The sequence below is a fragment of the Manis javanica genome, chromosome 10, assembly GCF_040802235.1.
Source record: "Manis javanica isolate MJ-LG chromosome 10, MJ_LKY, whole genome shotgun sequence".
Lineage (NCBI taxonomy): Eukaryota > Metazoa > Chordata > Mammalia > Pholidota > Manidae > Manis > Manis javanica.
This window is the reverse complement of record NC_133165.1, coordinates 83,938,293-83,998,573: the sequence shown is the minus strand read 5'-3', so window position 1 is coordinate 83,998,573 and position 60,281 is coordinate 83,938,293. Positions and strand designations below refer to the sequence as shown.

Genomic DNA, 60,281 nt, shown 5'->3' with positions numbered 1-60,281 from the left:
ATAGCTGAGCTCTTGAGAAATAAAGCTCTGCATAGGACTTATTTTGACTCTCCCGACCTCAGAGGGTCAGGAGCAACCTCTTGCCCATAGGGAGGAGAGCAGGTAACAGGGAGAAAGAAGGGCCAGCTGATCTCCTGGTCTTGTGAAGGGAGGAAGCCCACCTCAGTAGCGAGGAAGGGAGAGACTGGCTTATCCAGTCAATCTTTAAACAGGTAGGGGTATCTGCCATGTTCCAGGCCCAGGGGCAGAAAGGAGATGCCAATTCTCCACGTCTGGGTCTGAGGCACCAGTCGGTCATTCACTGAGCGGACCTTAATTGAACCACCAGTGTGTGCACAAATAAGAACCAGATCTTGCACTAAAGGAGCTCAAGTACTTGTAAGGGGAAAACAAACCTGTAAATAGATGATGCCCCAGGATACATGCCATTAAAAAGTTGTGTATAAAGTCCATGAGAGAACAGAAGTATCTTGCCTTGGGGGAGAGGGAGGTCAGAGAAAAAATGTCTCAGAGAAGGGACATTTGAACTGGGCCCTAAGGAATGAGTAGGAATTTGCTGAGTGAAGATGGAAAAGTATGTGCACAGACGTGGAAAAACAGTTTGGAGATTTGTTAGGGAGGCAAGGAGGCAACCTGATGAAACAGGAGGCCAGACCCTAAAGGATGGAAGTGGCCTGAGCAGGAATCTGGACCTTTTCTTGTAGAGATCCTGCAGGAAACCTGGGGCTCTGATCCATCCATACTTCCGAGGTGTGGAGAGGAGCTGGACCCTGCTGCACAGACAAGAGGGATAGGAGGAGTTAGAGACAGGACTGCCGGAGGGTCGGACGTCTGGGTTCCCTCCTGCTTCACCAGGCAGGTGTGGCCGGAGAACAGAGATGGGCAGTTTTCTGCCCGTGTGGTGGCCAGAGGGAGGTGGGCACGCGGCGGTGCCCACTGTGGCCAGCAGAGGGCGCGCAGGAGGCCGGCCAGACCCGGAGAGGGTGGTGGAGAGGTGGCCGCGCGGGCCTGGGCGCCCTCTGCTGGGGGTCGGGCTGAGAACCCCCGACTCGCGGCTCCTAAAGTTGGGTTTCCCATCCTGGATTTCCCCGCAGGAACTCTGGAGAATCGGATCCTAGTTATGAGACAGTCAGTTGTGGAGACCACCCGTCGCATTATTGGGTTCCCCCTCCTAACATCTCTGACAGTTGGCTCTCAAGCTTTTGCTTGAGCGTTCCAGGGACCAGGATCTCCAACAGCCTCAATGTGCGCGTCTGAATGTGGCTATACCTGTGCCTTTGCAAGTAGGTATCCGTGGGGCTTGAACTCCCCATGGCTCTCAATTTGCATAAGAACAAAATGCTTTCATTTCCATTACCTCACGTAGTCCTCCTTTCGACCGCCTGGGAAATAACAAGACAGGAGCACACTGCCATTTCACAGATGGGGAAATGGAGGCTTCAAACCCAGGTCACACGGATTTTAAATGCAAGACTTTAAAAACCAAGCCTCCATACTCAGGCTGTTATTTGGTGTCCCTACTGTGTGCTAATTAAGGTGTAGTCCTTGTTCACAGATTAAAGGTCACACAGGAAACAAATTAGAGGAGCGACAGGATCCAGCCCGGCCGAGGCAAGCAGGGCAAGCTTCCCGAAGGAGCCCTTTCCTGGGGGTACAGAGAAGACATTTCAGGAAGTGCCCCGAGAGCACTGAAGTGGGGGGCGAGCGGGCCAGCTGTGTCCAACCCTTAACTACATTCTCTTCTGCCGCCAGCAGCCCTGACGAGTTTCCCAGGTAAGAGGGTTTCAGGTAATTCACCTCCAGGCCCTAGGAACGACGTCATCATCCCCTTACACCTCGGGAGCCCACGTGCGGGTCTTCTAGGCCTGTAACGCCAGTCAGGCCCAGGCTCGGGCGTATCCAGACACAGTTCGCCCGATCTGGATGGGCTTGTTTCTTCCCCCCTTACAGGGTGGGTCTCATGGCCCAGGTGTCTGTCCAGGTAGGCGGTCAGAGAGACAGCACCTGGTCCTTACACCTCCCACTCCTGGGGCTCCGCAGCCGCTTCCGTGGGGGAAGGGCGGCTGCCTCTATCTAGGCTTCTACCAACTGTGTCTACCCCTTAACTATATTCTCTCTCCTCCCCCCACTATCCCCGACAAGTTTCCCAGGTAAGGGGGTTTCAGGTAGTTCACCTCCAGCCCGTAGGAACGACGTCGCCATCCCTGTACACCATCCCCACCAGGTCTGACTCCAACAGGGAAGTCCTTCCTAGTATCTGACCACCACTTCTCCTGCTGCAGCTGCAGCTAAACCAACAAGTTCTGTCCTCACGGGAGAAAGTGGGTGCTTTAACTTTACTTCTCTTAGCTAAACAATCCAAACCTTCAGCCCCTATGCCATTTGCTATTTCCCCATCCTGACGGCCCTTTAGGGGTCGCGATCGTTTTCCTTTCTCCTGTCTTTCTTCATCAAAGCAGTCCAGTGTTGTTTTCTTCTTGGCTACCCAATCCCTTCCAATTCCCCTTATTACAGGACCTCCCCAGCTGTACCAATATCCAAGTCCCACAGACCTGGGCCCAAAGATGGCTTGTTTCCCTGGGAGGGAGCTGTACAGCCTCTGTGGCGCCCTCCTGTTTTGTGAGGGTCTTGCTCCACCACATCTAGGGCATCTCTTCCCTCCCCCAGCTTCTACACATGACACTCATTCATCTCATAAACGTTTATCGGGCGCCTACTATGTGTCTGACCTGAGTTCCTCCCTCGACTCCTAGGCCCTCTGGCTCCTCCCTAGGCTTAGAGGAAGGAACGGGAGACCCAGAAGTGCGGATCTCCAGTCCGCAGCGCGGGGTAAGAGAACTGAAGGTCATCCGCGTCTTGGTGAAGCCACTGGGGTAGGGCGGTGGCGGTGGATGCCTGCGGGTCTGGGGGCTTGGCGACCGCAGTGAGGACACTGCGCCACGCGTCTCTGCCTCCCAGCTCTAGAGCCTGGCTTGAGATTTCCCATTCTTAGCGCAAGGAAGACCCCTTGTGGCTATTGTGAGAAACGCCGGCAAGGCACGGGGGCCAGAGCTGGAAATGAGTCACCAGCCCAGACTCCCTTCTAGGTCTTGCCTGGGGTAAAGACTTGTTCCCTGGGGACCCTTGGTGGCTAGCTGTGTCCAGCAATCCACTACCCCATTCCCACACCCTCAGAACCCAACAACTGGGACTTCGGGAATAGGACCTTTTTGCCAAACCACAAGGACAAGTAAAACAGCAGCAAGTATGACTGTGGTTAGACGTCTGGAGGAACTCTAGAAGTGGAGGGGCAGCAGGACAGAAAGCAAAAGGATAAAAGAAGACTGAGCTGCCGACCCACCCCTTCCCCGGTGGTGAGTGGGGACACTTCTCTGGGCCACGGGCGGGTGGATTGTCAGCCCCTGCTCTGAGGCTCCTTCCCGCTCCTTAAGAGGAAGGCAGCTCTCACCCACCCCGGTCTCAGGAAGGTCTGTGCCAGGGGAGGTCCCTCAGCCCACACCTTAGGCGGGTTGGGAGGTGCACAGGTCATTGGAGACAGGAAGAGGACCCACGTTCGCAAGATAGACTGTCTCGGTCCTGAGGCGGGACTGTCCTGGCAAGGTAAAAGCACCCCTTCCCCCTGTGTAAACTCCTCTGGAGAGCGGAAGAGCACTAACAATGCTGTGCTGCTTCTCCTACCCGTCGGCGCTGCTAGCAACCGGGCCGGGGCAGCGAAATTTGAGTACATTTGCATACCCAGCTGCGCACAGCTGCATCCTGCTTCGGGCCATAAATTCGTGGCTAGCGGCTGCGGGCGGCTGCGGGCGAGGAGACTCCGCGGCGGGCGGGCTCCCTCTCCGCGAGCCTCTCCCGCCCCAGGTGCCGGCGTGTACTCCCGCCTGCCTGAGCAGCCGCCCGCGCAGCCGGGCCCGGGCCCGACCCGACCGCCTGCCCTCGCTCGCGCCATCTTCTGGGCATCTGTCTGCTTCGCACAGACTGAAACCACAGTTGGCCGTCCTCCGTCTCTCGAACTCAACAGGGGCAGTGTCTCCAGAATGTATTCACCTTTCCTTGACTCCTCGGGCCTGGGGCTTCTGTTCGAATTTTCCTGCCAGGACTGGTGCGTAGCCTTCTATTGGTAGCCCTGCCTCAGGGAATGCCTTGCTAAAATACAACACGGTCAACAGCCTAAAACCCGTTGCTCTCCCTAGGCTTTCAGAATGTAGCTCATGTTGTTCACTCTTACCGAAGAAAATTCCCCCCATTCTGCCTATATCCCTCTATCTGCAGCCCTATCTCCTGCTGTATAGCCAGACCCGGGCACACAATAGCCTGTGCTTCAGTTAAACAAAACTGCAGGAGATTCGTTCAATTCTCGGTGAACTGTCTCCTTCTGCCTGGCCTTTACCTGTGCCTTGTTTCCACCTAGTCTGCCCCTCCCTCACAAACACATCTTTATCGGTGTCCTCTGGGGAGATCTCCCTGATTTTTCTCACCTCTGGCAATATGTAATGACATCCACTGTATAAAAATTTGATGGCACCCACCAGATTGTGCAGCTCCTTCAGTTAACACAGGACTATGTGTGTTTATTGCTATTCCCCAGTTTCCGAGCACAGAGCCTGACGTCCAGGAAATGCTCGATATTCTGAATGAGAAAATGAATGATTCATTCCGAGGTACCCATCCTTCCTCATTTCATTCGTCTCCCCGTTTAGCACAGGGACACACATAAAGAGACATTCAGTACTCTGCTGGTCCCAAGCATCTTTTACATGACATCTTCGAGCCTGCAGAAGAGTCCCCCACCCAGTTTCTTTGTGGTACAAGCACCCCCGAGATAGTGAGGGGTGAGAAACCGGAGGACTGAGAGTGGAGAGCTGGTGCAGCGAACAACAGACTCAGAGTCGAAGAGACCCGGGGTCAAACTCCAGTGCTGATAACCTTGGAAAAGTAACTTCCTCTCTCTGGGATTGTTCCCCAACTGGGGATAATGCGAACAGTACTGACCACTTAATAGGGATTTCATATGATTACGCAAAATGGTCCATAAAATGCTTACCGCATGTCAAAAAGTGTTAAGATTCCTTGAGATTCAAGGCAGAGGACGAGACTCCACCTTGCCCCGTTCACCTAGGAAGGAAAGAGTGTCCACTAACAATCTAAGTCAAGTCAAGAAGCCTAAGGGAGTGAGGTTTCCGAGGCCTCAAATTTCACCAGTATCAATTCTGCAAGAACGTGAGGGACAGCAAGACATTCATTCCATAGGGTGGAGGGCATGCCTACTCGCTGCCTGATGGTCCTCACGGCTGTTCCGTCAGTGGCTACCAGGGGGCAGCACAAACCCCCAAATCACCTCAGGCTGCCTAATAGCCTGCTGGCTGCAAGTGTGACCCTGTGGGTCATTGTGAAAACTGAGTCCTGGTCGCTACCTGCCTCCCCTGTCCTTACCAGCCCGTCGCAGGCAGCTCTCCTGCCCCCCCACCCCATGCCTCCAGCCTTTTCCTGTGACTTTGTGCTCCCTCGACACAGAGATACAGATTTGGGGATTGTGAGCCTTACCTTAGTAGTGGTTGAAATTACAAGAACAGATGGGCTCTCTCAGGAGAAGGAAGTGTGGGATGAGAACGTGAGCTAAGCATGGAACCCTGGAACCACCACTATTTCAAAGGGAGGATGCTGAGGTGAGGCAGCAGCCAGAATGGGGGGAGGGGGCCTTCCACACCCCAGATCCTGATAGAATCCAAACATAGTACATTCATAATGAGTATAAACAATAACTGTTAAGAATATATAGTGCTGTGGAACTATATTTTATTATGTTAATTGAAAAACTACCAAAAGGTACATGATGTAAAAACAGGAATTTGTCTTATTTGGATAAAATTTGGTCCAGCACACAAACGTATGTATTAACATGAGAGGATTATGCTTTTCCAACGTTTCTTTGTATCAGTGTTCATTATGATAATAATAAAAGAAAATATTTTGTGAAAAATGAAATCACTATTCAACATTTGAGTTGTACTCCCTCAGGAAACTGATACTAGAGGGAGAGATTAACTTACCTAATATCACACAGCCTGTGAATGACAAAGACTGACTTGAATTCTCACCCAATAACTTTTTCCTAGTACCCAGGTTGTTCTGAGAAAGTGGTTTGGTTAATTCTGGAGGTCAGTTGTGAGTTTATATGGCTTCCTGACCTCTTGCAATCCACATTTTATCCTGCCACTCTCTATGCCCTTGGCCTTCCCAAATGCTTGCTAGCCTTCCAGTAATATGCTGCCCCAGAGGCCCTCTCTGCCTCCCTGTCTTTCTACCTGTCAAAAAGGCAGCTTTTGTTTGCCGCCATTAATGACTTCTTCCTCTTGGCCCAGAGAAGTCCACAAGGCATCTTCCAGAGACTGGCCCGAGCTCAGTCCAAAGCACCTTTCAATCATATTTATAAATGATTTGGGGATTATCTGCTGTCTTGAATTATCTAGACCATTGCTTCCCCTCTATTAAAGAGACTCAGCTTGGACTCAGTGGAATGTAATATATTCAAATGAGCACAAACATATATTCAGGGAGTTACATTCAAATTAACACATCCTTCCAACTCTCATACACACACAGACCTGCCATTTTGTTGGGAGGAAGGGGGAGCCTTGTGGCCCATTCTTCTTTGGAAACAGTACAGCTATTCAGTTCTGAGAGATCTCTAAATGTGCATTAGGGTATCCCATCTGCAGCCAGTGATACACCAGTACTGTGAACCCCCAAACCCACCCTCCCACACACACTCCACTCATACACTTCCTGGGACCACCAGGGAAGAAAACATCAGGATTCCAGGCCCTCCCCACACCAGGATGGAAACTGAAGTCATTCAGGATGCAGAAGGGCCTCCTGAAGTAATCAAAAATATTTTTTAGATTTTCAGGGCAGTCATCCAGTACAGAGCAAAGACTGCTCTAACTCAGAACACATGAGGGTAGACGCTAAATTGATTCATGGCCCAAAGCTCTTCAGAAGTGAAGTTCCAGCCATGTGTGTCTGGGTGAAGAAGACATTCTGCCTGGAGGCAGATGCAGCCTTGGAGGCCTTGCAGCCCCTCTGTGAGCTTCCCCACTCTGGCCTCGTGTCTGGCGTGCACACAGGTCCCCTGCACACCATCCATTTTTTCAAGCTTCTCATCTCCCATCCTTCCTCATTTCATTCCAGTCTCCCTGTTCAGCACAGGGACAACCTTGTGCCCCTTCTCCCTCTCCCACCTCCTCCAACCAAGCTTGCAAATTCGTCCCAGCCATTTCTGACCCAGCTCCTTAATTTAAACTAGAAGCCCTTTTCTCTGTTTTGAGTGAAAGAATCATCGGGACAATTAAAGGGTGGGGAGGAGAGATCCAGTCACTGTTCCTCACTGGCTACAGGCAGGCTGGTCCTGCCTATAAGCGATGGGGCAGGAGTCAGGGAAGGTTCCTCCCGGCGCTATGATCCCTGAAACTGACAATGGGGCAACAGGAGACCCCAAAGAAGAAAAGTTTTATCCCTATGTTGAAAGGTACTACAAATTTCAGACAGAAATAAGGAACTACATAGGGGTGAAGGGTAGAACACCCCCAATATGTGCCACCTTAGCAAAGTCTGTTAAATTCCTATGCCCCATTGTTTCTCTGTGGCCCAGCAAACATTTATTTACCAAAGTTATTCTTTCCTATTCCCGTGAATTGCTGCTTCCCTTTTCCTTAGAAGTCCTGAACCTTACCCACCTCTCCTTAGTTGAGGATGACATATATACCTCATTTTTCCCGACTGTCTGTAGAATCTCATTTTGATGGATTCTCCATATGTACATAATTAAACTTCATTTTTTCTCTCCTGTTAATATGTCTTGTGTCAATTTGCTTCTTAAACCAGCTAGAAGGACCTCGTAGGGTAAAGGGAATTTCTTCCTCCCTAACAGATCCAGTTGGTCCACTGGACAGTCTTATACCCAGACTCCAATCATCTCAAGGGTTATAAGGGTTATGAAATTCTCATAAGTGATTATCTTAAAAATGTCAATAGAAAAATACCACAGAGAACTGACTTTGTTTTTGTGGGGATGGCAAGGGTCTCTCTCACATGTAAGATCACAAAGAACCCAATAAAAATAGAAACTGTTTTTCAAAGGTTAACAATCCCTGCTTTGGACATCATTGCTGAGAGAATCAGAAGGGCTGAGGAGATGGACAGATGTTCCTATCCCCAAGACGAGAGAGATGAACAGTATCCCCCTTCCACACAACCTCCAAAGAGGAAGAGAAAAATCTGCATTTTTATTTCCCTCTCAACCTCTTTCCTCAAACCCTCTTCTTTGCTTTCTACTCCTAGAAACATAGAAATAAAAAACAGGGAGAAAAAAAGGGAAAGAGGAACTGAGCAGCATATGATTAAGAGAAAACCAGAAACTGGGAAAGAACAAGGAACATGAGTCAGGGAGAGGCAAGGCAGAGAAAACCTGGAAAGAGGGAGCATCCTCTGTGTCCTGGTGTCAAAAGCAGGAGAGAAGTGCCCACACCCTCTCAGCACCTTCAAGGAGCAGGCAGCTCCATCTCCCTTGCCCCCCAGGTCGGGAATGGTGGGGCAAGAAGTAGAGAAAAGGGTTGTGTGAAAGACAGCAAAGGAGTGCAGTCAGGCCTAGGTATCTGGGAGCTGGATTCTCCTGGTTCCTGCCAGGAAGAGCCAAAACATACAGTAGTGGAGGGTTGTAGTGGGGGTGGCGGATTGAGGGGACAGGCCACTTGAAGAGGTGCTCCTCGGTATTGGGTATTCCAAGTAGCAGGAGGGAATGGCCCACTCGTGCCCACACAGCACAGGCAGGGCTTCAGTTCACCTGCCTCCTCCCGCTTGCTGCAGAGCTCACCTGCCCCCACCTCCACCCTTGCTACAGATGGAGTAGAATTTCATCAGCGGCAACAGCTGTGCCCAATTCCTTAGCTCCCCACCAGCTTCCTCCCCCAAAAGACAGCAGCAGCAGGGAGGGAAAAAAAAGAAGGGGTACAATAACCCCAAACCTTTTCATCTCGGCAGCCCCTATTTATCAGCCAGCTCAATTCTCAGCCTCGCTCTGGCTCATAACCAAATGATCATACAAGGCTTTGCTGAGAAGAGGTATGAGGCCTTCGAGCCGGCACTGCCTCTCCCCATCTGGGAGGGGCTTCCCATTATACACAGAAAGAGATGCACCTGTTTCCAGAGGTATGGGGTAGAAAGAGCTCATTAAGAGTCCCAGATTGTTGCAAGAAGATAATAATTTGATGGGGTTGAAATTAAATGTCCAAATTGAGGCTGCTTATGGAATTTACAGGAGGTAGAGAAAATGTTGAGTGGAGAGACCAGAAATGAAAAGAAAAAAGACAAAGAGAAAAACACACGATATAGTAGACAAAGGGGAGAAACCATAAAAAACACAGACGCACAAATAAAGACAGAAGCTGAGAGAGGAGGGAGCCGGCACCTGGAAAGCAAGATGTTACAGCTGCAGAGCCGGTGGGGGAAGCAGGAGAGCAGAGCAGGGAAGAGACAAAGGCCAAGGAGCTCAGGGGTTAGAAGCAGACCCTTCCCCTCATGTGCCTTCTGCTTGTCTACAACTTCAGCAGGTGAGTACACAAGAGTTCTTACCCTGATCTTCCCAATCTCTGCTGCAGTAACAGAGCCCCATTACTGGTATGGTGTGCTCACACCCACCAGCTGGCCTCAGCTTTTGCCTGGTTTGGCCTCTCATTCCCCACCCCCACCCCACAGGTCACATTCAAGGCTTGCGTACCAGCTTGGCATGTCACAGGCTGTAATGGGTTTTCCTCTGCACATGCTCATGTGAGCGGCCTCAACACGAGGCTCTCACCCTCAGCTCACACCTCCTTCCAAAGGTGGAGGCTGCCTGGGGGCTGCTTACTCTAATGGCAACTTAAGAGCTGTGCACTCAGTGAGGAACTAAGCAGACTCCCACACAGTGATCCTCCATTTCCTCCAGACTGTAGTTGCCGCACTGATTTCACTAGCTCTGCAGCCCTCCAGTGGGGACAAAAGGAGACAGAACTGCCTGGCTCTGAACTTCACCAGCACACTGAGGCAAGATTCCTGGAGGAGTTATGAGCGATGGTGAACCCATCTGAATGAGTGCCATGCAGGCATATCCCAACACACAGGATGGCAAAAAAAGCAAAGACAGTTGTTCAGGACTGGGAGTGCTGGTGTCAAAACCCTGGAGTCATGCTTTGCAATGGGCCCTTGGCAGAGACGAGCACAGTACTACTGAGAACTAGAAAGAGATCGAAAGGAAAGGGGCGGCAGTCCCAGGCTTCAGAGGTGGGAAATAAATAATGTCCAGAAGGGCCTGGCTCTGAAGTGGACCAAATGGCTCTCCTGTCCCATGTTTATGGGGTCATGGACCATTAAACCAGCCAACCTACAGATGTCTTCATAAGACTTTACGAGATTTAGACTGGGGAGACCCTATAACTCAGCTGCAAGAAGGAAAACAAGAGTGAAGAATTGCAGATAAGAGATGGCGGAAACAAGAAGGCTCAGCCTTTGGAGGAGTCACATCTCAGTGGGAGGATGTCTGGGTTCTGGGCTTCCTCCATTTTCACTTCTCTGTGAGCTTCGGCCAGTCTCCATTAGACTCAGAACAGCTTTATATTGCCCAATAAATTCTTGATTATCTATATACTTTCTTCCTTCTTACCAACATAGAATTTCCCCGTCCAATCCCCCTCACCATGTTTCTGACCCACAATTATTAGCTCCTCAGAGAAGACAGTTTCTTTGGTATTTGTGAAGCGCATCAGAACAATAGTTTTATTTACAAACACACATATTTGGATTTTCCAACCTGATTTAGAGTCAGAGTGGTTTTCCACAAATTCTAATAACCAGGAGTTGACTCTTCTAGGGATCCCTGGGTTCCTGAAGACTAATGTTTATTCTCTGGGCTATCAGAGGCAGAGACAGTGCAGAGACCAGGATGGCATACACTCTGAACAGGCTGAGAATAGAGTAGGGAACAGGGTACATGTTTATTCCCTCGGGCTTGCGCCACCCTGTGGCTATTTGCAGAAAGCCAGAGACCAATGATCCTTCAAAAAAAGCCGGTTCTCAGATCCTCTTCCAGAAATGCATGACTGACTGCTGGCTGACATTCCAGGGCCCACATTAAGGAAGGAGTGTTAAGACCCAGATCTTCAAACCATCACTCAGGATCCATATTTGAAAAGCAACCATTTATTAGAACCAATACAAGAGTATGAAAAGAGGGAAAACAGGAGGGTGGAAGAGGAGAGAATGAGGTCTGCAACAGATGTCAGTTGTAGAAACACACAAATTGCCTACTTTTAAACATTTACATTTAAAAGGTGAACATATATATATACCACTTACCCTAAAACAATAAAAAAAAAGCAGACATGTTTGGCTTAACTAAAACCAAGAAACACAACCAAAACTCCCCCACAAACCAAGGTCCATAGAGAGTTCAATTTCCTACTTTTTCCAATCAGAAATCTGGCAACAAAGTGTAATTTGCTTGCTACTCAGGATGGTAGAGAGCTGAAAGAAACCCAGCCTCTTGAGTCTCTTAGATCCCATCCTGGGGAAGGGAGGTCAGGCCAGTGGGCCATGGGTGAATGAACTCCTGGCTATTTGGCAGCTTGTCAGCATACGTGCACTCTCCATCCTCCCCAACTCCAGACCCACCTGGCACTGCCAGCGCTGGGTGAACAGAGCAGAGTCCACAGAAGAGAGAACCAGAATGTGACTGCGGTAAGGGGCCAGGGACTTGTGCTTTCTCATGGGTTACACATTTAGGGCCAAGGAGAGGGAAAGGAGAAAGAGCCTTATTGGGAAGAGGAGCTGGCTGAGTCCCTAAACTGAGATGAAGAGTAAGGCTCTTGAGCCCACACCTGGGCAAATACGTGTCCGAAGTTCTCCCAAACTGGAGGGAAAAAAGGTCAAAGTCAGGTTCAGGCTGTGGACACTAAGAAAGAAATGACAGACACTGAATGCAGTGAATTAGATGAAGCTTTAAGGAGCATCAATGCCCAATTTTGAGTGTTAAACATATTCCTAGAAATTTTTTTTCTAATGTGGCTCTTCTCTGGTGATGGGCAGAGGAAGCAGATACATTTATTGAACCAGCTGGTTCCCATGGGGAGGCAAGGGCTGCAGAGACTCGGCTGTCCTGGATTAGTTAGCAGAATGATAAGCAACAATATAAAGTAAACCCACTGTGTTTGCTTTGCTCCTGTGATGGCCCAAGTCACATGGGAAATGGGACCTCAACTACCAACCTGCAAGAGAGAAACAAATAGTAGCATTCTGGCTTCGTAGTTCCCTAATCCAATGCTCTTGGGTTTAAAACCACCTCTGTTTGTGGATGCAACACAGAAAACACCAAGTGCCTTCCTCCAGAACATCCAAAGTTAAGTCTGGACTAATAAGACTCCAACATTCACAAAAACACTGTCAACATCTGAACTAGCAGCTTTGATGAGGGGTGGGGGGCAGAACTTGCCGAGATCACTAAGTAGTGCCAACCTCAGGACAGCTCAGTGAGGACTAAGGCCTATGTCAGGCCTCACCTTCGGCTCAAGGTGTCCTCCACTGAGGACTCTAAAGTATTCTACAAGTTTGATTTACAATGCCTCACAACACCCCGTGAGGTAGGTCAGTATTATTACCCCCATTTGACAGATGGGGAACTGAGGCATTGAAAGGAGTGACTTGCCCAAGGTCAGCCATTATGGAATCAGTTGAGGAGGTTGGCATATAGAGTCAGCATCCACTCAATTCTTCTTCCACTCCCTCGAGCATTTAAACTTAAGAGTGCACTTGGGAACAAAATGAAGTCAGTACGTACAACTCACTCTGTAAACCAGACAAATTCAATCAACCCACAAGCATTACCTGAGGGCCTATTATTTATCTACCATAACATGAGGAACATTAGAGAAACACTCTTTCTGAAAGTCTTGTGTCAATGCATGTTTTGAACAGAAAATTTCATTTTAAACATTAAAGGCATAATATTCTTTTGTTTCTTTTGTAAAGAATCATCACTTTATCCTAACAGATGAAGGACTAACTACATCACACTAATTTCCCAAAGTTCTTTACTGAGTAACTCACATTCCTAAAATCCAGAAACAAGACCACATTGAGAAGAACCATTTCCCCAGTGGGTGGTGGTCTTGGCAGTGCTCTAAGCTGCAAGGTGGTGGGGGAAGGCGAGCACTCCACAGGCTAAGCGAGGAATCTAAGAATCGTACCACCCACCAAACACCCTCCCTGCCACTACTTCTCTCTCCCCACAACACTCAGAGGGTGATCTCTCCAATCTTCCTGGCTCAGCTCAACTTCAGGAGTTACATCATTCTCAAAATCAGCTCAAGATTAAGGATATAAACAGTAACCCCTACTTTTCCATTCAGGAAGAGGGTATGAAGTATTCCCTATAACTTGTCATAAGACTGTAATATTCTTTCCTCATGCCAGAGGCGTAACTATTTAACAAAAGAAAAGGCAGAAGAAAAAATACTTTTCCCCCTCCTTTGAATTTACAACTGGATTTTGGTAAAATGATGACCTTTATCCTAAAATTAGGGGGAAAAAATAAGTCCACAGCCAGCCCTTGTTTCAAATCAGATACTAAAGCTACCGGAAACTGTAAAACACCGACAAGCCTATAGAGTGCAGTGACCCAATTAAGCTCTACCTTCTTAGGCTTCTCAAAGAACCACCAGGCAGAAACCCCTCCTTTCTTCCATTACCCCCTCACAGTAGCCAGAGCAGGACTCTATATACATCAGAAGCTCAAAAAGTGATTTATCAAGTTTAATGCTCACCAGATATACTTTAGTTCCAGGAGACTAACCATTCCAAGACCTAAATATAAACCTTTTTTCATTGATTGCTTATCACACTGGACAAGTCCAGGTGATGATAGTTTCAAGACTGATTAAAGTGGCAATGACAGTTCAGGTTCAGTCTGTTTAGAATTCCTCAAAAAGTGTGATGAACTGGCCCCTGGATCAACTTTGAGGGTCACACCTGCCAATGCCAGGGGACATTTTGCGCATACACATGCCCACACACACACAAACCAGAATAGCAAGATAAAAAGTTCACTGCATTCAATTTAGCCTAATTTCTTGATAATAGTTTCCTATTAGATTTTCCGATTAATACTGATGGCTCTTACCTAGGCTGTGATAATTAGGTTTTGATCTATTGTGACATTAATGATCACAATCAGTTGACTTTGAAATTGTCTTAATTAATGGCTCTTCCTTGTCGGCTGCCTCCAGTGCAGGTTCTGTCCGCCCCCACCGCCACCTTCGTTTAACTCCTTCTCTTACTGATCTCAAAGACAAATAGCATGGGAGGGTCACTTTCTTTCCATGAACAAAGATTTTAAAGTATTTTTAAAAACTTCTCTGACAGAGGAGCAACATGAGATGCTAGGTGAAATAAGGATCAGAAGAAAAGGCAAGACATCACTGTGCCCGTGTAAACAGCACAAATTCCACCTTAGAAAACCACCGGTCAAACCTGATGTTAGAGAGGCAATAACAAGCTGAAGTAACTCTAAAAAGACAAGATGAGGTAGCTTAAAATTCAGTAAATCCAGCACAAGCAAAAAGAAAACTGTAAATGTCTTCATGAAGCTATCCAAAGGACCTCCACTTTAGTTATTCAGAACCGTTGTTCTAATTCCTGGGAATTCTGACTTTCAAAGCTAAGCAACGCCAATTATCCAGGCAGAGAAAAGTATCTTTTTCTTGTGGTCACATTGTCAGAACTGAAACATTTCTTAGGATCAGACTGTTCCTTAACAGGCCTACTCCTCACCCCAACCCTTCTTAGATTAAAAATCAAACTCCAGGGTGTGTGTATTTTGGGAGAGGTTTTCACATAACTGACACAGGTCTCTGCTTAGAAATCACCATCTTCCCATGTTGAATGTAACTACATCACCCAGAGTAGATGCCCAGGTGTTAACAGATGTGCCCCAAGCCTTTTTTTCAGCAATTCTGTCATTGGAAATTATGTCCCTATTTTAGGCTTAAAGCCAACCTCATGTTAATTCCTCCAAACAGGATGAGAAAGTGAAAACGGTGTGAGTAACTGTGATAAAATGTCCAGGAGAAATAAATGTTACAGAACCCTCAACAAGGTAACAACATATAACTGGACCTGCAATATAATTAATACTTTACACAAGCAAGGACTAAAACTATACAATTATACCCTTTGGCAATGGGCCTAAAATAGGGACCATAAAAAGAGTCTCTCAATCCCCACTTACTGTTTTCTCTCAGTTCTAACAGCAGCTTATCTAACAAACCTTTTAGATAATAGTTATCTTTATTTTCTGGAATAAAACAAGCCCTAGTCATTGTGGTCTAACTATGGCCAGTTAGCTCAGCTCATTCAAGATCCTAAGTCTTTTCCACATATGAACCAACTGTCATCCATCTACTTTAGAGCTACAAACTACAACTAGCTGTCTCTGCCACAAAATCAGAAATGTGTGCCCATTTATAACCTTTATTACACACAACAACGTTCAGTTCATCCCACACCAGTATGAAAAGTTCTTTGAGGTCAGGGAACTGCATAGTTTTGAACTTTGTATCCCCAGGGCCAAAAAATATTTGTTGAATGAAATGAATGTTGACATACACTAATGTGGTTAGAATATGGACTACTCAATACAAATCTACTGTTATTAATTGGGTGGGGGGAAGGGGCACCCAATTCTGAGCATGCTGTTGGGTGTAAGGCTGATAACCTCTCTATATTTATGAAAACATAACTGGAACACACTGGATCTAAACCTTTCCTCTCTCTGCCTTGCCACAGGTATGCTTGCTTGGTGGTCTGATCACAAAGGTACAGACCTCAACACCGTATTTATTCTAAAAATCTAAACAAAGAGGATGGGAGTGACAGGTGCAAAATGAATTTTTCTTGGACCTAATTTGAGAGAAACTCTACATTTCCTTATCTAATGCCATAACCCTTCCTGGGGTTCTCATGGCATTGCAAAGTAGTATTTTAAGTTCTCAAATTTGAACCCTCAGGGCAAAGACAATTGTTCCCCAGCTCAAATGCAGATCCTACTTGATCCCTCACTGTCCTTAGGAAAGCTGGGCTAAACACAGATCCAACAAAATCACAATATTAAAATCCCAAGCATCTTTGCCAAGGCCCTAGGACTTGGCCTGAATATAAGGAAAATGGATTGCCCACAACACTGTGGTTATAGAACAGGGATGGAAAGAGTTAGTAACAACCTGACTGCCCAAACTATGGGAACAAGACCAACCTTCCATCAACAAAAGGTAGTACGCGATATGGCTGGGGACAGCCAAGGACCATCTAGACTTCTGAGCCTTAAGAAGCACACAGGTTTTGTTCCCTTGCCCAAAAACTGGATTGTAGCAGGAAAAATGCCACGACTTTCTCTGGGTTAAAAATGAGTGCTTCCTTCAGGGCTGACTTTCCTAACAGATGATCTTAACACGAGGGCATCAGCCCAGCCCAGGGCTCAGAAATGCAGCTACATTGACCTTGATAGACAGACTCTGCTGGACGAGGTTCTCCTACATTCTGTGGAAAGGGCGATTCCTGAATGCTGTTACCAGAAAAAACTTAGCATTAGAAAGATGTTTTGGAAGAGGACTAAACACAGGAAAAATATACTGAGCACTTGAGACTTAGATGTTTTAGGGAGTGCTTGGCCCAATGCTATATAAATTCTTCTGTGAGGAGAAACAGGTTCTGTTTGAGGTTGCACTTCTCCACGGGGCAGGAGAGCTACTTAGAACAAATGCCAGAGGCACAGGCAGGCATCTGGTTGCCATTCTGCTGAAGGCTGAAATCAGTATTGGCTTCTGGCTACCTACATTTCTATAGGAGCAGCTGTCAGTAGGCAGGACAGAACAAAAGTTGTGTTGGCAGCACTCAGTACAAGACTATGATCAACAAACTGTGGACAGAAAAAGATGAATGGAGTAAAGAGTAAGGTACTAAGGGGGTATGAGTAAGAGTAAGCTATGAATAGTAGTTGATACTGTGGTTATTTCATTAAAAGAAAATCAGCTATCAACAGATATCTAAAGTATTACCTATAACCAATGCAACCATGTGCCTCAAGTTTCTCAGGACCAATCTCAGTAAGAAATACTTGTTGTAGTCTTTGCCCACGTGTTAGATTTTGGTTTAAAAAATATGGTCACTGTAGTTTCCATGCCCACTGTCCCTACGAGATAACACACCAGCTACACGGATAAGCTATTATTTCTCCATTTGCAAACTGAGAGACCCAAATCACTTCCTCAGGGCTCTGGCCTACTTCTGTCCTATTGTCATCTATCCTAATTGACATCCTCAGTTACTTGTATGACAAATCTGTTTTCTGACCATCCTTTCTTTCTGTTAGATACCTATCAGATTAAGTACTAACAACTCTCAATTACCTAGCACTTACCTAGGCCTTTAATTCCTTCAGAGAGGAAGCAAAGATGGAGCTAAAACTCCTACCCACTTGAGGTATGGGTTATGAGTTTCACCCAATAGCATTACCATTTAGGATTTTCCCGGATGCCTTAAACCAAAAGCTTCATTGTTCCAGTCTGTCACATCCCTGCAGCAGCAGCTGTCTCCTCAAGTGTATAGTATACATCCTGACATAATTTATACAAGCACACAGAATTCAATCAGCAGCTGAGCAGGGAAGCAATGTTAACAAATGCTATGAATGGGTATATGATTTGCATATTATTTGGCTCAACTGTGGACTAGAGCAATCCATCCACTCTCATTACTCTGAATAATCCAGAAATGGTTCAACGCCCCTGGCCAGAGAGCTATGTTTTAAAAATCAAAAGCAACAAGAACCACCTCAATGGCCAGTGAACCCCAGAGTTAAGGCTACTTCAAGCATTTATTCTTATTTCCTCAGCCCTGGGCTGGGAAAAAGATGCTCAAAACCCCATCAACTACAAGAAAAAAAGGGTATTTCTGTAGGGCATTTCTTGGGGGACAAAGGCAGAAGGACATGATCGGAAAAACTATCTCAGTGTAAAGGCAAAGTGGGAGGCAGCCAAAGGGAAGTATTTTGCTGAGTAGGGAGAGATGGTTGTGTTGACACACTAATGCCAGGGCCTGTCACTCTCTTGAGGTGATAGTCTTCCACAGAAATGCATTTTTAAAAGTAAGATACAACTACGAGTTTGAGGCTGGAAATAGGGAAGAGCATTAATACCTCGGGGTCTCTTAGTGGCAAATCCAGTCAAAAAGGCAGGAAATTTATGACTATAAATGCTATTAATATTTAAAATCGATATTGTGGCCAATGGCTCCAAGAATTCCCCACTGAAAATAATGGCATGGAGGGGAAACTCAGGTTCACTGAGAAGTGAGGGTCAGGTTTGAAGCCTCTTTGGTAACAGGAATGCTTTGGGAGGCCACAAAAGTTGGCAGAGTTGGAGGGTGCCTAGCACCTTGGCACAAGCAAGCACCAGGCAGTCACTCACACCTACGTAAATATATAGTCCAAATGTGAGGCATGGAAGGAAATAATACATACATACCATATGTGATGACAACTGTATCCTACCCCATCATCCTCATGTACTAATAGCTAAAAATCTACACAGTTAATAATCTTGTAATTTTATGACAGATTACACCACCTTGTAGAAGCAGAACCAGGGACTGCTAAGAAACAAGGCCAAAAGCCCTAGGGCTAAATTTGCCCTGATAAATTTGAATGTAAAATTTCAAGTCCTCCAAAGGATGGAGCTACTTTGGGAGGATGGGTGAGGATGAATAACAGAGGGTGGCTCTGAAGACCACACCAGGAACCCTGTATTCTCCTGGATAGAGCTGAATGAGGGTTGGGAAAGCCCCAACAGGTAGGCAGTTGCTATTGGTTTTTTAAAAAGATGGGCAACATCTTTTCCTTACCAACATCTCAAAACAAAGGCTAGCTGGTCATCAACATGTTCTAAAAAACCAAAGTAAGAAACCAAAATTTATCACCACTGTAACAAAATCCCCCAATCTAAAAAGCAACCAACTCTGAAAAGATCGAAACTCTAAGGTGATTATAAAGTTAAAACTCATCTTGACGACAGAAAGAAACAGAACAGAAAGATCAGGGCAAAGGAAAAAATTGTGGGAATTACACACAGTATGTAAATGCCTGGTCTTCACAGAGAGACACTTATGAATGAGACCATCAGTTATGTTACAAGGGAACCAATACCAACACTTCTCCTGTGGAGCACACAGTGATAAGCACATTTTTTATGGATGTGTTTAGGATAGAAGAGGGTGAGTAGAAGGGAGAGGAGGCAGGGAGGTGAATGTATTATGTACAAAGAGAAATGACAGAGACCACTCCCTCCTTTAGCTCTTTGCTGTTTCTTTCTCTTTGTTTTCCGCATCCTCAGGATATGCATGCCACGTCAGTCTCTCTTCATAAAATGCTATCACAATCTGGGGACATTTTACATTAGCTTCTTTTGCAAGAACCAGGTCTGCTTCATCTGTGTCTTTCCTGGAGAGAAAGAATATCAGACTTAGAGGGAGACGAAGTCAGAGTAAGTCTGTCCAAACATAGGTTTATGTCATGTGCATTTAGCTGATGTGATTTCTTCTTCATCTTGATAGCAAGATGAAAAGGACCCTAACAGCTCAGTATTTTCAAGAAGAAATTAAGTAACTGAATCAAATTATTAGTGAATATCATTTAACTACTACATCACAAACAGAAGTCTTCAGCCAAAATTTAAATGGAAAATAAAGCAGGCTTAATCAAAAGGCTGAAAATTAAATTATATGAACTCTCCTCTCATAATTTTTATATCTGTGTATGAGCACGCAATCAAACCTACATTCAGCCCTACTGATTAAGCATAAATTGATCAATCCAGTTTCTGGATCACTTAAATGAAAAGGGTCCTAACCCTTCTGCCTGTAGCCTTTTAAACACTCATTATCCTTGTGGTCAGAACCATGGGAACAATAAGAAAACAGAAATTTAAATCAGCAACAACACTTCTAAAAGGGAGAGTAAGGGGAATAGAAAGTCTAGACACTAAAATGAAATGTACGAATTAAGAGCAAATTTCAATCATCTGAGTTACACAGGCTCTCCTACCAACACATAACAAAAAAATCTATCAAGTTTCTTAACAAGGATTCCAAGAAAAAAATGTATTTTAAATTAAAATGCCACAGTGATGTGAGCAAACACAACTACCTCCTTTTCTAGAAAACTGAGATATTTAATCCATACAGTTAAATATTATGGGGGAGAGGGCGGGAGAAACACACAGGTTGGAGCAGATATTCAAATTTGAACTGAGATGGAAAAAGCTGGTTAATATGTGAATGTAAATCACAAGTAACACAGATGGCTGAGTGGGAAAAGCAGTCAATACAGATCATTACTTCTGACAGAGTATGGTGATTCTTCAAACATAGGATCTGGGTAATTTACAAGCAAAATCTCAATCAGTTAAAATACTAAACTTTCTGATTATACAACTGTTAAGGTAATTAGCTTCTTTAGTTGATACTGTAGCATGAACCCTCTATTTAGAGACCAAACTTAAATCACAAGCCCAGAACACTTCAAAATAGACAGTGAGGGCCACAACATAACTTAGTAAATCTTTAAGGAACCAAACTGAGGGAAGTAAGTACACTTTCCTGTAAGAGCCATTCCTTTCTACTGGATTAAATAACTTGTGCTTTTGGCCAGTATTATTCTTAGTGCTTTTGTTGAGATTATTTTTCTCTTTTAGACATTTTTCAGTTGTCTTGATCCTCAGTGATGGTAGAAAGCCTCATTCAACTCCTATCCCTCAGCCACAGGCTCATGGTCTGATGGTAAATGATTCAAAACTGTAAATAAATGGTTAGGTCATGGTTCTATGTTTCCTAGCTCAAAAGCTACCTTAGGTATTTGGGCTAATATAATTTGGCTTAATATCAAAACTTGAGCTTGTCTTAAATCTATTCCAAACCATAATACCCACTTAATATGACAGTTGGCATCAGTAAATGATCATTAACAATCAAAAATCTTAGTTGACGAATACTTATTCTTCCCCTTCCTTATCTTTCATAAATTTTCAAGTCACTGGCATAGAAACACAATTGTAGAGTGAGGCCCAATCTCTCTCACCATTTCATTAGGAACATTAAGTCACCACAGGAATCTGTCGCCCCAATGATCTTTTCTGGTTCCAGTCCTCTCTCAAAGCCCCGGGCGATATCATTGCTCTGCTATAAATAGAAGATGAAGAAAGGTTACAGCTTGGAGAAAGCGTAAAAGCAATCTCCCCATTTCTCAGCTCCACAAAGCACAACCTAAGTTAATATTGCCTGATGTCATTTTTGTCACCAATTCATAAAATTCTTAGAACTTAAGAAATACAATACTGAGTCAGCCAGTGGCAGTGGTGATGCCAAGAGGTATTTTTTCCAAGAGGATGCAGTGAGAGGATATTCTTCCAGTATTCCTTCAAAGGATTAGGAGTTGCCCCTAAAATTCTTTAATATCCCTTAAGATATTCTGGAGCCACCATCTAGGAGCTCCTCTAATCTGCTTAATATTATAAATTGACTACCCCTAAGTTTCAAGATGATAAACAAGTCCATGTTTAGCCAAACTAAACCCGTTTTCATTTTGTAAACCTCAAATATATCACCGCTGAATTTTTTTTTGACTTTCAGTTTACCTTAATACTGACCAATATTTCTAATGCTTTTCACATAGTGATCTGTATTTATGAAAGAACAGGGGTCAGAATGATTCAAGGCAGTACCATAAAACAGGACTTGTCTTTCAGAGCTCACAGACTACAACACTCAACACTTGCAGAAGGGGCCCTGGTCTGTGCCTATCCTCCTCCTCCCGTGGACAAGTTGTTAGCATTAGAGGGCAAAACTGGACAGTGACTTCAAAACAAACAGGAATTCTCTAGGTGACTGTTCAAACCTGGTCAAAATGCAATCACGCAGGCTAGAGAAGCAGCACAAGTGTGCTGATTCAGGTGTGATGGCACTAGTAATAGCACAATGGTAAAATTTTACAGAAACCAGGTAGTTTTTAAAACCTTGTTATGGTAGATAGTGTAAGTTTATCTAGTGGCAACACAAAGAAAGATTTAGAAAGGCAGCCTAAATGAACTGAATCTCTGATGTCTGATTTTCATAAAATCTCTTTGATCTGACACTCACCTTCTTACTACTGAGAGATACAAAGCATTCAGGGTCCAGGTGGCTCCCCAGATATCAGAATCCACAATGGGAAGGAAATTCCATGCATGGATCAGGGGAGATAATGGCTCAAAAACAGCCTCTTTTGGGGGCGCTTAAGGGGAGGAGGTTCCCAGATGTGCACACAGCTGCTCACAGCTGGAATGCTGGCGCATGAACTGAGTCGTAAATCATAGCTGGCGGCTGAAAACAGTTTGCCACATAGGGAGGGAAGGGAAGAAAAATGTTCAAGCTGCTGAAAAGGAGCCGAGGCGAGGAAAATGCTAAAATCATCACACGGGCAGTAATCTTAAATCAGGCATAATGCCGACTAACAAATTTCTTTTGCAGTGGTCTAAAGAAAGAAACGCAATCCCCTCCTGTACCTTTAAAACTTAAAATCACCTATCTTCCCAGCTGCCTACCTGACAGCCACTGGCACTGCTGAGAACACTGTCAGGGGCCCCAGATGAACATTACAATGTAAGGGACATATGGGGGTTGTTTTCAAGGTCGGCAGCATCAGAACCTAGCCTAGGAAGAAAATTCTCTCTGCATTGACCAGTGGCTCTAAGCCAGACTGCTCCTTTTTATAAAGACAGAAACCTTTGGTTGAAGAAATACACACTGTATCACAAATGGCTAGTCAGAAGTCTTATGCTGTGTTGTTTTCTGGTTTCTTTACTTAACTAGAAAGTGAGTCAAATGATAAAATCCAGAATACAAAGGACTAATGAACAACAAAGAACAAAGCTAAAGATGTCTTAGCTTCTTAGAGAATGGGAGGCTTTCTCAGATTCTTGATCAGTACCATATATCGTGCCATACACACCTCACCAGAATAGAGCAGTTTTAAAAAAATAAGCCTGGAAAAAATAAAACTAAGCAGGTAAATAAATAAGGAGATGACACAAACCTAAAGTCCACTTTCACTTGCAGCCTCCAATCTCTCACTCTTACTTCTTTTTGAAAAGGGACTCTCCCAAGTTCTCTCTTATGGAGGCCAGGAATCACCTGTGCAGTCTTTATAAAATACTGATGCCTAGGACCAACCCACAGAAATTTGAACTAAACTGGTCTGGGTATATCTTGGGTACTGGAGGTTTTCTTAAAGTGTCTCCCATCCCCTACCCCTCAGATTATAATGTGGAGCCAGGGCTACAAATGAATGCTTCAGAAAGATGGGTATACAAGTAGAATAAAGATAAATAGGGATGCTTACAGCAGTGATGCTAGAAGATTCAGAAGTGGACTTATGTTTTTATTTTATTAAATTTTAAAGATACAGCACATTCTTCACCACAAAAGCCTTCATAACCTTGAAGTAAATGGAGTAGAGGCTGAAGGAGTGTGTGTTTTGTGTGTGTGCACACACATGCGCACAGACAGAAAAGATATATTGGAAAAAAAGGCAAGAACAGAGCTTACGTTAGATATTTGAGAACTAAAGATTAGAAGAACTTCCCCAACTGAATCAACCCAAAGTTTCATAAACACACTCTCAACAGCGAATAGATTCAAAAGGAAGATGAAAATTAACTTATTATTTTTAAGTATGTACAAATAATATCAAGAGACTATACATGTCACTGAACTGTACACTTTTTAAATGGTTAGGGTTAATTGTATGTCCGTGAATTTCACCTCAAATAAAAAAAAAATTGAAAATAAGTGCTATCATAGGAACAAAAGAAAAAGGAAGTAAAGTAAACGTTTTAAAGTCTTTTTCTATCCTTAAATAATTCATCAAAGACCCTCCCCCTCTCTAAGATAACTTAGGTGCCTATTTATGAAGGCAGAGAGTGTGTTGAGTATTTTACAGAGATTTAATGTTGCCATCTTAATACAATTAGTAGATTTTCATTTCTCACTCAGCCAGGAGGGGGCACTGTAGTTAGTCAACATACCTCACTGGAAGCTCTTTTGTTCAACAATTTTATCTTGCAGGCCATCCTTAGACCAGAGATAACCACAGTAAGATTTGTTTTTGTTATTTTGGGGGAGGAGGGAGGAGGCAGCAAAAGAAAAGTTTGTGGAAAAATGGGAAAGTAAGCTTACCTCTCTCTTTTTTTTGGATTTGATATCATCAGCACTGTTGGAGAAATTGGATTTCCTCTTGTTACTTTCTGACTTCTCTCTTGGTTTGTTATTTTCACCCTCCTTCATCTTCTTATATTTTTTCATAAACTCAGAAATTAGCTCAGGGCAATCCAAATTTTTCTCAGGTTCCCAAGTATTGTGCTCCCTGGGCACAAATAATGAAGAAAAAAGGGAAAGAATGAGGAAAATACAATCCAATGCCTTATTTTAAAGAAGTAGCAGAAAAGAACGAAATCCTACACTTAAAGGAGATAACAAATTTGATCTAGGAATCAACTGAAATTAAAATACATTCACAAAAAAACTTGCACATTATTTATAGCAGCATTTTAATAGCCAAAGAGTCCACCAACTGCTGAATGGATAAACAAAATGTGGTATATCCATACAGTAGAACACTATTCAAACACAAGAAGAAACACAATACTAATTAATACATGCTACAACACTGAAGAACCCCAAAAACATCATGCTAAGTGAAAGAAATCAGACTATACATATTGTCTAATTCCATTGATATGAAATATCTAGGAAAGACAAATTTAGAGACAGAAAACAAATCAATGGTTCCATGGGTTTGGGGCTTAGGATTAACTACGAATGGGCTAAATTTTGGGAGGTTATGGAAATGTCTAACACTGGAATGTGGTGATAGTTGCACAATTCTAAATTTACTAAAAATCACTGTACATTTCTAATGAATGAATTTTATATTATATAAACTATATCTTAATAAAGCTGTTAAAAACTCAAATATGAATTCTGCTTTATTAAGTGGCAAAATGATTTCATAAATATAATCATCAAGGCAATCCTGAAGAACAATCTAATAAATCATGTAACCACTAGTTTACACTCTTAAATGTTACCTATATTTTGAAAAGTCAATAAATTATTGGAAGATTGGAAAGCTTTCAATTTTTTATTGACATAGTTGATATACATTATATTGATTTCAGATGTACAACATAGTGATTCAACAATGACATACTACTAAAATGCTCATCACAGTAAGTGTAGTTACCATCTGTCACCATACAAAGATATTACAGCATTATTGGCTGTATTCCCTATGTTATTTTTAATCCCTTTTACCTATTTCACTCATCGCCCCACCCTCCCTATGGTAACCAGCAGTCCACTGTCTGTGTTTATAAGTGTTATTTCTATTTTGTTGTGTTTTTTAGATTCCACATATAAGTGAAATCACAAGGTATTTGTCTCTTAGTTCACTTAGCATAATATCCTCTAGGTCCATCCATGTTGTCACAAATGGCAAGATTTCATTTTTTATGGTTGAAAAATATTCCACTGTATATACATACCACATCTTCTTTATCCATTCATCTACTGACGGACACTTAGGTTGCTTCCGTATCTTGACTATTGCAAATATTGCTGAAATAAACATAGGGGTGCATATATCTTTTCAAATTAGTGATTTTGTTTTCTTCGGGTAAACACCCAGTACTAAAATTACTGGATCATCTGGTATTTCTATTTTTCATTTTTTTTTGAGAAATCTTCTCATTTCATAGTAGATACTTTTCATAGTAGATACACTACATTACGTGGAAATAGTTACTTAGAAAAAAGGCAGTAAGGGCTTAAATCATTAGAATATAGGCAAACCGTAAGACAAAGACACAGATGTAGGATTTGGAGTGCATTAAGTCAATGCTCTGGATTCAAGTCTACTGTCATTAGGTAGTCAAAATATATTTTACATTAATAAGCAAAAAAAAAAAACACTCAAATTAAATAACTGGGTCTAATTATTGATCTAGGCTTGGATCAAGGGAGTCCTATTATGAGGAAAACAAATATTCTAGTATTCAGTTGTTCTCTGTATTCCTGGCATAAGTTTTAGAAAACTAAACCATAAGTTATGTTTAGAAAACACAAACCAAACTTACTTTGTAAGTTTACAGAATCAAAGCAAGAAATGTACCTACATGTTACCAGGCATCTTCTTCACTCTTAGCCAGTGGCAGAGGTTTTTCTGGTTATATAGTATGGCCTAATTTTTATTATGATACATCTGTAAATATACCACAGAAGCAGTTTTCTACAATCCCTTCACTGATAGGTAAATTTTTTTTTTAATCTATGGACTATCCATTTTAGATGTTTTTGTTTTTTAAACGTAAGGTATCTTTACATAGGAATAGTTTGAACACATGCCATAATAACTTGACTCAAATAAGAAGCAGAATGGTAGAAAAACATGAGATATTTACTCGAGACTTAACTTTCTGCAAAAGGAGTTTAAGAATGAGACAAAAATCTATTTCTAAACCATTTAAACCAAAACTGGAAAAGCCTCTCCTTCATAGCTCTTCAGAAAAAAACAAAAAAAATACCCTCATACAGTAACTTCCCCCAAATCCACATACATAGTTTACTATTCCAGAAGAAATTAAGGAACCAAGATCAAGAGGCATACTGACACTGTAACACAAGCAAGTAGACGATGGGTTAGGGGAATGTCTCTGTTGACAACAAGGAAAGCCAGCCCTACAATGGGATTATCCCTTGTCCCAGCATATTGGAATTCCTGTTTCTACATCAACCAATTTTCACCCAAAGACAATATGGCATAATTTAAATAGTCTAGGCTTTAGGGTCAAAGAAATCTGATATTGAATCCTTGTTCCCACACTTACCAGTTATGTTATTTCAGCAAATAACTTCACTAATTTCCAGAGCTGTAAACTGAAAATACCTCTAAAGGCTGTTATGAGAATTAAAGAGAACACATGAGATAGAATGAAGACATGAAACAGAATATAACCACTGCCAAGCAAACAACAGATACTTAGGTTGAACAAACTTGGTTCTAGCCTTCAGTGAAATCCTGGGCATTTCCAACAAAGACAAATGCTTAACCAAACCTTGTCTTTCCCTTCTTTATCTATGTAAGGTACCAGTAGCTCAACTACAGACACAGATAGTTTCAAGTACCTTCAAAATATCCAAGAATTTTCAGTGATTCAATGGGCCCAATAAACACCCTTAAAATCTTTAGGTGTTATTTCAATTTCTATTTCATAGTGCTCTAGATCTCTCAAACTCATAGATCTTGTACCTAGAGGATGTTGCGGTATCACCACTCCTCTTTAGAAATATACAGAATACATCCTCATTGCTGTGCTACCCACATTTAGTGCCTGCTGTGTGCTAGAGATGCTAAGCATGCTATACTGTAACAACTATCGCACCTAAAATGCCAATAGTGCCCTGGATAAGAAACCCTGATTTGTGTAAGTAACCTTAAGTATGTTCCCAAGGCTCCTGAGTTACACCTTTGTCCAAAGGTACTATCAAAACATGGAATCTAAAGCTCTACACTTTAAAAGCTTTGATGTTCAATATGGTACTAGCCACAGTTGGCTACTTAACCACCTGAAATGTGACTAGTCTGAATTGAGATGCACTGTAAAATATAAAATATACACCAGCTTTTGCAGACTTATTAGCATGAAAATATAATGTAAAATCTCAGATGTTTATATTAATGCTGAAATAGCATTTTGATATATTGTGCTAAATAAAACATTATTAAAATTAATTTCACTTTTACTTAATATGACCACCATAACATTTTAAATTACCTATGTGGCTTGCATTGTATTTCTATTGGACAGCCCCACTCTAAGGAGCCTAAACCACTTTCTATCAGTTCACTGGGATTCTGAGAAATTCTTTGCTGTCATGCATCCTAAGGAGAGAATCAATCAGAAACTGAGGCAAAATGCCTAATGATTAGTTTCATGTAGTTCACCTTTCAAGCTACCTATTATATGCTTCAATATGCTTCAATAAGTATCTACTTCTGTTTATTCCAAAGGAAAGAATCTACTTTAGCACTTAAGAACAAAGCCAGTTACTGCCTAATAGACATACTAGTCAATTCTTCAGTATTGTTCTTAAAACTCATTGACTTAAAAAGGAGGGTCTTTAACATCTTTAAAAAAAAAAAGAAAGGATAAACTGATGGATAAAGGAACAGATGGATAGTTTATATTAAAATGTTAATTGCAAAAAGTATGTTAAAATGCTAATTGCAGTGTGTATCTGGGTGTTCACTCAATTTTTTACCTCAGCTGTATATATAAAATGTTTAAAAATGAATATGGGCAGGTTGTGGCCTCAGATTTAAGTCTCTCATTAAGATAAGTGCTTTTCCTAGGACACTTCTGAGATCCAAGGATCATTCTGGAAGGCTATGAGACTGATGACGACTTCTACTGTTGCATAAATGTATATATTGTAGCGTAGTTATATCCAAAAGGATAGTTAGCAATAACATTTTTTTAATAGTAACAGTAGTAATAACAACAGTTACACTGAGCTTATGAGTCAGGCTGTGTATATCTATCCAACCTCTTCTATGGCAAGTACCACTTCTTACCCCTATTTTATTCAGGAGGAAAAAAAGATTAACGAACTTAACTAAGGTCACTCAGCTCTTATCAAAAGTGGTAGACCAAGAATCTGGTCCCAGGCAATCTGATTCCCAAGTCTGTGCTCCTAACCAATTCATTATACTGCCTCTCAAAAGCAGTATCATTAGAACACCAGCTCTAAGGGGGTGACTTTGTTTAGTTCATTGTTGTTTTTCTGACTCTAAGGAAAGGCGTGTAGGTGGGAAAAAAAAAGACGAAGATGGCAGTGGTTCATGGGGAAGTAAACCAAAGGTGTCTATCTCTGCAGATTCCTAAAGCCTGAGAAGGCACTTACTCAGAAAAGCCTTTCCACTTCAGTAGATATTCCACTTGCCCCTTAACCACACGCCTGTCTAGCACCTTCTCCACCACGTACTCCTCCTCATCCTCTGAAGAAGAACTGTCAGCTGTCCGCTTGGTTTTCTTTCCCATGTCGCACACTGTTCCACCTGAAGGACTTAAGGCCACCAGGTTCCTGCAAATGGGAAGGACAAAATGGACAGAATCCATGAGAGGAGTTAAAACTTTCTGTCTCTTCTTGATGGGTTGCAGTGTATTAATACAAAGCATCTATCTGTCCTTGGATCTTGAAGCATTCTAGAGATGAGTCCTAAGAATTTTAAAAAAGGGTCAATCCCTACTTCCCTGACTACAAGTTTCTCCTCAGCTAACAAAGCCAAAATTATTAGACGGCATAATTGTCTAATTTCTCTACCTTCAGATTCCAAAACACTAGTATGGTACCTTACTCCTGGCTACTTCTGTAACTTTACAAGCCAGCAATTCAAAAAAGAAATGTGAAAACCTTCAGTTAAAAGAACCATGACTGAATTAAAACCTTTACCTCCAAAACAAACAAGGTTCTTTATAAAAGCGAAGAAGGAAGAGCTACCAAAATGTAACTTTCCTCTGCTCTGAGATCTTCCCCAGTCTCTCAGCTGCACAAAGAAGGCCTGCTCAAGCACCTTTCACCATGCTCTCAGGGACTCGGTATACCTCCCTCGAACAAACTGAGTTTGTCCCTTTGGAGCATCCATCAGCTCACGAAAGCAAGGCTGGTGTCCCAGACTCACTAAGTGTTCTTTTCAGTTGGGGATGCAGGCAGGGAGAATTCTTTCAGTCCTTAAAATCAAAATTAGTCATTGGATTGTCCAGTAATTCTCAAGGCTCAAGTAATTCAAATAGTTAAGGAGGTACTGCTCCTCTTAACTGGAGCTGACTTTGGGCCAAAGGAAGAGGAGGAGGAAAAAGGAGTTTGGACCCAGACTTGCATCAACACGAAGCCTCAAAACACAGAGCAACCATTCATAGGCCCAAGGAAAGCTGAAGCAAGGCAACACAAATGGAAATCGAGTTAAGCTCAGAAATATGCACAACCAGGGGGTACTCGACAGAGAATCTAGCTTTAAATTCTTACATTGCTACCATAATCATTTTTTAAGAATTATTCCTGAACCATGTTAAACGGTGCCCACCGTTTGGATTATAGAATAGCAGGAACTATTTTCCTAGCTGAACTCCATTTTTATTTTTGCTGTTGTATTTCAAGATTTTCAGCTCACTTTAAAAATATTTCCATCTTGACCAGAGGACCACTCCCAGGAACAGGGAAGGCCATTACTATCTCCAAATTTTGTTCAAGTATCACAAAAAGTTGCATTTATCAATGTACTTCAATTAGCAAAATTTGAAGAATTATTCCAAGAATACATAGGTGAAAACCATTATCTCCAGAACCTACCACCAATAGGTCCTCACCCAAAAACGGTACCCATTACTAAGTTTTCATTGAAATACTTTATTTGGAAGAGGGGTTGGGGGGAGAGTGCAGGTAAGCGGTTTCAGAATGTTTCCATGAATTTAGCAGAGTCCTAAGCTTCAAGGAAAAAAAATCTGATTTGAGTTATTTAAAATAAAAACAGCCTCCGACCTCACCAGAGACAGGAAATGTCATATTCCCGGGAGAGTACCCCACCCCCACCCCCACTCACCTTGGAATTTCCGGGCGCTGAGCAGTTTAGGTCAGAGCACTGGGGTTAAAACCAGCCCCAGGTCAGATGCATGCAGTTAAGCATTGTGGCTATGGCCTCCTCTGCCTCACGAGGAAAAAACAAGGATTTACATATGTGTTCAGTTTGAGGGAGGAAAGAGGGAAAATCTCCCTTTATACCTTCATGCAGAAGAGGAGCCCCAAAGGTAGATGAATCGGGGGTCCCCTCCTTTACCTACCGGATCGCCCCAGTTCTTTCTTTCCCTCTGGGCTAAAAGGAGGGGCCTCCCCTCCCAGGTCTGGGGCTTGGCGGGCTGGCAGCTCCCCCGCCCCCACCCAGCTGCCTGGGAGCCACTGCGCAGCTGTCCCAGTCCGTTGCTATGGCAACTGGCAGCAGTACTAGACAAGGAGGGGGAGAGGCAAACGGAAAAGTTAAAAGGCTTAACTTTCCTTTTCAGTGAAGGCTGGGTGGAGAAGTTGGAATGTACCTCCCTTGTCCTCAAGACTAACGCATTCTGAGCTCAAGGGAACTGGTTCTTGGGTTTTAAATCTAAAACTTGTGCTTATTTCTCTAAGAGCACTGGGAATTAATCAATAGCATTTTGAGAACATCTAACAGGATTATAGCTCAACTGGAAGGGGGAAGGGAAAGATCCTAATACAACAGGGTCAGTACAAACCACCAATCCCCTAATCCAATCCACCACAAGCACTATAGACAAGGCCTTTTCTACCATCTGTCACTGAACAGTTAATTAAAATTTCTTGGGGGGTGGTGAGAGAAATAACAAGAATGGTGGGGTGGGAGGGAAGTACTTTAAAGATACTAAACAACTTTCCTTCTTTGGGGAATTACTAGATACAAAAACAGAATCCAGAGACTTGAAGCACTACCAAGGAGCCTTTTAACTGAAATTACAGGTAGAAAAAAAATGTAATCTTTCAGTAATTTAAAAAAAGGGAGAGGAGTACTGTTAAAACCACTTCTCATTATTGCTCTTGAAATGCTATGAAACAGATTCTTAAATAATTACTACTCACCTTAAACAATAATATGTAACATAATAATTTAAAGCCTCACATACCAGAAATCCCAATACTGGAGAAAAATAGGTCTGAGATAGAGACAGAGACTTGCAGTCCCATAAAATTTTTTACTAGCCCTAATGGACATTTTAAAGCTCCAGCACCCTGCTCTGCTTACAGATATAGGTCATTAGAGAGAGAAGCTGCTGCCACAGTAAGAAAAAGGGACACTTGGGCAAAGAGCCCAAGTGAGGAAAAAGGAGAGAATGGTGCTTATTAGTTATCAAACAGAAGAAATTAGAGGGTATGAGAGCAAAGTAGACAGTTTTCAACTACAGGATTTATTTATTTTGGTATCATTAACCTACAATTACATGAAGGACATTATGTTTACTAGGCTCCTCCCTTCACCAAGTCCCCCCCAACATCCCCGTTCACAGTCACTGTCCATCAAAATAGTAAGATGCTGTCAACTACAGGATTTCAACTCAGTTTTCAACTAAAGGATTTTCTCAACTTCAATTGGACCCATCAGGAAATCTCTGACTAAAAACTGCCTTTTCCTACTCTTCCAAACTTTTAACTTGTTGTAGCTAAGGGATATAAAAACAATGCCAAAGGAATTAGATCAGAGTTCTGATGTGTGATTAACTTGCCATGTGTGATCTTGAGTAAATAAATTTTTTATCTAACCCTGGAATCACTAAAATGGGCCAAATAAATCCTCACTGCCCACCTCCTAGGGAAAGAGTAAGTTTATATTGAAACCGAAGAGCTGTTAAGTCCCCCAAAGAGAAACTTTTGTAAAAATATTATAGGGCCGAATACAACAGCAGTAGGAAGTTTGTGACCTTCCAAATTCCTAAGCCATTAAACCATACCCCATGCAGTAACTCTTCCACTCAACACGTCAGTAGACAGCAAAGAAGGAGGAACAGTCTTTGTTAATGACATGCCAATAAACTAATAAACCTTCAAAGAATAGGTAGGTATATTCTCTCTCAAGAGTAAAATACTTAATCTTACTCCTTAAAACTCAAAAAAGCATTGGAAATGGCGAATCCAAGGACTAATAGTATTTCTGTGAAGGGATAAAGGACAAGAAAGAATGACAGCAACACTAACATTTTAGTAAAACCTTTTGGCGGGGAACAAGAGAATTCAGTGAGGAAAGGGGCAAAAATATTCTGGTGTCTACTCCTCTTCCTAACACACTAGGAAATAAAATCAGATCAATTCCCTCTTTCCCACTCTTAAGAACTGCCTAAAGGGCATATGGCGGAGAGGTCCCTTTCTCTTTAGAAAATGGGTTTTGTAACAGCTGACAAATCAAACTGGGCCTGATGCCAGGAGTCAGAGTCCAACCATAATATTCTGTAAAGAATGGCATGCAACTGTCTTGTAAATCTCCTGGACAGTCACAGATCAGAAACTGGCAAGGATGACGACATAGTTCTGATGGAATGTGTCTTATCTTAACCTTGAAGTTATAGATCTGATCAGGAGCAGCAGTAAGAAATGAGAAATGCACTCAGACATCGGAGGGGACATAATTCTCTTTTAGACAGTGCGACCCAGTGTATTAGGGTCAAATGAAACACAAAGCCAGATGGACAATTTAAGGGCTAGAGAGAGCCTGCATCAGATAAAGCATCAAGACTGGTGGTTCACGCTGAACTTGGGAGGAGGGAGAGAACACTCCAGTATGAGAAATGAGACATGGCAGGCAGGATGATGGAGTGATTAAGGTAGAATCCCAATACCATGACGGAGGAAGAGAGGATGAGCCTCTGAAAGCAACCTTATCCTTGTGGAAATCTCCATAGGAAGGAGTGAGCAGCTTCTCAAGTTTTCAAGTCTTTCAGGCATAACAGCTCTCAGTCCTTTCTTGGGTTTACACAGGAACTCTCAGGTAAAGTTATCAACAACTGCAGACAGATTCTGGCAATTTAATTGCCCATCAGGAAGCAAGAAAAGAGCAAACCCCACCAACCCTTCATATCAACAATACAAAGCAAATTCACCTTACAGGCCTCTGAGAGCTGGGGAAAAAAACACCTAAACCAGGGATCTGGTGAAAAGTCAGCCTTGGCAAAACATCAAAGAGATTGCGGTCAGGCACAGTCAGAACCCACATTCCAAGCTGATGACAGGAGACTTCTTTAACAGATGAATCTCGGTGGGGAGGGGGGGGCGGGGAACGGCAGGAAGAGGCGAGGAGGTGAAGCAGAGAGACAAAAATCCCACACACTGTAAGGGTAAAATGAAAAGCATGTAAAAACTGCAGTCCCCAGAAATTTGAGAGCTGGGGCCATCCAGAAGATATAATGGTTAATTTAACTATTTGCATTCACCAATCAACCCTGAGACCAAAGAATCACCCATATGGAGCGAGTCTCTGCTACCTGCTCCATCCAGTTGAGGCTCTGCCCGAGTCTCTCCGGTCACTACTTTTCACTGCCAGCTGTCTTGGTGGCTTTTCTTAGATCTTAGTGTAGTACATTTTATTTTCATCACTACTTATGGGCAAAAGCATATATATAAACTAATTCTAAATTATTCTCTAAGTTTTCTTTGTATTGTCTAATAAATGATGAAAACTAACTGGTTAAGTTGCCTCAGCAAACTACCCACTGAACTGCTTGGAGGTGGTAGTTAGACCACATGTGAAATGCACAATTAATGAGCTCTCTCTTCATTCTAGAGTTTCAATAAGCCCACTAGGAAGGTAAAATCCTCCAGGAAGTAAGCCATTCTAAAGAGTGGGGAAGGGAGAAGACATACAGCAAAGCTCCCTATCACATGTATTAATTAAACATGCCCACTGATGGGTGACTTCAGGAGGCCCAGGCTAGAGAAATTCCCATTCTCCCCTAAGGCTCTTGAGAAAGCTAGTGGTTTAGGTGAAGATTAAATTGTCAGGTACAGCATTATCTTCAAGGCATCCTCTATATAGCCTTATTTTAACAAATAAAACAGATGAAAAGAAACCAAATTTACACAACTATTTTAATCTAGTCTATGTTCTTTGCTTTTTACGGATTTAGCAGAACCAGTGGTTTTAGGTTTGTAACACAGCATAAAACTAAAACACCCTCTATAAATATGCTTTCTTCCAGTAGATTTATGATTTACAAAGTATTAGCCATGTGGCATTTTAACAAAAACACAGCATAGAGATGCACATTACAGCTGTCCTGGCTGTCTCAGGTTTTGTTAAATAGGCTGATAACTATCACTCCACCTGAATCAAAAAGCCTATAAGCACCCAATTCAAGGAGTTAAAAGAGTTTTAAATGTCTATTTAAGAGACTGGATTAGGAAAGAGTTGAGGAGGAAGATTAACTGTGGCCGTTAACACCCCTATCATTAACAAGCCACAAATAGACAACACAAACTTTATTAATAGAAAGGAGTGTGGAGAAAGGAAATGCTCTCCCTTTGGCTAGCACAGCTCCTGCTTGTGATCCTCTAAACATCAGGCCCAGGCACTGCCTTCAAAGAGTCACAGAATTAATTCTGGGGCAAAGTATGCCATTTGTTGACTTCCAAGGGTCCTGCTCCAGTGGGCAAGGAGTAAAGGGTCCTTTGTTCTTTTAAATTAAAATATATACAGTATAAATGGAGATAAAGGCTGCCTTACAAATTTTATTTGGTTGTATTGTTCTCTAAGCTCTGACTACCATTAAAAATATAAATGAATGTGTACTACAGTAATTATCAGAACTGCTTGAAGTTACAAGTCTGGTTCGTTGGTATATAGCAGAAACACAAATTTTTGTTATCTCATTAGCAGATCACAGCCCCACAAAATAATCATCTTACATGGGATTTGATTTTTCCCTTATTAAAGCCTACTAAATTTCTTTCAGGCGTCAGTTTTTAAATTTAGTTTAGAGCACATCTAAACCCATCACTGGGCAAGAAGTTAAATATCCAACTCCTCCAAGATTTATGAGAAATAGAATTTTGCATCACCACAAGCAAATTGTCCCTTGCTTCGCAACAATTCTATCCTTGAAATGTACTCAACTCATCTCAGGGCACCACAGTCTTAGATCTCACACCCAACCCTCTTTTATTTAAATGAGACAGAGCATGAACTAGTAGTAGATCCTGTCACCTTTCATGAAGAACCTGGTGATCTCACCATAAATAAATCTTTAGAAAAATGGATAATAATAGTTTGGGTAGATCAACATGAATCTTAGATTTTTACATACCACTCTGGCAGAGAGCACGTTCACAAAATATGGAAGGGTTCAAAGAGAACTAAGTGTCTATCCCCAAATAAAATTATGGTCATAAAGCACTTTTCAAAAACCCATTAAATTAAGACTAGGTTCTTACCCTTGCATCATGTAGCTTGTACAGATGTTGGACATCAGATATGAAAGCCCCTTCAAGTCACTTCATCAAATCCTTTATTTTAAAGAAGCACTTTTACTATACCTATTTATGTTCTCTCATAGCCTTAGTTTAGTGAAGACTTTCAAGAGACATAAAAATTAACTTGCATAACCATAAAGTATATAAAATATCTCTGTTGAGATGGTATTAGAATTTAAATCAATATGCTAAAATATGATTAATACATGCTGACAAAAAAGGAGTTTTTACATAATTGGAATAAGAAAGATATCTCACACTGTAAAACTTCAGGGAGTAAGAAAAAACATTCCTCCAACATATGCCATAATTTTGCGTTTTGCCATTACCTTGGTGTATTTACAACATGAATTATATTGAAGTCATAGACCACAATGTAAAGAAATAAAATCAAGCCAGTATTGAACTTTTTCCCATCCTAAACAACAGTATCCTTGGCAGCACCTTGGCCATCTATTATGATGCTGACCAATTTCTTTCTGTGGCAATTTAAAAGCTGTAAAAAAATACATAATGGGTGATGACAGGAGAAACAAACCCACACCAGAAATTATTGAACCTTGTAGGTCTTTGCAAGTGTCTCTATTGATATTTAAGTGTGAGTTACTATGCCACAATATCATAAAAGAATGCTCTACACTTCAGATATATTGATAGTTAAATGCAAAGAAAGGCCACTATCAGATAAACAGCTAAGGGGATGGCCAATTTCAGACCACCCAGCTCTTCCACTGAGCATTTTGATGTGTTACTTAAGCCAAGTAAGACGTTTCTGGCTCTCTTTCTGTCCAGTTTCCAAATGCAATCCCCATTCAAATCCTGTGCCAAAGGGATAATTAATGTTGTAATTCCGATCCTTGCTCTAAAATTGGTTGGTTATGGGGCATTTATTGAGGGCCTAGTAGGAGTCAAGCACTGAGTGGGCACCAAGTCCAGCCCAGTCTTCAACTTAAGGGCTGAGGATTTTAACAGCCTCTCCTTGGTTAAGTCTGCACTGGTTAGCACTGTCTCCAAAGGCAGTTACAAAAAAGCTACTAAAGGAGCAACTTGTTAATAGCTGCAAGATCTTGCCTAGGATCAGGGGAAGCAGTCCTATCCCAACTACATCAATTCTAGTTGGCAGAACTGGTCAATTCACTTAACCTTAATATCGTTAGTATTTGCCCTACTTTTCTCATACACCTGCTGCAGGAAAACACTAAACTGGAAAACACTTTTTAAAATGTAAAGCAAATACAAGTTAAATATCTAATAGTAGATAAAAACTTAAAAATGACAGACACTTTTATAAGTGTTCCCTCCTCTATTTTCTGGAAGCGTGTGTGCAGAACTGATATTACTTATTCCTTTAAAAAGTTTGGTAAAATCATCAACAAGGCCACCTGGGGTCCTGGAGTTTTCTTTGTGGCAAGGTTTTTGTCTACAAATTCTATTTCCTTAATAGATATTGGGCTAGTGAGGTTCTGGGTTTCTTCTGAAGTGAGCTGTGGTAGTCTTTCAAGGGAGTGCTTCATCTAAGACATTGAATGTAGTGGCACAGTTGTTCATACTATTCCCTTATTATCTTTTTAACGTCTGAGGGATCAGTAGTAATATCCCTTCCCTTATTTCTGATATTTGTAATCAGTGACTTCTTTTCTCTAATCAGACTTGCTTGGTTTATTAATTTTATTGATCTTCTCAAAAAACCAACTTTCAGTTTCACCAATTTTTTTCTCTACTGTTTTTGTTTTGTTTTATACTTCATCAACTACTTACTGTTTTACCTTTACTATTTGTTCTGCTTACTATGGGTTTAATTTGGTCTTCTTTTCTTAGGTTCATAAGATAGAAACACAGGTCACTGACTTTAGACTGTTCTGCTCTTTTAACACTATAAGATATATATGTATACACATATATATAAAGCACTACCTGTTAAATATCTCAAATTTTGATGTTATCATTTTTATTCAGTTCAAAATATTTTCAAATTTTCCTTGTGATCTCTTCTTTGATTTATGTTTACTTAGTGTGTTGTTTATGTTTCAGTCCTATATGTATATATTTCAGTTCTATTGTTCTTTTCATCCATGTATTTTGAAGCTTTATTATTACTTGTATAAAATTTAGGATTATTGTGTCCTCTTGATGAATTAATAACATCTAACGTAGTGTTAGCTATTGCCTTACCTACCTCATGTCTGTTATGGAAAAAGAACAAGAAACAGTCTGCAAAATATACAGGAAACAGAAGGTAAAATGTTTGGAGGAAGTTAAAAATAACCTTAATGAATTTTCATAACAATCTTTTATCTATGCTTGTCTCCAACTACTCATCTAAATGAGGTCTGCCTATGTTTTATCAGATACTTAGATACAATTTATTGTCGTAAATACTGAACAAATTAGCAGTATATTACCCTAAGCAACTTTGTGAGGTAAATGATTTAGGAATGAGAAACAAGGCACATGGAATTCAAGGATTTGCCTCAGAAACCAAACTTAAGATAGTTTCCCCAGCCTGTTGGTTGACCTCTTTAGCACAGGGCATTTTATTCCAACATAATTATGGCCCCTGATATGAACTTCAGATATGAACTTGCTTTATTCTAAGAAACATAGATAACAATCAGAGAAATACTTGAATTCAGTTTGGTTCCTTCTCTCCATGGAAGAAATAAATAATGAGTGTTATAAAACATGAAGTTGGAATAGTCCTTTAAATGACACCATCTCAATTCCATGCTGTCTAGTGTCCTAAGCAACGAAGCACGAAGGAACAGGCACTCAGTATGTCTGAAGAGTAAAACTGCATGTGAAAAATTTTTAAACTAGGTTCATAACCTAGTTTCAGGTAGAAAAATCTGTCAGTGTTTAATTTTGACTGACTAGTCTTTCCAGTAAGTCACAGTACTGCACAGTACACAGCCTGTTGTCCAGCTAGTCCATTACACTCTTTGTAGAAAATCACACAATAAACAAGTACAGGTTTGTTATCCTGTGTCAATACCCCAAGGAGTTGACAACCAGCCAACAACTCAGTTTTCTGTTCTCATATCCCGGCCACAACCATGACAGAACTACACTGGCCCCAAACATTAGGATGAGTTAGTTCACATTTAAAATTATTGACTCCACAAACAAACTCCAAGGTAATTTAGGAGTCACTTCATAAACTTTTTTGGTCTAGAAGGCTATTAACTATCATCAATCCAAATCCTTCCACATAAAATGAAGAAATTAAGGAGCAATGGGGGAAAATGGCTCACCCAAGGTCACATCACTAGTAAGTGGCAGAAATGGGAAGAGAACCTACGTTTCCTGAGGATTTTTTCCCTCCCCATTTGCCTCTCATTTTTCAAAATAATCTTTTCTTTTTGAATAAGGAAAAATTTATTTGGGTAGAGGTTAGAGAACCAGGGGTTTGTGGTGTGAGTGACAGCAACCCCCCCAAAAAAACACCCATTTCCTAATCCCTTGAACCTCTGAATAACACCTTATATGGCAATACATGCGATTAAAGGATGTGAAAGGAGAACTCAATCCGGGATTATCCAGGTGGGCCTTAAATGCAATCACACGTATCCATATAAAAGAAGCAGGAGTTCTAAGCCAGACACAGAGAAAAGACAATGTGGAGACAGAGCACGGAAATGAGGCCACAAGATGAGGCTGACAATTCCCAGGTGCTGGAAGCAGCAGCAAGAAAGGGACTCTCCCCCAGGGCCTCCAGAGGGGCTCAAGTCTGCTAGACTGCAGAATTCTGGCCTCCAGAATTGTGGGAGAATAAATTCCTGTTGTTTGAAACCACCAGGTTTGTGGTAATTTGTTACGGCAGTCACAAGAAAATAATATACAGGGGAAATAAAACCATTAACTGGACATACATAAAAACCAATTACTGATCCAAAAAGAACTGGGTTCAAAGTGACTCTTTGCCTAAAACCTTTAATTCCTCACTTCAAAGGGTAAATTGAGGCAATCACAGGATGTAATTTACCCGAAATATATTGCCAGATCTGAAAAGAGAAACTCAGAAAGTTCTAATATTTACATAGCTACTAACAAGAACAGTTTAGGTTTTCCCCCCACACCCGCTAGCTGGTAGAGCTCCTGGACAGACTAAACACAGGCAACAGTTGTTACTGTGGGTGTTCTGCCAAATCAAGTGTAAAGTTGTCATCAGAAATAAAAATGTGGCTTCAAGTGGCTTACAGAAATCCAACAAATGTGCATCATGGACTCTGTACAAGACAACTCTCCTCCTCAGGATGACCTGGACTCCTTCCCATTAGAACAATGATCAGCTAAAGCCATCCTTTATCAGCAGGGAAGGAAAATCAAAAGTTTATGTCAGGAAAAAAGATGATTACCCAGAGTCCAAGCTCATGAATAACAATGTGTAAATAGCAGCCATAAGTGGTATTTCCCACTGTAATTTATTACCTTTAAAATCAATATCCACAGCACACAATGTTAAACCCAATTTCAGGTGAATAGAAATAAAAATAGACCAAGTAAAAGAGCAAAAAAAGGGAAGAAATGCTTTCCTAGGGGTTGTTAAATGGACTATTCAAGATGTAAATCATGCTATATGGTTAAGTAAAATATCTGAATAAAAGCAGAAGTACTAGTTTTCCTCACAGAGGAACCCTGGATACCTTTCTCTCTTTTCTAGAGCTATTCTCTCATATAGCTCTGAAAACCATCAGAACTTTCCTAGACATTAAAATCCAGTCACTTGAGAGGTATGTTCTTTCCTTTCCCCAACTATCACCCTGCTCACCTACTACCCAGACGGCTTACTACTAACTGGTATCAAACAAAACAGAAAAGATGTATTATTTTCCCTGGGTAAATTCATCTCACCTCCCCACACACCCTTATTTGTGACAATCAAAATGTCTCCAGATAGTGCCAGATGTCCTCTGGTGGTGGTGTGTAAAATCCCCCCAGTCGAAAAGCATTAATCTAAAATGACAGATGTTGGAGTTGATTATCTTGTTAAAATCTTTTATTTGACCAATTGGAAATTAGAAGAAGTGGGGTGAAGTATTTAGGAAGTGGCCTTCTGGAAATGGATCACTAAATCCTAATTATCTCTTCAGATACAAAGTGATTATTGTGCTATTGGCTGAAAGGAAATTTTTATTGTTATTTATCATTTCTTGCAATTCAAACATGATTGATTACATCTTGTGTGTGTTTGGTTTCTCAAAATAATGGCAAATGTGTTTTTGAAGAAGGTATACTTAAGAGGCATAGTATTGGAGCTAAACCTAAAAGGGTATGTATACTTTGCTTCAAACACTTCATACATTTACAGTTCAAAATGTCAATAATGCTGCGGTTGAGAAACCCTGTAGTAGATGAAGACTGTTCCTTTCAAGCCTAAATCAACTAAGAACTCATACCCTTAACCTGTCTTTTGTTCATATAAACTAAGCAGTTGCATTATTAGCAAAAATAGTTTATAACCAAATATGAAACAAGTTTTTGCCATTTTGCAAGTACCAGAGAACATGGAAATCTCTCCTCTGTTCATTATAAGCTCAACCAAATCTTTCTTTTGTAAAACATCAGAAAGGTCTCTAATCGTATACTTCATATGTAGTTGAACTTACTATATAGTATTTGAACATCTTTCCCTTGATCCTAAATATACCAGCGAACACAGCACTATAGATTGTGATGCAGCCAATATGTAAAGAAAATTCCTGTATTTTACTAAGACATCTTGGAAAAAGCAGAATGAGCATTACCAAAAGGAGATGGATTGCATGTAAAATAAACACTTTAAAGAAAATATATGAAAAGACAATGGAATAATCGGTGATGGATGAGTCATCCCATCTGCAACACCCTAAGTATCACCCTCCCTAAGCAACTTTCTTCTTATCCAAATTCAGACACCCTGAGAGAACAGCAGAAAGAGGGGCTTAGAAACTCTTCAATGGTATGATACATGTCTTTATGGGGGAAAAGTTCCTCACAAGCACTGGAGACATGAATAATTTTTGCAAAGCACTTAGCATGATGCCTAGCAGTTACTGAGTACTCAAAAAAGTTACTTTTTAAATTTGTATTTTTATGCCTAGAATCACCTTAGCACTTAAGGGAAAAACAGCATTCTTTTGAGGTGTAAGGAGAAAAGAGATGATTATGACTGAAAATACTTAAACTGCCTTTTAATTTTAATAATAAATTATTAATATCCCTGCAAAGATGTAAACAGCGATCCAACCTGCCTAGATTCCACTGTGTCCCTAGATGTAACACACTTCGATATGCAGCTTTCCAGAACTCTATGGATTTACAAACACCGATTCGTCCGTGGAAATACGATTATTATTTAATTTTTCTCAGGCGCCTTTCCATGACAGTACAGAGATTATCCTATTCGTTCTAACATTACAAGTCAGACTTCAAAAGAAGCGAGTTCTCAAAGTTAAGACTTTTGTTTCCCCCAAACCTAAAAAGTGGTGGATGGTGAGATGTGTAGATGGTGGGGGGGGGGGCCGGCAAAGTCAAGACACACAAGAGTAAGCCGTTAAGTTTCTCTACCAGGTAGGTGTATGGGATGGAGCCCTAAAGGCTTCGTTGGAGAAATCGCTGTGCAAAAAATATCCACCCCGACGCGCCATCATAGGTATTGAATCCCGTTCCTCACAATCTAACGTCTAAGACCTCCCTCTTTCGCAGCATTGATTGGACGATATGCGCGGGCGTTTTCCGTAGCCAACGTTCGCCTACTGGCTCCAGATTAGGTCCATCCAATTAACCACCCGATTCCCCATTGGAGTCAAACAGCGGCATCTTGTAAGAGCCCAACCTACCGCGCGCTTCGGACTCATTGGCTCAGTGAGACGTTGCTCAGGAGCGGAAAACCCGCCTCCCGTATTCCAATGACCCAAGGACGGATCAGTTGGCACCTAGAGACAGACCCAATTGGCTGATACATTCGTCAGTCAATTCGTAGGCTGCAAAGTTCCACAGAACCTACAGTATAAAACATCCCGCCCCTCTTCTCTCATTGGTTGGTGGGACCCACCGCTCCCCTCTCACGAGCCCCCACCCCGCTGTCCATTCATTTCACACAATAACGGGCCCACTTGGAGTCAGTTCAAGACCTCGTATGAGTAGGGAAGACTGTCCGCCACTTACCCAGGATCGAGACAGGATCACTCACGCTAACGTCTTCTCTGTTCCTCTGTGCTGAGGCGGGACCACAAGCCACCGCTGCCACCGCCTTCTGCGCAACGCCAACCGCCCGCCAAAACGGATCCTTCCCTGCGCCTGCGCGACCAATCCTGGGACTGGACCCTTTCTCCGCCCTTTACGCCTGCGCAAATAGAGCCACAACTCCCGCCACTACGCAGGCGCCGTAGGTTCGTCGGGGGTCTCCCGCCCGCCATTTCACGTGTTACAAGCTTCAGGCGGAACTTCTTAATGCGCCTGCGTAAACTCGCCATTTTCCTACACTTGCTCTCAGCAGACGGGGGTTGAAAATAATTGTCACATACTAATTTTCTAATACATAGTATTAATCATGCTTTGCCTAGTGAACTGAATGTTATATTTGGGGCGTAGAGAACTTAAAATTTACTTAAATACTGTAGGTACATTCAAATATGAATGATTGGTTGACTAGCCAATCAGATTAGTTAAGGGCAAATTACTCGGAATCCAATAGACGCCAAGGGGTGGAGACTGCGTAGAAAGCCAAGACTGATTACGTTACACAGTAATACGGCACCACAGACCAATAGTAGTGGAAAGCTATTTCAAATATCCAATCAGAGAGACGCAGAGGCGGAGTCTACCAATGCGGAAAGTGAGAAGGCGGGATAAAAAAGCGAGGCCGAAGGTAGGCTGGCAGATACGTTCATTCGCTTACTCCTTTCTGCCCGCGGACGCCGCCAAGTAAGCATCGTTGAAGTTCCCCCCCCTCCCACTGCCGTCATGTCTAAGTCAGAGGTGAGTAACATACTCTTCTCCCAACTTATTCTTCCTGGCGCTTTTCAGGCTTACGTACAATAAGGCCTGGTTTTGCTCTGTGCAGCAGCCCTTTCGGCAGTTCTAAGGCCCCTGCCAGGGCCTACCCCTCCCAAAGTTCCCGTCGCCATTTTGTCCTCGTCGCCATGAGGCCTCCGTCCTGCAACCTTTAGTTATCAGGCCGGGCTCCGTCCTCCTGGCAAGACTCGGACACATTAAATAGATTTCTTACCTTGTCTCCGAGAACGAGTTTCTTGAAAAGCAACTGTACCCTTTCGCTGGCGCTATAACCCTCCCTCCCGCTAAGTCCTTTTGTTGCGCGTGCGCCGGGGGTGGTGGGTAGGGACGCATGCGCTCGCAGCTTCCCAGCCCCCAACATACCGCCGCCCTCAATGAGGGGAAGCACGTGGCTTGCAGGGACCCGAAGGAACAATGCGTGCTACATAACGTTGAGTTTTGTTTCTCTTAACTGGAAGGTATTTCTCGGTATCCCCAGTTAATGCTCTTTCCCCACCTCGTAGTCTCCTAAAGAGCCCGAACAGCTGCGGAAGCTCTTCATCGGAGGTTTGAGTTTTGAAACAACCGATGAAAGTCTGAGGAGCCATTTTGAGCAATGGGGAACGCTCACGGACTGCGTGGTAAGACTGGACAAGAGACAAACGAGCAGTAGAACTGGTTGATTTTCTTTGTTTGTCTTGCTGTAGTTTAATCTGAATGCTCAAAATGGTTAATAGGGTTATGGTTGGAAATTGGCAAGGGGAGGTGTGACATCGTTAAAAATACACACTAGATCGGTAGTGAGAAACTGAAAGCTTTGTTCTTTTGTGTAAAGGGCTGGTAGGATATTCTATTAGCCTACTCAAGATAGAAATGACAGTAATTTCTGGAATCTTAACTATGTATTAAATGAATTAACAACTCAGGTAATGAGAGATCCAAACACCAAGCGCTCCAGAGGCTTTGGCTTTGTCACCTATGCCACTGTGGAGGAGGTGGATGCAGCCATGAATGCAAGGCCACACAAGGTGGATGGAAGAGTTGTGGAACCAAAGAGGGCTGTGTCCAGAGAAGTGAGTGATTCTTTCTGCTTAAGTTAGTCAATTATAAGTGTGCCACTATGGACTTCACATTTACGGGTAATTAAAAACTTACATTCTTGATTTGGGGGGTAGGTTTTGCTAAAAAAAAAATAACTGGGAGTTTTTTCTTGTTAGGATTCTCAAAGACCTGGTGCCCACCTAACGGTGAAAAAGATTTTCGTTGGTGGCATTAAAGAAGACACTGAAGAACATCACCTAAGAGATTATTTTGAACAGTATGGGAAAATTGAAGTGATTGAAATCATGACTGACCGAGGCAGTGGCAAGAAGAGAGGCTTTGCTTTTGTGACCTTTGATGACCATGACTCTGTAGACAAGATCGTCAGTAAGTATCAGATGATTGACATTTGCAAAAGATTTTGAAATTCCATGTTGTGTGTTAAACCCTAAGATCATGTTCTCTTTTTCGTCAAAACTTTTTAGTTCAGAAATACCATACTGTGAATGGCCACAACTGTGAAGTAAGGAAAGCCCTGTCTAAGCAAGAGATGGCTAGTGCTTCATCCAGCCAAAGAGGTGGGTATATTGCTTAGTTAAAGCTTAAAAGTAACTTTGTGATTACAATCTATATGACTTTAATACTTAAAACTTCTTTTTCTTAAGGTCGGAGTGGTTCTGGAAACTTTGGTGGTGGTCGTGGAGGTGGTTTTGGCGGGAACGACAACTTTGGTCGTGGAGGAAACTTCAGTGGTCGAGGTCTGTATGGTTATATATAGTTCACTACTAAGAATTAACAGTACGCTTATAATTTGTTTCCAGATGATTTGTTGATTTTACAACTTGGGGGTAAATGTAACTGTCAACAGACATTTTCAAAGTTACATTTTATCCCAATATAGTTGGCTTTTCACTAACCAGAGTTTTAAAGTCTTAAGTACAGAGGTCATTTTTGCAGTACAAGAATTGCTTGTTAAACACTACTTATAAGGGTGTGGTTCTATACAGTCCCTACACTGCATGCCTGGTTTAACACTCTGCTTTCTTCCAGGTGGCTTTGGTGGCAGCCGAGGTGGTGGTGGATATGGTGGCAGTGGGGATGGCTATAATGGATTTGGTAATGATGGTAAGTTTTTGAGGAATACATAGGTTAAAAGGGTTTTTGGCAACCTTTAGAATAGGTTAGTAGAGACTAAAATTGTAGTGCATGACAAGCTTAGCTCTGACCATAACAGCATGCTGTGAGCAGGCCTTTAAGCCATTAAGCTTGCAGAGAATTCGATTGCTGAATACTTATGTCTTATTGAGAAGAATTGTATTCTTGTAGGTGGTTATGGAGGAGGCGGCCCTGGTTACTCTGGAGAAAGCAGAGGCTATGGAAGTGGTGGACAGGGTTATGGAAACCAGGGCAGTGGCTATGGCGGGAGTGGCAGCTATGACAGCTATAACAACGGAGGAGGCGGAGGCGGCTATGGCGGTGGTAGTGGTAGGTATCCAGTGATCCAAGTACTCGGTGTAATAGCTAGATTAGCCTTTTAGAGTTTATGCCCATAATGGGATTTAATATTCTTAAAAGCATTGTGTGTGTGGTACACTGCATGGTAATGTTTTTTAATGAGCTTGCTAATGCTACCTCCTCCTAGCTTTAAGCTGGGGCCGCCTCACTCCCAAATAAATAGATAGATGGGTAAGTGGATAGTGGCATCTTCCATTGGAATTAGATTAGCTTCCAGCAGGATTTAGTATCTTAACTCCTTTGGGACCTTAGGCACTTAGTTGACATATCCAGTGAGTTTGCAGTGCCCCTGAATGGGTAAAGGCCTTCAAGGCTAGAGAATATACACCCTTATGTCATGGTGAGTTGGGTGAATTTTTACCTGGATTGTTCAACTGAAGGCCTTTCCCAGAAAGGATGAAATACAAAGATAAGCAAGCATTGGAGCCACCAGAGTTTGGGAAGGAAGACAGATAATAGAACTTCTGTCCATCTGACACTAGAATTGAGACCTACCATCTTCCCCCAACTAATAGACGCTCTTTCCATTCCTAGGAAGCAATTTTGGAGGTGGTGGAAGCTACAATGATTTTGGCAATTACAACAATCAGTCTTCAAATTTTGGACCCATGAAAGGAGGAAACTTTGGAGGCAGAAGCTCTGGCCCCTATGGTGGTGGGGGCCAATACTTTGCCAAACCACGAAACCAAGGTACAATTATAATGTAATGTTGCAGTATGAACTATATAATTACTGATAAGGAATACAGTGGATCCTGAGGTGTTATATGTGTAAACAACTAATGATTTTAAATGTCTGGAATGCTTTACTGGTAACAGCATCAAGCTGGGGAAAATGTGAGCGTGAACACTTGTAACTGAATTTTATCATCCTATAAATTAAGGTATTGATTGCTCTTATTGATACTGGGAAACTTAAAGGAACAAATTTTATTTTTAGGTGGCTATGGTGGTTCCAGCAGCAGCAGTAGTTATGGAAGTGGCAGAAGGTTTTAATTACTGCCAGGTAAGTAAACAGCTTTTTTGTTTTGACTTCATTATTATAATTGATAATAAACCCAGTAACCCTAATATAGCTGAGCCATGCAACATAGTTAACATTATGATTATAGTAAAATTGTGGATTTTGAGTTAATGTTCAGATCAGCAAAATTTGTGGGAAACAAAACTTGCTATTGGATTGTAGCCTTGAGTCTTAATATGTTTAGATTAACAACTTTATTCCATATTGTTCAACAGGAAACAAAGCTTAGCAGGAGAGGAGAGCCAGAGAAGTGACAGGGAAGCTACAGGTTACAACAGATTTGTGAACTCAGCCAAGCACAGTGGTGGCAGGGCCTAGCTGCTACAAAGAAGACATGTTTTAGACAATACTCATGTGTATGGGCAAAAAACTCGAGGACTGTATTCGTGACTAATTGTATAACAGGTTATTTTAGTTTCTGTTCTGTGGAAAGTGTAAAGCATTCCAACAAAGGGTTTTAATGTAGATTTTTTTTTTTTTGCACCCATGCTGTTGATTGCTAAATGTAATAGTCTGATCATGACGCTGAATAAATGTGTCTTTTTTTAAATGTGCTGTGTAAAGTTAGTCTACTCTGAAGCCATCTTGGTAAACTACCCCAACAGTGTGAAGTTAGAATTCTTTCAGGACAATGCCAGGTTCCATTCAGAATTTACCTGCTTGGGCACAGAAGCTATTGTCTCCAGAAATCTTGGTGTAGTTAAACTTGAGTTATACTGTGTTGTGACCTGGAGTTCCATTAAAAGGGTCACCTAAGCAGTCAATGTAGTTTATTTGGTTATTAATATGATTGATTGTTGGCACATCCTATGCAATATATCTAAATTGAATTATGGTACCAGATAAAACTAGATGGGAATGAAGCTTGTGTATCATCCATTATCATGTGTAATCAATAAACAGATTTAATATCCTTTGAATGGAATGACAACTGTATGGATTTGGGACTGGCAGAGCTTTGGACTTTACCCTGCCCACTGCCCCTGATGATGTTCAATGCTTCTATCACAATTCAAGTTCAAAACTCTGCCAGAGAATAGAAACCAGCTGCTGGCTGATGCCACCCTATAAGTCCACAAATTAGAAGTGTTTGGGAGACCTTTTTAAACTGACCAGCACCAGTAAGAAATATCTTAATTCTTAATACAAAAACAGGCTTGCATTAAAGGAAAATTGCAGTTTAACTTTGGTTGGGTGGGCCTTTTTAGAGAGGTTTTGTAGATCAACCACACTAGTTATTACCTGTTCGGAGATAAAAATTACAGAGATGGTGAGGAATCATATCTACTTACATTGATAATTAACTGCAGTTTTCCTTTAAATATGGCCCAAGATCACGACTATTCTAAAATGTTAATTGTATATAGAAAATGATTTCTAAACTTATTTTTTTTAACATTTACTTAATACCTAGTCATTGTTATTTGTACATAGGTTCCCTCCCTTTGGTACCCTCAATTTCAGTGCCATTGTACCTAGTAGCATAGAGATTTGTTTATCCCTGTAGGACTGTGTATTCCATCCCATGGGTCTGTTACTTGGAAGTTTGGGGAGGAGGGTGGGTAGATGTGGGTTTGGGAGGGTGGATGTGGGTGGGAAAGTGGATGGTAGTTCCATGGGTTTTTATATTGGCTGAGTTTGCAATGGCAGGTGGAACCTTAACTATTGAGGGAGTTTGCAGATACCTCAGGATTCGTGACAATGCCTTTAAAGATCCAGGAGAGATGTTCAGCTACTAGGAACTGCTAGCAAGTATAGCGCGAATGGCTCCGAGCTCAGACTCTACAGCTGAGAGTAGACACTTGTGGTATGTGGAGTACAGATAAGCCAGGGGCGGGCACGGCACGCTCCATGAAAGCTAGGAGGGAGTGAAGTTTTCAGTGATCATCGCAAGGAAGGAGGCAGACAAGAGTAAGGCACACCTGGCTCTTAGGACTAGCATTCAGAACCAGGAGAAAAGGTTTTATTGCTATGCTGGTAGGTAAGAACAGATTTTACTTACATACATAATAGTTACCTAAAATCCAGTTTTGCTATATTTTCCTTAATTTGAGCCAAAACTAGTCCAGTTAAGCTGAACCTGGTTTTTCTGGAGATTAATTTATTTTGAATTGACACCCTAGTCTTTGTGGCTCTCAACTGAAGGAAGTGGGCACTTTTAACTTTTTCTACTGTGATACATATTTTTTGGCCCTTTAATTTTTATCTATTTCCTTCCTACCTTTGACCCATTTCTTTAAAATAATGGCTCAAAGTAATGCATTAAAATCTTCCCCAAAGGATGGAGGGAGGTGGGTGGACAATTAATGGGGTGGGGGTGGGGGATTTAGCCTGGGATGGGACTTGGTCTCACTAAAGAGCTAGTTTTAAAGGTTGTTTACTTTTCTAGGGAGGAGTCTGCTACCACAGGCTTTATCAACTCTTAAAAAAAAAACAGAGACTCAACTATCCAAGTTCATGGCTAAAAGGTAAGCTTGAATAAAGTAATAGTAATGTTTGGTATCACCAACTAAGAATCACAAAGTGCCTTTGAACCAGAAAATTGGGGTCTAGTAGATGAGCCAGCAAAAAAGTACTAAAGCAACTGGGTTTCCATTAATGGGAATGGATGTGATTGTAGAATCCTTCACCTGATTATATGAATCTTTTCTTTCTGCAGGAACATCCTTGTGAGGACAACCTTTATCTGAGCCACTGTGCACTTCATTTTTCACTGCCATGCAGTTGCTACTGGCTGCTCTGCAGTTTCAATGTAATCATTCAATTTTGTGAATGGACTTTTTAAATAAAATTCTTTTGACTTTGTTTCTTTTGTTCTCTGATACCTGTGGTTAAATAGCTTGATACTGTACATACTTTAACCATTTCAAGTTGGGGAATGGGAATTAAAGGCATTAATGACATCAGATGTCTGGCAGAAAAAATTCTTTTGGTTTTACTTTTTTTTTTTCATTGTCCTTCAAAGCAGAAGCATTTTTAGCAGAGTCAAAAGTCAGTCCCCTTCCTTAACCAGTGTTTCTTTGGGTCCTTATAATCTAAGGGATCCTCCTGTAAGTATGTAATCACTGCATCTTGAATCCAGCAGTTGAAGGAAAAGTAGAATGTAAATGCTTTAAAGAAAACCACAGGTTTGAAATTGGGAAGGATTGGGCTATTTGAAGTGGTTCTGATGGCTGTGTAGATGAAGGTTTATCACAGCAGCAGCATTTAGTGAAATGAGAAAATAGATGACCCAGCAGGAGTCAATCTTCACTCAGTTATAAGTTACTGGTGCTGTACCTGAACGTTTCCCTTTACTAGCTCCTGTGGCAGGAAAGCTAAGTTGTATTAAAAGCGAACAGCTGTATTTAGCTCTGAGTCTTACAATTGCAACGCTTGTCGAGGTTCTGAAAGGGCTTAGTGGATCTCTGATGGGTAGGTTCAGTGTTAATTAGCTAAATAAATTCAATCTAGGGGAGAAAAGATGTACTTGATATGAAAAGTCTTAAGGTAACCTAAAGGTTGATGAGGAAGCAACATAACCCTCAAGCAGATGCTTATTTTTACCCTACAGCATTTTAAGTCTCCCAGCCTCTCTTCATCCTAGCAAGAGGTAGGGAATAAGGTGTGTGAACCCATAGGTCCTTCTACAACTGATTAATCTGTTGCTTGAAATTGACCAGATGTTCTGCATAATCTAATCATGGTTTGAAGGGAGGGATAGGACAGCTCAGGCTACCAGTTAGCTAAAAGCATTCCTATCCAATAAAAGTTTATTCTGCAGTCACATTCTGTGTTCTTTTCCTACCTGGTCGACATTTAAAATTGTTAGTAAGTTCCTTTTTTTCAGATGAAAGATTGAATTACCTCAATTCAGGTCCTTAGGACTTCTGGATCACATAATCCAGGTCACTCAAATAGTATGTCCCACCTTTTGTTTTAGGTAGACATACCAAACTGTAGGATGGTCTTCCTCAGTGTATCCAGAGAGCATTGTTTCGTGTAGAGCATATTAGGTGCTCAGCAAATACCTGTTGAGTAGATGAATCTAAATTTTGCTTCTGAGTTATCATTGCTAAGAGCTTGGTTAGAAGTGAAAAAATCTGTTATCCCTTAGGTGATCAAGTTTCTGAATAACTACAACTTGATCCTATGATCCTATATTTTCAATTTTTTGGGAAAAACTTGACAAGTCTGAACTGTCTAAAGATCTATTAAGAATAAAGCTTTAAATTTTCTTAAATCTAGCCAAGAGATGACCTCTCCCAGAATCTGTACATATGACCATTCTACATCTTTGATCATTCCTGTCTTGTTTTTATGTCTCAGAATTGTAATATCAACTAGGAAGTAAAGTTTCCCCGTTGGGATGGAGCTAGTAAAATTGAATAGAAGTTAAAACACCCTAAAGTGGTTATTTGTGTGATTCAGTGACAGAGAAGATTGAGAACAACTTAACTTTGAGAAGATGGGTGTTGGGAAGCTTTGATTGGACTTTGACATAAAGGATTCTGAGGCTTAATTGTTTGGTGCGGTGGGGACTAACAAAAGGCCCTACGTCTTTATAAGGATCTAGAAAAGAGGACTCCCAAAACAAGAATAGGGCAGGATCTAATGTAACCAGGGAGAAAATTTCACCAACGTGTGTTATACACCACTCGGAACAGGTGTTACCCAGGCCTGGATATGAAATCCTCTGAAGCTTTGACAGCCAATCAAATTCTCTTCCAATCCAGAGCAGCTTGCTTAGTCCTCTGAGAGACCCAGCACGTCAGGACCTGAGCTAGGCAATCCTACAGGAGTAGGCAGGAGAAAAAAGACTGTGGACATGCCAGGCTTTTCTGTGCTCCAAGGATTAAAAAAGACAAAAACCTCAGGGATCTCGCAGGGTGTAGCTAGCTTTGACAATGATCCCAGCTCCACGTGGGGGCCATGATGTATGGCCCTTGGCACTGAAAAGAGGGATGAAAGTAAATCTCCAGCTGCTCAAACCTCAACTTCATGTGTACCTCTCATACAGAGCTATAGGGGAAAGGAGTGCAGCAGGATTCCCTCCCCACCAACAAGCAGTAAGCTGTGATGAGTACTCAGCTTCATCACCCTCTCTTGAGAAGGAAGACACTGTGGAAGGTTGCTTCTGTAGAGTGCTTTATATACCAAAGCTCAAACATGAGGTGGAAGTTGGAGACCTGCGAAGCTGAATCTTGGAAGAGAGAGTCCAGCCCTCCCCTCACACGCTTGCTTCAAGGCAATCCTCACTGAACACATCCTGAACCTTCCAAATACCAGGTTTCCAACATTGTCCCCTCCTGATCTGGAGAACTCAGCTCCTCCTGGGCCTCATGATTGGGGAGTACTTTTATCAGAAGGGAATGAAGGAAATCTCCATCACCAATCCTGCCCCTCTGGGCCAGCTCAGTCTGTGGCCTCTATCTTGGTCCCCCGGGGCACCAGGAAGATGGCCCCATCAGCAGCCTGCTGCAGTGCGTACTCTTCAGGGGAGTAGCTGTTGCCTGCTTCATCCCGCAGGTGCTGGAAAATGTCACGGTACAGTTCTGTTAGCTGTTGGCGCATGACCTCCAGGGTCCGGTCAGCCTCCCCTCTGACCCGGAGAAGCCGCTCCCGTTCACTGCCCAGCCGCTCCAGTTCCTGCTCCAGCTGCACGATAGTCTCCAACTTTCTCTTGCGACAGTTCTGGGCTGCCACCTTGTTCTTGCCCCGCCGTCTGATGTCCCGGACTAGTGCCAGCTGGCTCTCCGTTAGTGGGTACCGTGCCAATAGCTCATTAAAGTCATCTACCGGCAAGTTAACAATCTTGTCCGTAGGAAAGGGGATCTTCATGGCCAGGGCCCGCCGCTCATCCCGACTCCCTGCCTCCCCCCGTGCATTGGGCTTGGCCCGCACAGGGCCTGAGGAAGTTTCTAAGGCTAAGGGGGTCTCGGCAGGCGGCAAGGCATAGTTGGGGTGGGCTAAGGAGTTGGGCATAAGTGAGTAGGAGTATTCCACTGGGTACATCTCTACGTATTCACTACGCCGCCGACCAGCCTCTGTCCCCTCAAGCTCAAGAGATTCAGCATCACTATAGTTGAGGGATAATCCTGAGTCTGATTCTGGGTCTTCTTGGGGCTTGGGTGGCCCCGCAGGCAGCCCAATGTCCAGGAGGGCCAAGGGGTCTGGGAGGGGCTCACTGAGCAGACCTGAGAGGGTCAGTGGCTTAGAGACTGGTATGGTGATGTTGCCATATGAGTATGGGGTGTCTGGGACATGAGAAGCGGGTGCCGGGAGCTCATAAGTTGGTGGAGGAAGGGGGAAGCCAGCATCTGGGTGGATTGAGCAAGGGCAGTAAGTTGGGGGCGGCAGGGGCCCAGGGTATGGGGCTGGGGCTGGGGGCTCGAATGATGGTTCACTTGGAGCATTTAGGCCCTGCAAGAAAAGACACAAAGAGGTTTGGAGACAGGCTTAGAAAAAGAAACCACTCTCAAGACCAAGCTGGGTCCTTCTGAAAAACCCAGTGAGATAATAACAAGGGTAACTGAAAAGTGCTAAAAATCACTGAAAGCTTCTTGTAAAGTTGCAATGCAGCTATTCCAAGAGAAAGCAGCTTAAACAAGAGTGGAAGTCACTGAAGTCAGACTTTAGAAAGGACTAACATTGCAACATTTATGCATCTCCTCACCAAGGGAAGTTCTTACTGGATTGAAATGGTTCATGTTCCTTAATTTCCTTCAGGAAGACAAGGAGCTCTTATCCAAGATGACTCCTTGAAACTCTTTCCTGCTGCAATTATCTAGGGTCAAAGGTTCAAGTTCACACCCTGACCATGCCCTGGCTGCCCAGCAGAGGGAGCTGCTGTGCGGGAGGAGGGCTTAGGGCAGATCCTGGGGGCCCAGGCACCGAGGCTGGGGAGAGAAAGGGAGTGGTTGCAGAACCAGGTCTGGGGGCTAAGAGGCACCTTGGCGAGCCAGCACAAACCCCACCCGCCCCCTTCAGTCCCTGTCCCTGCCCAGGTGCAGAGAGGAGGAGAGAACATGATGGAAACAGGGCCCCCGACCCATGTTGGGGAGCCACCCTGCTCCAGCCCAGCTGGGGACAAAAGCATCATTGTTAGACCAACAGACACCCTTTTGTCCAACTAGCAGGAGGAGAGGACCCCGGCATAGTCTGACCCCCCTTCCCAAGGCCCCTGAACTACTGCTCTGCTACCTGGGGGAAGGGGACCCAACTGTGGAGGGCAGGGGGAGGAAATGGAGAAAGATGGGAGAGGGAAGTGAGAAGGGAAGAAGGTGAGAAAGGGAAGGCGGGGCAGGAGGTGAAAAAGAGAGATGTGAGCAGAGTGGCTGCTGAGAGAGCTTACACCCCCAATCAGATCCCTCCTTCCCCACATTCTATCCCCTACTCGTTCACATCCCTTCTCCCTTAATGTTCTGGTCTTCCATTCAGACCTCCCTCTTACTCCAGCTCTTCCTTTTCCAGTGCCTGAAACATTTCCAATTTGCTCCATCCCCCTGCCTCAGTCTCAGCCAGACTCCCTGCTTAACCTTCCTTCAACTCTGTACCCCAACCCCACTCACCTGCAGCTCTGTGATGGACATGATCTCTTGCCAAGTCAGTTCCATCTCACCCAGCTCCAGAGTGGGCAGCTGTGTCACCCTGTTTCTGCTCTGCTGGGGAGGACACGGGGGCATCCTACTGGACCAGGGCCTGGTCCAGGGTCCCCCAAAGCTCAAATGATCCCAGTAACTAACCTGTATCAGAGGAGAAACAGGGGTTAGGGCCTTTCCTGTAAGGATTGGCAATTTTGTCCTACCTCCAACTTCACCTGCGAGGACAGATCCCCCGCATCCATGTTTTCCTCAACCAACTCCTTAAGCTAGAAAGTCTCTGAGGTATGGTCTCCATCTCACCTACTCTCTATATAACTAACTATAGTTAATTCCTTTTTTTTTAGGTAGTAGTCTTTACCTTTTTTTTTTTTTTTTTTCCCAGAGATGATGCCTTCTCTTTCCCCTACTTCTTACTCCCCAAAACTGTATCACTGGCTGGGGCAAAAGTCATATCTTCTGGAATTTTTTTTCCAGTTTTCTGGAGCAGCATCAGAGATTACTCCTGCTTTTCTACTGTCTTCAGTTTTAGGATCCCAGTCTTTTCTTCCCAAGATGAGGGTGAGTGCTTGGGGATCCCCAAGGAGTGTGTTGTGGGAAAGACCAAGCAGACAGCTCCTCCCCTTCTCTGAGATACAGCCCAGGCCTGGTGGCTGATAGCAGCCCTGCCCTCTCCTTCTATCCTTGCCCTGGGCTCCCCTGCCTGGACCAGATAAGAGGTTTATCAGCTGCAAGCAGCAAAAGAGGACTGGTCCCTGGAGACACTGGACCTCTGCCCTGTGTCCCCACAGGGTCATCTTGGCCATAACCCAGCCACACAGCCAGGGTTTTTTTCCAACTTCTAAGGTAATATAACAACCATAGCAAAAACTTATTAACCATTTGTCAAGAACTGTGCTAGTGTTTTACAAGCATTAGTTTATGAGACTGATTTTCACTAAGACCTTATAAGGTCCATTCAGGAATTGAGATTCAAGCTCCTAAATATTAGACTCAGGTGTGAAACCTGTACTGGCTGACTCTACTAGCCTGTTCTTGCTTCCCAGGCACCTTCCCATCCCTCTCCTGTGTCTCCAAACTCCAAGCCTCTGGTAGTGGTCTACATCAGTCGATTATTTCTGTGGAAACTCAGTCTCTTTTCTCCTCTTCTGGAGAGTATCACTTTAGAGGCCTAAACCTACATTCCTTTTCAGCCCCTTTTCTTTTGATCTGGGCTCCAGTTGCCTGTCAGTCACAAAGCAGCTGTGTGATCTTGGGCAAGCTATCACACTTCTCTGAGCCTCTGTTTCCTCTTTCGTAAAACCAGGGAGTTGGATAAGTTGAACTCAGAGGTCCCTTTCTGCTTGGACAGCTTAACGTTCTCAGCAAAACCTCACCCCCTTCCTTCATCTTCCCTTCTCTATCAGCCCCTTTTCTCATCCTACCTCCCTATTCCCTGACAGCCATCTTCCCCTGCATCTGTTTTCCCTGCTTTGGCAAGAGATTCCAAGTAGATTTGGCAGGGGCCTCCTGATCATTTAGGGCCAGACACTGTACCCTGCCTCTGCCATATAAGTTAATTGGTGGGGGAAACTTACCGAAGGACACAGGATAGAACTGGATGACCTCAAATTGCATGACCTTAGATCACCACAAGAATGGCCTATCACAGCTATTAAATATGGAATCCACTCTTTGACTTGCCACAAAATTAGTAAGAATTACAAATTATCCTTTTGAAGAAGGATCTCCCCAGACCTTCACCTACCCCTTTGCTACAGTGCCATCCCCAGAGCTGGACTTGGTGTAGCCACAGGCCCTTGGCCAGTGGGCAGAGTGGGTGGGGTGTTTATGTCTGTCCAGGATGCCATTTCAACACCGGAACCCCACCCTCCCCACCCAGGTTCTGGCGGAAATTGCCCAAAGGCAAAGTGAATGGAGAAGGGGTTTAGGGGGCAGGGACAATGACTCTTGCCTTGTAGTCCTTCAACCCCCACCTTTTGTCCCTCCTTTTATCTTCTTAGATCTGACTCAGGTGCAGTATAAAGATCCAGCCCTAGGAGGCAGGAGACCAGGTTCTCTGGCCTTCAAGATGCATGACCTTGAGCAAATCGCTTCACATTCAGTCTCTTCTGTTAAATGGAGACAAGACTGGAGAACCTCCTTGCTGTGAGAGGCAGTAGACTGCATCTAGTTTAGACAGTCGCAAACTTTATGGTGTGCCACATTCACTTGGACTACTGGCCAAAACACAGAGTCCTGTAACCCACCCCAGACCTAATGAATTGAATTCATAGTTGCAGGTACCCGGCAATCAGCATTTTAGCAAGTATTTCCATTGCCAGAGGCCCACCCACCTTCAAAAATACGAAACTAGTCTAATCTTATGGATTTACAGGTAAGAACACAAAGCCAGAAAGGAGCCTGCCAAATGATCTCTAGACTTCTCCTAGCTTCAGACCCTTGACCTAGGTTCAAGACTCCCCCAGTCTCAGAGACTGGATATCAACCCTTTCTCAGGAAGACCAGGAGCTCAAGCTCCCCCTTACCCTGGGACAGGGAAATGAGAATCCAGAAGGGTCACTGGGGAAAGTTGGGGAAGAGGGAGCTGAGAGAACCTCTGGATCAGCTCCAACTAGCTCCCTGCTGCAGTGTAAGTTTGCACCAGACCAAGGGAAATAGTATGTTTTTCCCTAGACACTCAAGCATAAGTCCCTCTGGGTCTCATGAGCCTACCTTTCTGAAGATGAGGAAGGGAGGGGAGGGGGCGAAGGCAGCTAGTGGTATAGATTAATGAGGAGGGTGTAGTCAGAATCAAATCAAATAGAACATCATAGAGGATGCAGAAACTGGAAAGATACTGAGAAAGTGGAGTGGGCCTTCCTGTATCCCTTTTCTTTTACAATAAACAGTTCCCACTTTCCATGTTAGCTTGCACTTTGAGGCCACACAGCCATCTTACTCCCCACCATCATGTTTCAGGTAGGACTGGAGCCATCTCCAGGTACTTTGATCCACCCTCCTTTTATTCTCATCCTGATGGTCCTGTCCTGCGCAGAAAGATGGTCCTGTCCTACCATCAGAGTCCCTGAGTGCTCAGAGTTATATGGAGCTTTATGCTTAAGGATGAGGACCATTTGGGGAGGGATGCTGGGAAGAGGAAGGCATTTGGCCTCAACTGCTGTCCTAGAGTACTACCTCCCTTGACAAGGGAAAGAGAGAGTGGGGGGAGTTGCCTCTGAGACCCTGTTCTGAGGCTTATTAGGCCACTCCCCCTCCAGATGTCAGTAGAAGCAGTGAAAGGATGGGGAGGGATCAGTAAAACTTGGGGTGTAGAGTGGCAGATGAGCAAACTATTTAGAAAGATTCCCTCAAAGAAGGAGAAGGACACAGAGGTGAGACAGAGAAACAAACAGAATTGTGGAACTGGGGAGAGAGACTGATTTGATCAGAGTGAGATTTAGTCTATGGGGGGTATCCATGACTTGAACAGGTATGGTAAACAAGGGAGAGAGGGACAAGTTTCATTATCCTGTCTCTCAGCCCCTAAACTCCAAACTCCAGACCTATGGGAGCCAATGACTAGAGAATCCCACCCCCAACAGGTCTGATACCCGCCCTCTTCTCTTCTACTGCCTCCCAGCTCCCTACCTCCCAAGTTACCACAATTTCCAGTTAGAAGGAACTACACTGGGAGTGAGTTCCTCTCCCAGATGCCTTCCTTTCCCTTTCAGTTCTGGCTGCTCTCTACTGCCCTGGGCCCAGAGAAGAGAAGGAGCAAAAAGCTCAGCACCCTTACCCCCACCACCCCATCCTGCTGCAGCAACACTTACTTCTCAGCCATCCAGGCATTCAGTGTCATCAATTCCTCAGCTTCCCCCAAACCTTCCCAGCTGGCTGGCCAGGGCAGCACAATATATTGGAGTAAGGGAAAGGGTGGTACCTTATACCTGAGGGTTATGGGCTTTCCCGGGACATCCAGCCTGCTGAAGGGTTGGTCAGAGTCACTCCCCACCAGCTCAGGGGGCCACAGGGAACCACTGTCTCATCCCCATCCACAGCCTCTCACCCCAGGAATCCAGGGCACTCAAGAGGCCATCTAGTTCTTCCCCTAGAGTTCCCAAAGATGTCAAATTCCAAAACCAGGGAGGCAGCTTGGGGAGGCCTGAGATCTCCTAGGAATGTGTGGAAAGTTGGTTATTCTTCCCTCTGCCTCCTCTACCTCCCTGCCTGCCCCTTGGATCCCCCTGTAATCCCCCTCCCACTCCACCTCCCAGGCACCTGTGGCAGGGTCCGAGCAGGGTGAAGAGAGAAGAGGCTCCGGGTGCTGTCTCTAGGGAGGCTGGGCTGGGCTCACACCTCCCGGGTGAGTATCCCTGCTACGTCTGAGAACCGGGACAAGCCGTGCCCCGCCCCCAGGCCATTGCTGAGCGCTGAGTGTGGACACTCCTGCCAGCTGCACACCAGCCTCCTGTCTGAAGCCCTCAGCCTGAGTACTCCGTCCTTCCTCCAACCCTCCCCTTTCCCCGTTGCCCTCCTCTTCTCCTGCCCCTTCTGGCCAAGAGAGGAAACTTGAGCCCGGTGTGGTTTCTGTCCGCCCCCCGCCCCCAACCTTTCTCCCAGCCGGTGGGGGCAACATGGCTCCAAGCCTCTCTGATCCTCCTTTTGAGCCCAGGAGTCCAGCCAGGTCTGTATTTCTCCCATGAAGAATTCCAACCTGATGACCCACTCCAGACTGACCTCTAAACCTTATGGAAGTTGTAACCTCCTTCCCTATGCCCCCTTGACTCTCTTAAGGATGGGGAAACTGAGTCCATAGCAAGGTGGAGGGCAGCTGATAAGGAGGACCAACTGTTTAAGCAGGTGGGCATATATGGCACTGCTTTTATTTGTGGAAAGCCTGGGCTCTGGGAAAGGGGTAGGGGAACTGTT

At 43.1% G+C, this 60,281-nt stretch overlaps 3 protein-coding genes and 1 long non-coding RNA gene across 13 annotated transcripts; 2 read left to right on the top strand and 2 right to left on the bottom strand.

The window, feature by feature from the left end:
* The first annotated feature begins 1,579 nt into the window (after window positions 1-1,579).
* LOC118970323 (uncharacterized) lies at window positions 1,580-6,696 on the top strand. Of its 2 annotated transcripts, XR_005058254.2 has the most exons (4): window positions 1,580-1,773; window positions 2,754-2,829; window positions 3,175-3,353; window positions 4,019-6,696. It is a non-coding gene; the product is annotated as an uncharacterized lncRNA (long non-coding RNA). The 2 variants fall into 2 exon arrangements; XR_005058253.2 differs by having other exon boundaries at window positions 3,175-6,696.
* Window positions 6,697-11,209: 4,513 nt separating this feature from the next.
* On the bottom strand, window positions 11,210-44,526 carry CBX5 (chromobox 5). Of its 5 annotated transcripts, XM_017678598.3 has the most exons (6): window positions 31,062-31,171; window positions 30,824-30,924; window positions 29,128-29,307; window positions 24,343-24,529; window positions 21,209-21,309; window positions 11,210-19,573 (listed from the first exon to the last, which is right to left on the bottom strand). In XM_017678598.3, the coding sequence occupies exons 3-6, from the start codon at window positions 29,262-29,264 to the stop codon at window positions 19,423-19,425; spliced, it is 576 nt and encodes a 191-aa protein (XP_017534087.1). In that variant the 5' UTR covers window positions 29,265-29,307; window positions 30,824-30,924; window positions 31,062-31,171; the 3' UTR covers window positions 11,210-19,422. The 5 variants fall into 5 exon arrangements, with proteins under 5 accessions (XP_017534087.1, XP_017534084.2, XP_017534085.1 ...); XM_017678595.3 differs by lacking the exons at window positions 30,824-30,924; window positions 31,062-31,171 and adding an exon at window positions 44,447-44,526; XM_017678596.3 differs by lacking the exons at window positions 30,824-30,924; window positions 31,062-31,171 and adding an exon at window positions 43,384-43,538.
* On the top strand, window positions 44,043-50,595 carry HNRNPA1 (heterogeneous nuclear ribonucleoprotein A1). 4 transcript variants are annotated; one of them, XR_005058255.2, is made up of 13 exons: window positions 44,043-44,196; window positions 44,736-44,852; window positions 45,138-45,284; window positions 45,429-45,639; window positions 45,738-45,830; window positions 45,918-46,010; window positions 46,303-46,377; window positions 46,579-46,737; window positions 47,302-47,457; window positions 47,707-47,772; window positions 48,694-48,911; window positions 50,180-50,258; window positions 50,450-50,595. XR_005058255.2 is itself a non-coding variant. In XM_017678589.3 (11 exons), the coding sequence occupies exons 1-10, from the start codon at window positions 44,182-44,184 to the stop codon at window positions 47,760-47,762; spliced, it is 1,122 nt and encodes a 373-aa protein (XP_017534078.1). In that variant the 5' UTR covers window positions 44,043-44,181; the 3' UTR covers window positions 47,763-47,772; window positions 48,006-48,340. The 4 variants fall into 4 exon arrangements, 2 of the variants coding, with proteins under 2 accessions (XP_017534078.1, XP_017534079.1); XR_001856018.3 differs by lacking the exon at window positions 48,694-48,911; XM_017678589.3 differs by lacking the exons at window positions 48,694-48,911; window positions 50,180-50,258; window positions 50,450-50,595 and adding an exon at window positions 48,006-48,340.
* A 146-nt stretch (window positions 50,596-50,741) lies between these two features.
* Window positions 50,742-59,861, bottom strand: NFE2 (nuclear factor, erythroid 2). 2 transcript variants are annotated; one of them, XM_017678591.3, is made up of 3 exons: window positions 59,631-59,861; window positions 55,341-55,514; window positions 50,742-54,192 (listed from the first exon to the last, which is right to left on the bottom strand). In XM_017678591.3, the coding sequence occupies exons 2-3, from the start codon at window positions 55,452-55,454 to the stop codon at window positions 53,185-53,187; spliced, it is 1,122 nt and encodes a 373-aa protein (XP_017534080.3). In that variant the 5' UTR covers window positions 55,455-55,514; window positions 59,631-59,861; the 3' UTR covers window positions 50,742-53,184. The 2 variants fall into 2 exon arrangements, with proteins under 2 accessions (XP_017534080.3, XP_073069545.1); XM_073213444.1 differs by lacking the exon at window positions 59,631-59,861 and adding an exon at window positions 59,183-59,560.
* Window positions 59,862-60,281: the final 420 nt, after the last annotated feature.

Excerpts from the sequence above, each read along its gene's own strand:
- CBX5 (XM_017678595.3), bottom strand. The coding sequence starts at position 29,264 with ATGGGAAAGAAAACCAAGCGGACAGCTGACAGTTCTTCTTCAGAGGAT. Across the intron at positions 21,310-24,342 it reads AATCCAAAAAAAAGAGAGAG|CAGAGCAATGATATCGCCCG; the intron begins GTAAGCTTACTT and ends TTCTATTTATAG. Across the intron at positions 19,574-21,208 it reads TTAATGTTCCTAATGAAATG|GAAAGACACAGATGAAGCAG; the intron begins GTGAGAGAGATT and ends CTTTCTCTCCAG.
- HNRNPA1 (XM_017678589.3), top strand. Across the intron at positions 45,640-45,737 it reads CTCTGTAGACAAGATCGTCA|TTCAGAAATACCATACTGTG; the intron begins GTAAGTATCAGA and ends AAAACTTTTTAG. Across the intron at positions 45,831-45,917 it reads TGCTTCATCCAGCCAAAGAG|GTCGGAGTGGTTCTGGAAAC; the intron begins GTGGGTATATTG and ends CTTTTTCTTAAG.
- NFE2 (XM_017678591.3), bottom strand. The coding sequence starts at position 55,454 with ATGCCCCCGTGTCCTCCCCAGCAGAGCAGAAACAGGGTGACACAGCTG. Across the intron at positions 54,193-55,340 it reads TGTCCATCACAGAGCTGCAG|GGCCTAAATGCTCCAAGTGA; the intron begins GTGAGTGGGGTT and ends CTTTTCTTGCAG.